The sequence below is a fragment of the Anguilla anguilla genome, chromosome 8 (assembly GCF_013347855.1).
Source record: "Anguilla anguilla isolate fAngAng1 chromosome 8, fAngAng1.pri, whole genome shotgun sequence".
NCBI classification, from domain to species: Eukaryota; Metazoa; Chordata; class Actinopteri; order Anguilliformes; family Anguillidae; genus Anguilla; species Anguilla anguilla.
In genome coordinates, this window is record NC_049208.1 from 1,614,962 (window position 1) to 1,685,786 (window position 70,825).

The window sequence follows — 70,825 nt, forward strand, 5'->3', positions numbered from 1 at the left end:
GGAGGACTGTATCTGTTCATCTTTTGCCACCAATTACCCAATTACTCAATTAGCTAATTAGCTGCAAATCACGGTCTCCTGGGGTTTATTTCCACATTAAAATCAGTGGCCGTTTCTGACCCAAAAATCCAGGTGTAAAGCAAATTAATAGTGTGGTATAAATGCTCAGTTCAGTGCTGCGTGACTCTGAAGAATGAACCCTACATTAAAATTTGTTTCAATTATACCATTGCAAATGAAAGCATCCTATTGGCTCTCGTGGTGATGCCACTCGTCCTATTGGCTGTTGCAGCGATGGCACTCGTTCTATTGGCTGTCACAATGATGGCACTCTTCCTATTGGCTGTCGCTGTGAAGCTACTTGTCCTATTGGCTATCGCACTGATGTCATTCATTCTATTGGCTGTCACGGTGATGTCACTCTTCCTATTGGCTGTCGCTGTGATGCCACTCGTCCTCGTCCTCACAGTGCTACCGCAGGGCTGGCTTGTGTCTGAGGCAGAGCGGGGCGGGTGCAGGTCGAGGTTGCGTAAGGGACAACGAGCCGGGAAGAGGTCTCACGCTCCGGGTTTGTTTGCGTAACGCGGGGTCAAAGTAACACGGGGAGGCCAGGAGGGGATTGTGCGCCTGGCGCTGGAGAGACGCGACGGGAGTGAAGCTGTCGGGAGTGAAGCTGTCCCTCAGTGCCGAGCGGAGCGCTCCTGCCACACGACCCAGATGGAGAAAGCGGCGGGATTCAAACCGGCAGCCTCCGGCCCTGCGATGCGGCGGTTGGCTGATCTGAGGTCGGTGCGCTCCGTGCCGGAGATGCAGCGGTCGGCGGGGCTCAGGAAGGTCTCCTCCGTGCCCGAGGTGGGCGCCAGGGCAACCGGACTCAGATCAGCGCCCGCTGGTCGCCCTGGCAACCTCAACGAGGAGGACAGCAGCGGCCCCGACGACTCCTCCTCCGTCAAGTCCTCCTGGAGCCTGGTGAGTCCGGGAGAATTTGGGGAGAGGTCTGTGCGAGGTCCGGAAGAGGTCTGGGAGAATTCGGGGAGAGGTCTGGGAGAATTCGGGGAGAGGTCCAGGAGAGGTCTGTGTGAGGTCTGGGAGAATTTGGGGAGAGGTCCAGGAGAGGTCTGTGTGAGGTCTGGGAGAATTTGGGGAGAGGTGCGGGAGAGGTCTGGGTCTGTGTGAGAGACGGTTCAGAGAAGGTGGGGAAGGTGTGTGTGTGTGTATAAGTGTGGAGCTGCAGTGTGTGTGGAGCAGGTTTTGCTGGTACAGGTGTGTGTGTGTGGTTGTGTAACAGGCGTTTAGCAGGCCTGAAATAGATGTGTGGTGGTCTGTAACGACTGTGTAGCAGGTCTGTAACAGGAGAGTGTAGGTGTAGACCAGGTCTGGAATAGATTTGTGTAGGTGTGTAATGACTGTGTGTAGGTGTATAACAGGTGTGCAGCAGGTTTGGAACAGGTGTGTGTACTGTGTAGGTGTGTTACACGTATGTGTAGTTGTATTATGGGTGTGTAGCAGGTTTGGAACAGGTGTGTGTACTGTAGGTGTGTAGCAGGTGTGTGTAGGTGTATAACAGGTGAGTAACAGATGAGTAGCATGTGTATGTCCTCCTTAGACAGTGATGTTTGCTGTTTGTGTGGACTCTGGAAGAGAGACAGCAGGTAGGCTCTAGCTGATTAATGTGAAACTCAAACAGAAATTCAGCCTTTTAAAATCATACTGTGCAAAATCACGAGCAGAAAAATAATTGAGTTCATTGTGTATTACAGTATATTAATAATGGGAAAACAGTTTTAATGATTGTTTTATTACAAAGAGCGTTTAAGTGTGAGTAATTCCAGTCTGTACAGGTCCAGTACTGCTTTTAAAAATATTTATACAAAAGTGCGTTGGATCGGTCATTTTATTGAGAAATCGCAGGCAATGGGCCATTCAAAATAGCCATAACACAACAGCTCAAAATGACCTAATCTTACTGGTGAGAAAAACCTCAACGTCTGACTGGGGACAAAATGATCTGAAATAGTACCAGGTGTCGCCACCTGGTGTGGAGATGTTTGAACTGCAGGGAGATTATCGGCCAGGGTGGGACCCTTGGCCTGTAGGGCAGTTGTGTTGTAAAAAGCATTCAGGCTGGTAATGCCTTCAGTTTTAGAAAGTGCATGAAAAATGGTCAGACATGAAAAGTGCTTTCCCTTTCAAAGCGGGACAGGTTTGTAATGTGATTGTAAAATGGGTTTGTAATGTGGTTGTAAAATGGATTTGTAATGTGATTGTTAAATGGATTTGTAATATGGTTGTTAAATGTGTTTGTAATGTGATTGTTAAATGGGTTTGTAATGTGGTTGTTAAATATGTTTGTGAAACATTTTAGAGTGCTCTCTGTGGCTCCCCCTGCAGGTGGACACCATGACCTACGTGGGCCAGCTGGCAGGCCAGGTCCTGGGGACGGTGCGGGACCTGTATAAGGGCATTAACCAGGCCACGCTCTCGGGGTGCATCGACGTGGTGGTGGTCCGGCAGCCCGACGGAACCTTCCACTGCTCCCCGTTCCACGTGCGCTTCGGCAAGCTGGGCGTGCTGCGCTCCCGAGAGAAAGTGGTGGGTGGGGACAGTGCTGTGATGTCATAATGGGGCGAGGAGGGGACAGTGCTGTGATGTCATAATGGGGCGAGGAGGGGACAGTGCTGTGATGTCATAATGGGGCGAGGAGGGGACAGTGCTGTGATGTCATAATGGGGCGAGGAGGGGACCGTGCTGTGATGTCATAATGGGGCAAAGTGCGACAGTGCTGTCATGTCACAATGAGACAGAGGGGAGGACTGTGCTGTGGTGTCATAATGGGGCAAAGGGTACAGTGCTGTGACATCATAATGGGGCAGAGCAGGGTGGGGAGAGGTTACAGACAGGTCTCAAAGAGAAAGCAGTGGGTGGGGGACATCAGTAGTGGGAACTCTGACATCATGAGGGGGCGGGACCAAGTGGACCCAGGGGCAGAGACATCCACTGAGTTGTGTGAGGGTCCCTTGAGGTTCTTACCATCTGTTGTTTCGTTAAAAACACACAAAAACAACCCTGCAAAAATGTGCAGGCACTCTGTGTCTTCTGAAACTGAACTTTGGTACAACGCTATGTTTGATGTTCTTTTGGTGCTGTATATGGTAAAGACTGCTGTCAACAGTCCAGAACAGCATAAGAGAATGTTCTGGTCACAAGCCCTGTTTTCATCCAAAGCACATTCCAATGTCTTGTTAAAGGTCAAAGGTCATGAGGTCAGCAGGGATCGCATCTCAGTCAACATTGACAACTGTCACGTTAAACATGGCACTGTTGACAGTGCACGTGCAGTTGTTCACAGAAAATGCATTCGCTCACGATGGGGGTCACGGGCTCATTTTGGGGACCCCTGGCCTCGTTAACAGCCCCTCTCTGTGCCCTGCAGGTCGATATCGAGGTGAACGGGGCTCCAGTGCACCTGCACATGAAGTTGGGGGACAACGGAGAGGCCTTCTTTGTTCAGGAGACCGAGCAGGAGAATGTGAGTGCTCGCCCGTGTGCTAGCACAGTAAACACCCTGAGCAATGGCAACAAACAGCCGGGGGGAAAATAGCCCAGGAGGTAAGAGGAGTCTGGCAGTCGGAGGGTTGCCGGTTCGATCCCCCGCCCGGTTCGATCGAAGTGTCCTTGAGCAAGACACCTAACCCCCTAATTGCTCCCAACGAGTTGACTGGTACCTTGCATGGCAGCCTTTCACCATTGGCGTGTGAGTGTGTGTGTGTGAGAATGGGTGAATGAGAGGTATCAATTCTAAAGTGCTTTGGATAAATGCGCTATATAAATGCAGTCCATTCACCATTTACCATAGTGGCAAACCAGCAATTTAAACTAACAGCCAATGGTAGGACAGAACTTCAAACTAACAGCTAATGGTAGACCAGAACTTCAAACTAACAGCTAATGGTAGACCAGAACTTCAAACAAACAACCAATGGTAAATCAGCATTTTAAACAAACAGCCAATGGCAGACCAGCACTTCAAACAAACAGCCAGTGGTGGGCCACTGATTAAAACACTAAGGAACATACTTTCAATTTGAACACTAATAATGGGCCATCGGTTTTCCAATCTTCAGCCAGGAGGCAGAACTAATTAGTGAAATCAGCTTGGCTGAGATCATGGGTGGAAGAAACACCTGGCAGGACTTTTCCTTTCTGAACCCTGGAGGTTCCACCTCTGGGCAGCACTAACAGGAGTTTTTTGTTACTGTGGCTGAATGTCCGTTTTGTTTTCTGTTTTGGTTTATAAAGATTGTTCCAGCATACCTGGCCACCTCGCCCATCCCATCAGAGGATCAGCTGTCCTGGATCCAGGACTGGAAAGACACAGTGCCTGGACCAGAGTGCATCCAGAACCAGAACCAGGTCGGCGAGGGCACGGAGGAGGACAGCCCCTCCAGCGTTGAGGAGGTGATGGCGGTGAGGAAGAGGAGACTGAGGAGGAGGAGGAAGACCAGAGTGGGTGGAGATGGCGATCAGACGCCCCCTACTGATGCGGAGGAAGAGGAAGAGGATGATGAAGATGTGTCCAACGTCGAGGGAGAGGAGATGTTTGAAATGGATCTGAGCTCGGACGAGGAGTGCGTGGAACACAGCTCCAGGTGACGATGAAGAGATCTTACCTGTGTCTAATCTTTCAGACTGTAAGCAATTAAGATGTAGACATACTTTACTAACACCCAAGGGGTCAGGATCACAAACAATCACAGACAAATATAATGACAATAAATATGTGGCTTAGAATTCAACTGATATTAAAGAAAACCATTTAGCCTGTCAGTGATTTAAATTAAACACTTCAGTACTTACACTGAAAACCAGCGGACACTGTGACCCGCCAGGATTGGAGTTTGAAATCCCTGGGTGAGGAAAAACGTCAGTGGTCTCAGATGCATCTTTTCATTATCAATGGCAGGTGATTAACTACATATCCCATGATCCCTAGGAAAGCTACAGTTCCTGCAGTGCCGGACACAGAACGCAGACGCTCCCTCCTTTTCCCCGATTGGGAAAGGTGAAGCTCTTTCTATTTCTTTGAATAACTGTTACAGAATCATTCTGTCAGTGGACTCGTGAATCAGTTTCTCTGTCTGTGAGAGTTGTGTTACATACAGTATACTGTCATTAGCATTGAGTAGATACACTCTGTGATTATGATCTAAGACATTCCTGACCTCAGAAAGAAATTGGGGACCTTTATTTTATACAGTTTACTATCATCTCACATAAGAAACAACAAGTGTGTATACGTATTTGTGTGACTGTACATTTGTGTGGGCATGCCGATGTTTTTGTTTTAATGCATATGTGTTTTTGCGTGTGTGTGTGTGTCTGTGTGTGTGTGTGTACATGTGCGTGTGCTTGTGTTTGTGTGTGCATGTGCTTGTGTGTGTGTTTGTGTGCGCGTCTGTGTGTGCGTGTGTGTGTTTTCCCCTCAGTCCAACACACTCGCCGGTCTCTGTAAAAGATGATGTGGAGCTGGGGGAAGAGCCTGCTGACAGTGCGTTGTGGGCGGAGTCTTACCTGCAGTGGACATGGGACGAGCTCCCAGAATGCACCGCGGTAAGGGCTGTGGCATGGCTGAACATTCACACACACTCACACACACACACACACACACACATGCTCACACACACACACTCACACACACACTGCTCTCCCCGCAGGCTGCAATAAAAGACCAGTCTCTCTCTCACATGCACACACACACACACACACACTCACACACACACTGCTCTCCCCACAGGCTGCAGTAAAGGACCAGTCTCACACACACACACACACACACACACACACGCTCACACACACACTGTTCTCCCCGCAGGCTGCAGTAAAAGACCACACTCACACACACACACACACACACATGCTCACACACACACACACACACACACACACACACGCTCACACACACACTGCTCTCCCCGCAGGCTGCAGTAAAAGACCAGTCCGAGCCCTCGGAGGAAACACACTTCCACGTCATCCTCAGTTCGGACGCCATGGTGACGTGTTCAGAAGGGGAGGAGGAGGAGTCTGCCCCCCCATGCGCCATCGTGAAGCCCAAAGCGCACGTCCCCCTGGCTCCTCAGGCCCCCCCTGACCCCACAGTGGCCCCCCCTGCTCCCCCCATGCCAGCCATGGGCCCTGCCCTGGATGAGACAGAGCCCCTCCCTCGAACCCTTTCCTCATGCAGAGAATCCTCAGGTAGGCCTCTGTCGGGTCTGATTGCCTTTAATGCGTTTATTTATTTTATATGGACTCTCAATGCTGTCGATAGGACTTCACAAGTAACCCTCAGCTCTGCCTTAAATGTAGCTGATTTCTTGATCATTCAAAGGCATTTTATTCAGCTTACTTAATATTTATTTTATATGCTCTATGTGAGCTAGCTCCTGACGCAGTGACTTTGTGGCTCTCCCTGACGCAGTGACCCTGTGCAGAGCTGTGTGGGTGTGAGCCAGCTCCTGACGCAGTGACCCTGTGCAGAGCTGTGTGGGTGTGAGCTAGCTCCTGATGCAGTGACCCTGTGCAGAGCTGTGTGGGTGTGAGCCAGCTCCTGACTCAGTGACTCTGTGGTTCTCTCAGACAGGGATCAGCACCAGAGCCTGCTGACCTGGCTGGACGCGACTCACTGGAACATCTCCCCCCAGTCTGTGAGCAGCGCTGACAGTGGAGCGGAGTGTGACCTTCCCAACGTCACTCTGTCCCTCTGCGGCGGGCTGGACCAGGACACACACATCTCTAAAGGTGATTACTGCTCTTACAGATAACACACACATCTTACAGATAACACACATCTCTAAAGGTGATTACTGCTCTTACAGATAACATACACATCTTACAGATAACACACATATCTAAAGGTGAGTACTGCTCTTACAGATAACATACACATCTTACAGATAACACACATCTCTAAAGGAGAGTACTGCTCTTACAGATAACACACACACCTTTAAAGGTGAGTACTGCTCTTACAGATAACACATACATCTTACAGATAAAATACACATCTCTAAAGGTGAGTACTGCTCTTACAGATAACACACACATCTTACGGATAACACACACACATCTCTAAAGGTGAGTACTGCTCTTACAGATAACACATACATCTTACAGATAACACACACACCTTTAAAGGTGAGTACTGCTCTTACAGATAACACAGACATCTTACAGATAAAACACACATCTCTAAAGGAGAGTACTGCTCTTGCAGATAACACACACATCTCTAAAGGTGAGTACTGCTCTTACAGATAACACACACACACACCGCTAAAGGTGAGTGTAGAGCTGAGTCAGTACACACATTTTTACAGGTCTCATTGGGAACACACACTCACATCTCAATGATGATGATTGTGATTGTGATGATGATGATGATAATGATGGTGATGGTGATGATGATTGTGAGGATGGTAATGACAGTGACATTTTGATTCATTTCTACAGAAAGCTTTATGAAGCACATGATCACATATCAAGAATTTTCTGAAAACCCGGCTCTCATCGACGACCCGAATTTAGTGGTGAGAATTGCTGACAGGTGAGCTGAGATGGTTTTAAAGCTCCTCACAAATTCATTTTTATTTATGCTTTAAGACATAAAACTCTTATCAGTTCCTAAAACACATCTACGTTTTACAGATACTACAGCTGGGCGTTAGCTGCACCCCAGATACTGAGTTTAGGGGTGTTCCAGCAGACCTTACCCGAGGTACAGTAGAGCTTCCCTCTGAAACTGACCTTTAACAGTGACCTTTGCCCTCTGACCTCATCGTTCATGGACGGCTGACCCTGTTGCTCCACCTTCCTCAGAAAACAGAGGAGGCCTGGGTCAAAGAGAAGATGTCAAAGAAGTCCAACGGCTGGTGGTTCTGGCGCAAGACTGCGGACGACACCACAGAGAAGGTTCGTTCTGTGTGAAACACTCCCTCTGTTATAACTCAGTGTGGAATAGTGTTGTTATTAGAGCTCAGTGTGGGATAGTGTTGTTATTAGAGCTCAGTGTGGGATAGTGTTGTTATTAGAGCTAGTTGCGAGATATTCTCTGTGGTGAAAGGTAGCACAGGATTGTTTCTGTTCCAGCTGAGTGGTTGATGATCTTGCTAGTACAGGTCATGTTGAAACGGTCTCTGTTGTACACGGGGTAGTTTCTTCATTCCCCAGTCATCCTGTTTCATCTCTTTTTTTCTTTCCTACTCTGTGCGCACAGCCAGCGGCCAAACCAAAGATGCCTGAGCCACAAACTGGAGATAGCCCCGCCCCCTCCCTCAAAAGCCCCGCCCTACAGTGAGTACATAGCCCCGCCCCTCCCTCAAAAACCCCGCCCTACAGTGAGTACATAGCCCCGCCCCCTCCCAAAAAAGCCCTGCCCTACAGTGAGTACATAGCCCCGCCCCCTCCCTCAAAAGCCCCGCCCTACAGTGAGTACATAGTCCCGCCCCCTCCCTCAAAAGCCCCACCCTACAGTGAGTACATAGCCCCGCCCCCTCCCTCAAAAGCCCCACCCTACAGTGAGTACATAGCCCCGCCCCCTCCCTCAAAAGCCCCACCCTACAGTGAGTACATAGCCACGCCCACATCTCCCAGCATTGTCTTGGGCTTTGCTTTAGTGTGAAGAGTCACTGAATATTATATAGTTTTTATCATTATGCTGTCCAGTGAACCTGGAGAGATGTAGTGGATCTTGGGATCCCGTGTCATAACAAGGGGACCGGCGTATCTAAGAGCGTGACGTGTCATCAGAAGGGGACCCGATTATTAGCTATCCTCTGTCCTTCCAGGATAACGATTGGAGGAGAGTCGTCCAGCGATGGGGAATCTGAGATGGGCGGAGCAGCCGTTCGATCTGAGCACGTGCAGACGGAGCCCGCTGGCCACGCCCACTCATATAAGAAGACCCTGCGCCTCTCCTCAGACCAGATAGTGAGCCCCAAACATCGGCCTCTCTTAGCGGCACTGTCCCCTTCCCGCAGAGCAGGGGTTGCCAGCTCCAATCCTGGAGGGCTGTTGTGCGTCTGATGCGTTCCTGCTCTTAAGCGCTTAATTTAAGTCACTGATTGGTTAAGGAGTCTGCGGACCTTGTTTCCGAGCCCCAAACTGGCTGCTGCTCGAAAGGAAATCACAAAAAACTGGCACGGAATACAGCCCTCCTGGACTGGAGTCTGAGACTCTTCTCAAAACTCTTCTCTACGCTACTCCCGTGGTGGAAAGAGCTCCCCAGGACAGCTAGAGCACGACACTGTTTGTCTTCAGCCATAAGCCGAATGAATCCTGTTTGCGCAGTGCCTAGGCGCTTGGCTAACCCTGAGCTCTGGCCATTTATAATGGGGTAAACAGCCCCTGCTTATGCTACACCTAACACTCAGTGTTAATATAACAACCGCAAACATATCTGCACTGCCTCCTAACTCTCCTAACTATTCCCTGATACATATTCGGTCTATGTAAGCACTCCTCCCATTGGTTTGACCATATGAGCAGGTTCGTAGCGAGACAGGGAGACGTGCCACGCCCCAGTGTTTTCATGTGAATTAATCGCTAGACTCGCTAGTATGCTTGTGAGATTTGAGGTGTCTCTATGCAAGGCTAGGGTGGGCCAGCAGTGCGTCTCCCGCCGAAGCAGAAATGGAACCTACGGCCTGTGGTTGTGACAGCGCTGACTCATCAACTCTGCTTTTTACCTGAGCTTTTTCCTCAGCACTTTTTTTAGTCGCACATCGTATGTCACTCGGAAGAATGTGCTTCTGTGTGTGGGACGCACGCGTTGGTGGAACCTGTCCTCAACGCTTCCCTCCAGACTGCGACCTCACCCCGCTCTCTGTCCTCATAGGCCAGTCTGAACCTGAGGGAGGGGCCTAACAGCGTCATCTACAGCATCACCTCGCAGTACCAGGGCACCTGTCGCTGTGAGGGCACCATCTACCTGTGGAACTGGGACGACAAGGTCATCATCTCCGACATCGACGGCACCATCACCAGGTGGGCTTCAGTTCTGAGAGCAATATGATACTATGCTACGACTAATGCTAATACTAATGCTAATGCTAAAACTAAGACTAATGCTAATGCTAAAACTCATAGTACTAATGTTAATGCTAATGCTAAGAATAATACTCAAAGTAATAATGCTACAGCTAATACTAATACTCATAGTACTAATGCTAATACCAATGCTAATACTAATACTTATAGTAATGCTAATGGTAATTAAAATGCTAATACTAATGCTGCTGCTACCACTACTACTACTGCTACAAATAATAATAATAATAATAATAATAATAATAATAATATAACAGTACATACACGTGTCTGTGATGTGTTACACAGTGTAGGCTTATTCTTATCTGAGCTTATTTTAATAAATGAGGTCGTTTCAGTTTGAAAACAGTTTGATTTTTCTGTAATGATAAAAATAAAACCACAGCAAACAAGGGAACAATTCTTTGATGTGACCAGGGAGCTAATCAGAGTAATTAAGCAGCAAATGCCCAACCGTTATTTACAGACACGATCTGCACATCAGTAGTAATGGCTGTTGTAACTTTTACTCTCATGGTGTTCCATACAGGAACCACAAACAAACAGCAGGGGGCAGCATTGGACACATTATCTTACTGCATGAAGTAACAGACTATTTGGATGCACGCTAAAAATACAGATTTAACATTAGGAATAGATATATTCCAAGTACAGTATACTCAGTACTCTCTCTCTTGTTGTGTGTGTGTGTGTGTGTGTGTGTGCGCGCACCTGTGTGTGTGTGTGTGTGTGTGTGTGTGTGTGTGTGTGTGTGTGTGTTTCAGGTCAGACGTCTTTGGGCAGATCCTTCCCCAGCTTGGCAAGGACTGGACCCACAAGGGCATTGCACAGCTCTACCATTCCATAGACCAGTGAGTCATACACACACACACACACATACCACACACACTTACTCACACGCACACACATACACACACAGCACACCACACACACTTAAAAACACACTCACATTACATTGATTTAGCAGAAGCTTTTATCCAAAGCGACGTACAAACACACACACAATGCACACACACACACACTCAACACACAGACACACAGACATACACACACAATTTTGTGTCCCTGTGCGATTCTCTGCTCCCGTCAGATTGAATAACACCAGAGGAACATGCAGGTCTGTGGTGAAGGTTTCTGCAGGACAGGAAGTAGTCACAGAGACGCCGACAGGGGAGACAGGAAGGAGTCGGGTCTCTGGAGAGCTCTGGCGTGTGCCAGTAGTGATTACTCACATGGGGTGACACACACACACAGACACACACGCACACACGCACGCACGCACACGCACGCACACACACCTGCACGCACGCACGCACGCACACACACACCATGTCTGATCTCAGCTGCATCTCTGTGTGCATCTGTTTCTGCAGGAATGACACTTCCTGTGTCTACAGGAACAGGTATAGGTTCTACTTCCTGTGTCTGCAGGAACAGGTATAGGTTCTACTTCCTGTGTCTGCAGGAACAGGTATAGGTTCTACTTCCTGTGTCTGCAGGAACAGGTATAGGTTCCACTTCCTGTGTCTGTAGGAACAGGTATAGGTTCCACTTCCTGTGTCTGTAGGAACAGGTATAGGTTCCACTTCCTGTGTCTGTAGGAACAGGTACAGGTTCTACTTCCTGTGTCTGTAGGAACAGGTACAGGTTATACTTCCTGTGTCTGTAGGAACAGGTACAGGTTCCTGTACTGCTCAGCTCGAGCCATCGGCATGGCGAACATGACGCGCAGGTACCTGCAGTGGGTGAGGGACGGCGAGGCCATCCTGCCTCAAGGGCCCCTCATCCTGTCTCCCAGCAGCCTCTTCTCCGCCTTCCACAGGTACGCGTGCTGCCTACACTCCCAGAATGCTCTGCTGTAACCCGCTGCTGCCTACACTCCCAGAATGCTCTGCTCTAACCTGCTGCTCTCTGCACTCCCAGAATTCTTTGCTCTAACATGCTGCTGCCTGCACTCCCAGAATGCTCTGCTTTAACCTGCTGCTTGCTGCACTCCCAAAATGCTCTGCTCAACCTGCTGCTTCCTGTACTCCCAAAATCCTCTGCTTCAACATGCAAACACATCCAGCTATATCGCCTCTCAATTCATCATCATTATAAGTACCAGCGCATGAGTCCATAATGGTGACTTGTGGAGGGAGGGGGGCACAGGGGGGGCTAGATAGAATTCAGGAGGGTAACAGCTCTGGGAGAGAGACTGTACAGGTATTTAGTCTGTAGGTAATCAGAGCAGGAGGTCCAGTTTAGTTGGTAAAATGGGGAGCGTTGTTGGGCTGAATGGCCTGTTCTCATCATCAGGTTACGTCATGTTATGATGCTATTTCTAAGCCTTAGATCACTGTCTGGCCGAAGAGGCCACGCGTCGTGTGTCCAAGGCCAGACCCGGCTCCTGACTGACAGGAAACCGCCCAAAAAAAGACAGACGCTACGTCCCTCTGGGATTTCCTCCGCATGGAGGGCGAGCGAGTCTGAGTGTCTGTGCCTGTCCGCTCTCTCTCTCTCAGGGAGGTGATCGAGAAGAAGCCGGAGATTTTCAAGATCGAGTGCCTGACGGACATCAGGAACCTGTTCCACCCGAACGCCCGGCCGTTCTACGCTGCTTTCGGAAACCGGCCCAATGTAAGCGCCTGCTACCCTTACACACTTACACCCTTACACCCTTACACCCTTACACCTTTCCACACTTACACCCTTACAGCCTGCTACCCTTACAGCCTCACACCCTTACACCCTTCCAGCCTTACAGCCCTACACACTTACAGCCTTACAGCCTTACACCCTTACACACTTACCCCCTTACACCCTTACACACTTACCCCCTTACACCCTTACACCCTTCCAGCCTTACAGCCCTACACCCTTACAGCCTTACAGCCTTCCAGCCTTACAGCCTTACACCCTTACACACTTACCCCCTTACACCCTTACAGCCTTACCCCCTTACACCCTTACACCCTTACAGCCTTACAGCCTTACAGCCTTACACCCTTACACACTTACCCCCTTACACCCTTACACCCTTACACACTTACCCCCTTACACCCTTACACACTTACCCCCTTACAGCCTTACACCCTTACACCCTTACACACTTACCCCCTTACACTCTTACACCCTTACACACTTACCCCCTTACACTCTTACACCCTTACACACTTACCCCCTTACACCCTTACACCCTTACACACTTACCCCCTTACACCCTTACACCCTTACACACTTACCCCCTTACACCCTTACACCCTTACACCCTTACACCCTTACAGCCTTACAGCCTTACAGCCTTACACCCTTACAGCCTTACAGCCGTACACCCTTACACCCTTACAGCCTTACAGCCTTACAGCCTTACAGCCCTACACCCTTACACCCTTACAGCCTTACAGCCTTACAGCCTTCAGCCTTCCAGCATTCCAGCTTTACAGCTCATCTTTCCTCCCAAACAACATAATCCAGCTTCAGTGACTGTACAGCACGTCATTGATTTTTCTGTACAGTCATTTTCCTGTTTACGCAGAGCCAGCTCGCATCAAATGAGCTCCCCCCTCTGAGTCAGGTTTTGCTCAGGGTAGAAAGTTGCAATAACAATAAATAAAAATAATAACATAAGAACAGTAACACAGTAACAGATGTATTTCTGTATTTTCATACACATGTATGTGTGTGTGCGTGTGTAAATGTTTGTGTATAGGTAAATAGGTGTGGTGTTGTGGTTGTATTCCATCACTCACTGTCCCTCAGACTGTGGCAGGCAGCAAGAAACTGCGCTGCAAGTGTAGAGTACTCCGCTCTCTCTCTCCCTCCCCCACTCTCTTTCTCTCTCTCTTGCTCTCTCTCTCAGTGCAGTGTTAATGTCTCTCTCTCTCTCTCTCTCCCTCTCTCTCTCAGTGCAGTGTTAATGTCTCTCTCTCTCTCTCCCCCCTCTCTCTCTCAGTGCAGTGTTAATGTCTCTCTCCCCCTCTCTCTCTCAGTGCAGTGTTAATGTCTCTCTCTCTCTCCCCCTCTCTCTCTCTCAGTGCAGTGTTAATGTCTCTTTCTCTCTCAGTGCAGTGTTAATGTCTCTCTCCCCCTCTCTCTCAGTGCAGTGTTAATGTCTCTTTCTCTCTCTCTCTTGCTCTCTCTCTCAGTGCAGTGTTAATGTCTCTCTCTCTCTCTCTCTCTCCCCCTCTCTCTCTCAGTGCAGTGTTAATGTCTCTCTCTCTCTGTCAGTGCAGTGTTAATGTCTCTCTCCCCCTCTCTCTCAGTGCAGTGTTAATGTCTCTCTCCCCCTCTCTCTCAGTGCAGTGTTAATGTCTCTCTCCCCCTCTCTCTCAGTGCAGTGTTAATGTCTCTCTCCCCCTCTCTCTCTCAGTGCAGTGTTAATGTCTCTCTCTCTCGCTCTCTCTCTGTGCAGGATGCCTTTGCGTACAGGCAGGTGGGAGTGCCGGTGTGTCGCATTTTCACCGTGAACCCAAAGGGGGAGCTCACACAGGAGCAGAGCAGGGGCAACAAGTCATCGTGAGTAGAGCCAGCTTCTTACTAACCTGACCTACGTGTGTGTGTGTGTGTGTGTGTGTGTGTGTGTGTGTGTGTGTGTGCGTGTGTGTACAGTGTGTGTGTGTGTGTACTGTGTACTGTGTGTGTGTGTGTATGTGTGTGTGTGCGTGTGTGTACAGTGTGTGTGTGTGTACTGTGTACTGTGTGTGTGTGTGTGTGTATTAATAATTATTTGACCCAGTCCTGTGCACCTCTCTCTCAGGTACAGCAGGCTGAGTGAGCTGGTGGAACACGTGTTCCCCTTGGCCAATAAGGAGCAGACCTCAGCCCTCACTTTCCCAGAATTCAGTTCGTTCTGTTTCTGGAGGCAACCAATCCCTGAGCCCTGCCACGAGGACCTGCTATGAGAGGCCACGCCCCTTTTCTTTAGGAGCGAACCAGTCACTTGAGTTCTGGCCCAATCACCCACTCTAAGAGACCAAGCTCTAATTTTCCTATTTGCCCATTAAATACAGTCTATTCAGTAAGTGTTATCAGGCCAAACAAATACATTGAAATGCCAGTATTGTTACCAATGGCTGATGATGTTGGGGTTAAGGTTACAGTCTGTGTAGTGCTTAAGAACTCATTGAAAGGCCAGTTAATGACATGATTGTGATTATATAAACCAGCTTCATCCCTTGTTCAATATTCAATATCATACTGTAATATTGTGTATTTTATAATGTAATATATGTAATTATGTTAATAATAGTGGTCCTGTTTGGAAGGGCCAATGGGTGTCACTCTGGGTACAGTATGCATGAGATTATGTTTTTACACAGTGATTTAGCTTTTTCAACTTCACGTGTGAGTTTTGCCTTGTATTTAATGTGCATTTCCTGTGACATTAAAATGTGTAGAGATCAATGTCTAGTGCTGTCATCCTACATAGCTTTGAAGCTATTGGTTATATTCTGTATTAAATATGCAGAACTGAACACATGTTTTCTGCATAATTATATGAAAATGACTTAAGGAAGCCCACACTACTCTGTAGGTGACTGAGAGGTACAAACATCAGCACTTCTCAACAAGGTTTTGAATTAGTTTTTTTGAAAAATAAAATCTTATCAGGAGTAAAGACTTGCAATATAATTTAGGCTAATGAACACTGTCACGTTGCTAATGAGCTGTTTTTATGAAATTCTAAAGGGGAAAGGGTCCTTCCTTTCCAAATTTAAGCCCTGACATAAACCCTGACTAAAACACAGAAAGTTCCCAGAAGGTTTGGGAACACCATGGTTTGATTCCAGCGTGGATGTGATGTAATGTTATGATATGAATATCCCCCAAACAATCTTAAAAAACTTTATTGAAAACTTCTTGGAAAAAAAGTTCTTGGAAAAACATTTCATGTAAATAATGGTGCAGGGATACCCAGAAATATGGAAATATTTACATGTTGGGAATGTTGACTGAAACTTTACAGGAATTTCGTTTGGGAACCGAAATATGACAGTTGGGACAGTGTCCTTGGGTCTCCGAGTTTTACACGTGTGAGAGTCAAAGCAAACTACAAAGTCCACGTCCTCCAACCCCAGCGTAGTCTGTTTTTGTGTTTGCCATGGCGATCCACGGGAGTTTCTGCTGCCAACAGAAGCAGAGTCCACTTCCCTAAATTTTGGTCTTTTTTGACCTGAAACGCCCTGGTGGGGGAAGGGGCGGGGGGGGGGGGGGGGGGGGGGGGGGGGGGGGGGGGGGGGGGGGCGGGGGGGGCTGGGTTTCCTTCCAGCAAATCTCCTGATTTAAGTTCCATAATTTTGAGCTGAAACAGATCTTAACGCTCGTCATTACCATTTGCGTTGTCTTTAGTTTTAATGGCCGGGTGTCGACACCTTCATACACGTTCATCCCCGCTAACACAAACAGTTCTCACAATGTTGCTGCCATGTAGTGGCAATGTCATAACAACACTGAAAAAACCTTCCAGCAACACTGTGAAAACATTCAGCATGGGAGACTAACTGTACTCCAAACTGTACATAATTCAGCTGCAGTTCCATCATTTAATCAACACAAAATTGAACCTCTTTCAAAAGTTGATTTTGGCTTCACAGACAAAGACCTCGGAGACGATTTTTGAAGTCTAAATTTCATTGACACAAGAATGGCTGTAAAAGCATCTAAAAATATCAGTATTTATATAGGTTCATAAACACAAAAATATGTCAACATGTCTTTACATTCAAAAAATATAAAATTCCTTTTTTACATTTGGAAAATAAGTTGTTTTGTTTCTTCAAAAAGTAGACATATGCTGAGAGGAAATATAATGATCATATCTATATCCCAAAAATAGCTTCATTGCCACCTCACGCAGTCGATGCTTTTAAAAAAGAGCAAAACAGATCATCGAAGGCAAGTTCTGCTTGGTGCCATAGCTTACACATCCTTTTTTTGAGCTTAAATAAATTAAATGCTGTCCCAAAAAAAGGAAGAAGCAAAAACAACCCTTCAGAATCATTTTCAAGAACCGTTAAACCCTAAACCCCTATGGGCTTTGACTGCAGTGTCCCCTTGAGCGCGGTTACCAGGCGAGTGGGCGGGGCAGGTGAGTGGGCAGGGGCTATCTGTTGCTAGGCGAGTGGGTGGGGCAAGGTGAGTGGGCGGGGCTATCTGTTGCTGGGCGAGTGGGCGGGGCAAGGTGAGTGGGCGGGGCTATCTGTTGCTGGGCGAGTGGGTGGGGCCAGGCGAGTGGGCGGGGCTATCTGCCGCCAGGCGAGTGGGTGGGGCCAGGCAAGTGGGCGGGGCTATCTGCTGCCGGGCGAGTGGGCGGGGCTATCTGTTGCTGGGCAAGTGGGCGGGGCCAGATAAGTGGGCGGGGCTATCTGCCGCCAGGCGAGTGGGTGGGACCAGGCGAGTGGGCGGGGCTATCTGCTGCCGGGGGCGGAGTACAGGAAGAGGGCGCTGAAGGTGGAGAGGACCTCCTTGGGCTCGGAGACGGCCAGGCTTCCCGCCGTCCTGACGACCGCGACCCGGTCGCCGCGGTGCAGCTGGAGGATGAGACTGACGGAGGCGGAGCCTCCACACGGGCAGGGGCGGGGCTCGCGGGGGCGGGGCTCGCGGGCGTACCCGCCGCTCGTCAGTCGCTGCACGCTGCGGTCGGACACGGAGAGCGCCCCCTCCACACGCTCACCCTGCAGGACCGCGCTGACCAGGTAACGACCGTCCTGCGGCACGGTGAAGATCCCTGTGGAGACACACACACACACACACACACACACACACACACAAACACACACACACACACACACACACACACACGCACAAACACATTAACTCTGCACCGAGAGGCATTTACATTACACTGAGAGAGAGAGAGAGAAGTAGAGAGGGAGGGAGAGATTATGGCTTCTCAAAGTTATTTGGGTTGTAATGTACCTGTTCGGGGGCTGTAATGCACCTGTTCGGGGGTTATAACTCACCTGTTCGGGGGCTGTAATGTCCTCCGTCGTTCACCAGCACTTTGTCGAAGCGGATGACCCCCATGTGCCAGGGCAGAGGCACAGTGGTCAGGCCGGCTGAGAAGGAGAAGGGCTCTGAGACAACGCTGCCCCCTGCTGACACTGGGGGGAAATACAGCCCTTTAATTTCCTACAGGGATAATAACGTTATAGCTGTGTAAAGACCGGTCAGCTGTGTAGCAGAATTTGCTTTTGGCTTCAGTACCAATTGGTTGTGCACATTAAACTTAGCACATTGATTATAAGTGGGCTTTCTATGCGTTCTGGGTGACATCACACCGCTGTGTTTCTGAGTGTTCTCCACTTCGGTAAGACACCCTGGAGCGTTGGAGAGCATCGGCTCAATAACTGTAATGTAACGTAGTGTGACCTTGTCACTTCATCCAGAGCCAGTCACTTTAATGCAGGAGTGGGGAGGGCCATGTCCGTTTCTGGATTTCATTACAACTCCTAATCTCGCTTATTTGATTAGCCCAATCATAGTTACATGCTAAGTTCAGACACAGCACGGTGTTATTTTCACTTCTCATCTGGAACAGCTTGGCAAAAAATGACGTGTCGATTACATAACGGGAAGACAGTAACAGTATTCGCAGTAATTACTCTGTGAGAATGTGAGGGACGTATCTGGCTCATTCTTACCTGGCATCACAAGAGGCCTGTCGCCTTGCTTCCGAGGAACAAAGGCAACTGTCCAAGAACAAAGACCACCGTTAACCCTTTGAAGAGCAGGTTTTCACAAAAAAAATTTTCCTTTCAAAAATTCTAAGCCAGTGTTCTAGAACTCCACTGCCATCATCGGTTGCCAGTGGTGATTGTGACATCAGCATTAGAATGTTTCATTAAGAACATTCTAATCCCGTTTGTGACATCATAACTTAAAGGGCTGACGCACTCGGCGCACCCACACATTTCCAGGTCTTACCGTCCCGCTCAGAAAACAACGCGATGGTAATTTACCTGGAATGATGTCGGGCCGAAGCGATGCTGAACTAAGAGGTGGATAACCTGCGAGCAGGAGAAATACACAAAGTACACGCTCAGAGCTCTATACCTGGTGCGAATCGACAATTCCAATATATAAAAATTATGAACAGCGATGTGTATTGGCTTAGCTTAGCTTTAGCTTAGCCCCCCGCGCCCCTCCACCTCACCTGGGGCTCCAGCGTACCCCTGCATGGGCTCGCTCCGCTCTTCCGGTGTGTAGGACACCCTCCTGACCGCCAGCCTGGGGGCGGTGCCGGGGGGCCCCGCCTCGCCCGTCTCCACAACGGGGCGTTGGGGGGTGGAGGGCTGCATGGGTCTGGAGGGATGGTGGGGGGCAGGGAGGGGCACATGGGACGCCGGGGGGGTCCTGTGGGGGATGATCAGCGGGATTCGAATGTGAGGGATGACGGGGCTCCCTGGTCTGGGGGCTGCTGGGGGGGCCGGCCTGGTTTCCACTGCTGGGACTGAGGGTTCCTTTACTCCATGGACAACTGGGAAAGGAGGAAAGAGAGGGGAGAGGGGGAGAGAGAGGGTGTGAGGGAAAGAGGAAGAGAGGGAAAAGAGGAGGGGAGGAAGAGTGAAGGAAAGAGGGAGCAAGGAGGAGAGGTGAGGGTGGGAAAGGGAGAGAGTGAATGAAAGATAGATAGAATAGAGTAAAAGAGTAAGAAAGAAAAAAGGAGAGCATGAGAGAAGGAGAGAGAGAGGAAGAAAGAAAGAGGGAGAGAGAGAGAGAGAGAGAGAGGGAGAGAGAGACCGTTAGAACACACTGTACACTGCTGCTCCTGTGTTGGCCCTTTTCTCCTCCAGTGTTGCTCACAGTTAGCAGGCGTGACTCAGTGCTGTGTATTGTGGGATTGTTTGTGCAGTATATTCGGCCATGTCATGTGATCTCTGTTTACCCCTCTGGCTTCCCCTCACTTTAAGAGACATGTGTGGGGCACCACTGCACTGTTCCCCAAATTCAGCACAGAGCACAACTCCATCTGTCAGTACCCTGCTCCCGCCCAGCCCCATTGCGTTTACAGTGCTGTGACTCCGCCCACTATCCAGAATCAGCCCCATTGCATTCACAGTGCTGTGACTCCGCCCACTATCCAGAATCAGCCCCATCGCGTTTACAGTGCTGTGACTCCGCCCACTATCCAGAATCAGCCCCATCGTGTTCACAGTGCTGTGGCTCCGCCCACTATCCAGAATCAGCCCCATCGCATTTACAGTGCTGTGGCTCCGCCCACTATCCAGAATCAGCCCCATCACATTTACAGTGCTGTGGCTCCGCCCACTATCCAGAATCAGCCCCATCGCATTTACAGTGCTGTGGCTCCGCCCACTATCCAGAATCAGACCCATCCCGTGTCCAAGAGCCTTATTTTAGCAGACGCTCTTATCCAGAGTCATTTCATGAATTCATTTAATTTATAATTAGTTCATTAAATTTGTTTATTACGAAATGTTTTGGGCTCACATGTTCCTGAGTAGGCTAATGAGCAGCATGTGAGCTCATGACCGTCACGGTTTAGTGCCAGGCAGCATTTTGCAGTGTGCAGATTATTTTTCTCTTTTTTCTATTTCTGAATTCATGTCTTTTTAACTTTGTGATGTGCATGGGTTTAAAAAAAAAAATCAATGCACATTAATAACATCCCTGTAAAGGTGCCAGAGTTAGCCAGGGGTGTTCATTTTAATCTGCAGTCCCTGGGCTACACATCTGTGGACTGGGTGACTTAGATAGAGGGACTGACGCAGGAGAGACTTACGTAAAGGGCTTAACCAGCGACTCATCAGCTGACAGGAGCTCTCAGCGCACAAACTCTCAGCGTAACCTTAGTCACAAAGGGGTTTCCGTGTCCATAGCGCCATTACGTTTTTATTTTGGCAGGCCGTATAAAATGATGCGTTCTGTTCCGATTCAACATCGCCTGTTATTTTCCACCCAGAGAGAACTGGCTGAGTTCAGCCGCCAGTACATCACAGGCTGGGGAACGATCCTGCACTCCTACGGGCGTTCAGTGAAACACAAAAAAGGGCGTATGCCGCGGGACAGCGGGAATATAAGTTTTTACTTTTCTACCTGATGAGGCCGTCCACACATGACTCAGCCTCTCTTAGACGGGACAACGGCTCACTGTAGATAGCGCTTTATATAGCACGGTGTCGACTATATCGGCAGGAATAATCTTTCGCCAATTATAAATATCTTTATATTTGGATCGAGAGTGAAGTGTTTTCCTGCCTCTTCACTGCAAGACAATGGTGGATTTATTTATTTAATTTTTTTTTTTAAACATCCTCCTCAACCCAACAGTAACAGGTCTAGCAGCTCTGGATCTATCCTGCTCCAATAATAAGCGAGTGCACAGATGTGCAGATCTACTTGTGCTGGATCTGAGCTGCCAGAGCCTGAGGAAGAAGATGAAGCCTTTCTTCCCGTTTTGCTGTTGTCTTTTTTTTAAGGTGGGGGTGGGGTGGCCTCTTCTTCATCTTCAGGAAACTGCTGGGAGGTGTGGGGGGGTTGGTTGGGTGTTGGGGGTTGGGGGGGAACTCTTCTTCATCTCCAGGAAGCTGCCAGGAGATGGTGGCGGGGGGGGGCTTTCTTCATCTTCCGGAAGCTGCTGGGGGGTGCGGAGGCTGATAGGAGATGCACGGTGAGGCTATCGCATCGGCAGACGCTCAGAAGGAAAAGCCAGCTGTCAATCACTTGGTGCACAGAGCCCTTCATGTATGGTGAAGGCGGAGCCAGCTATGGGAGTTTGGCGGTGAATGGTGTTGGTGGGGGGGCAGGGGGGGGCTGTCGTCGCCAATTGCGGACCGAGCAACTGGCGCAAGAACAATAGCATCTGAAAAATTTTGCATCCCGTGAATTCAAATGTGTTTTTTTTTTTTTTACTTTTAGAACCTGATTTGTGTGGCCCATGGATGGTTGTGGTCCTAAAATAGAGCATAGAGCGTTTGTGCCAGCTCCGTAATAAAGAACACAAGGTCAGTGAGTTGAAAAAAATTGTGGGGAGGGGGGAGGGTTAGAGTATTCTTGTTAAATATTCAGTTGATAGAAATCATAATTCTGTACACTGTGCGCATCTACGGAGCAAGGCCAACATTCAACTCTTCCAAACCGTGTTTGTTTTGTAGCACTTTATTGCACAAGTTTGTACAGCCATCCCCCCGGGCTCCTCCAGAATGGTCTGTGTCTGTTCTTCTTTTTATTTTCTGTCTAATTGATCAACAGTTGCCAAAATAAAAACATTTTCTTTGGCCTTTCAGTCAGGACATGCGTCTAATCCGCTGCCCGATCTCAGACAGGGCCTGATTTCAAACCGAGGTCCTGTCTCGCTGTGGCCTTTTGGACGTCCCATGGAAACTGCTGCAATAGTGTAGAGGGTTCCCGCTGTCCCGAAAAAACCTCCCATCTGAAGCTGTCCCACACTGGAACCGCCATGGTGTCCCAGTACGGCTGACTAATAAATAAGCTCCTTCTGCACTGTAACTTTGTTGGAAATGAAGATTAAATAAAATATATTGAGAATGTTTATGGGAATGCCCCCTCCCCCTACCCCCCCAATCCCCCCTCTTCTGTGGAACCTCAGCTGGATAAATTGTTTCCAGAACTCGCCCTTCCCACAGAAAGGAGCCAAGCCGATGAATAACATGAGAACAGCTCTGATCAGATCTTTTGTACAGTTACACACCCCCATCTGTTCCCACAGATTTACCCCAGGTTAACCAGAAAGAGTTGCTCTGACTGCAGCTGTGGTCTCTCTCAGTTTAGACTCAACCCTAAATGGCTTGCAGAAGGAAGACAAGGGGTGTGACCTTCGGTAAAATTACCGCAATTGGTTTATCAGGTTAACCTTCGTAGGTTTTTTTAAATTCTTTTTTAATTACTTGGATCTGCAGGAAAATGCTGCCGCTGTTGGCCCTCGCGGAAAACTGAAACGATGACATCACTTCAGAGTAACGATGAGGTCGTTTTTTTTGGGGTCCGTGGGGGGGGGGGGGGGCTTGAGCGCCCCGATGACATCAGAATGCACATCTGCGACGGGACGATTGTGCTCTGTTTGGCCGAGAGGCGCAGGGCCGTTTTTTTCGGGCGTGAAAATTAAAAGCCGAAATGAGGTGGCTCATTATTGGTCTTACTTGCTCGGGACAAGCACAGAAAGCACTGAGAGTCGCAGTTGCCCCGTTCGATGTGCTGTGCACGTGTTTCCAGCCAAAGCTAATTCACAGCACCGGTCCCCTTTGGTGCGGCAGCCCTGACACCCGAAGGGAGGGGCCGTTCCCTGCTTTTGAACTCGAGGCAGAAACAGGCTGCCTGCCACGCCCGGACAGAGCCTGGCTGCGGTGAGCGCTGAGATTCGAGGCACAGAGGCCCCAGTGAAGCGGTGCCTTCCAGACTGCCGTTGCACAATCGCTACGGGCCCAGCGGACTGGAGCAGACAGGCTGCAGTACACTAGCGGCAGGCAGAGCCGGACTGGGAGCTAAGTTTAGTGCCCCCCTCCAACCCCCCAGCCCCCCAGCCCCCCAGCCCTACACACAAAGAGGAGAGTGCGACTGTGAACCAGGGGGACGGGGGGTTGGGGGGGGGGGGCTGCAATTACAGACTCTGGGGGGATGGGGGGGTTGTGATCGCGGACTGTGGTTGGGGGGGGGGGGGTTGGGGGTTGTAAACGAGGTCCAAAAGAGCAGCTCATCTGGCATCTGCTCGTATTTTCATACGGCCAGGCTGACCACGGTGAGGTAGGACAGGTCACCAGATAACTTCTCTTCTCTTAACTGCTGATCCTCATCTCAACTGGATCGACCCTGACAGCTGCTCCCGCGGCAGGCCGCTAGCAGGTCGCTAACTCTGCTGGTACGCTGGGGAGGCTGTTCTCAAAATTTTAACTCACAACAGATGAAAGCCCATTAAAAGCAGGGTCTGGGCAGAGAGCGATATGTCCTCTTAATGGTGCCAAACAAGACGTAAACCAGCACTGCACACATACAGAGATCTACTTTGGTTCCAGTTTTGCATATCCATATAAGTAACAGTTTGCCTTCACTTGATTTGAAAGTGAACGTCCCGGCACAGAGTCCAGCTGTTCTGAGCAGTGATTTTTAGGCCTGAGGCAGAGAGAGAGAGAGAGAGAGAGAGAGAGAGAGAGAGAGAGACTGATCCAATGACTCAGCTCATTAATGAAAAACAGACCCTAGTATCAACCTGTTTACTTTCCTTTCAGCGCAAACGTGCGCGTGGAAGCGGGACCAGACGAGGACTCCGAGAGGAGGAAGCACAAGAGGAAGCTAATGTTTACCTTAGGAAAACCGAACATACCGATATATATAAAATAGTAGTCACTTAGCAGACGCTGTTATACAGATGAGCTGACATAGATGAAATTCTTTTACATATATTTATATGGCAGGATATTTCACCGAAAACATTTTGGTAAAGTCAAACCTGCACCGAGTTAGAGTAAAAAGACCAGTTCTCCAGACCCCAGCAGAACAGCTACACTTCCATCTGTGCAATGTCATCGCGTTTAAAAACGACATTGCCACATTTCACAATATATGGGCAATGGCTAATTCCGCTTTTCAGTATTTATTTTTAAATGTCTTACTGTGAATCATATGTATTGTGATATTTCCCATAAATGATTAGGCCTACGGATTTCGAAAGATGAGGCGTTGACATGGGCGCTGTGTTTACCCTGACCGAGGCCGTTGCTAAGGTCGGAAAGCTCCGTTAGTTACGATTTCTTAAATCCGATAAACAGAAACGTTTTTGTCAGAGAGAAAAGAAGAACACACGACTTTTTTTCCTCATCGAAATTATTTTCCGTTTGTCTGCACCTCGTCAAACCGGGAGGATTTATCCTCTCGTGCTGCCCAAGAAAAATACATTTTTGTCAGATTTAAAAAAAAAAACGCCATATAATATAGTACGACATACCTACACATTTAAATAATTAACCGGATTCAACAGTCTCTAGAGTATAACGTCACATCAGTGCCTGTTTTCATACGGGGATTACGGAGCCCCTCAGATCTGATGTAAAATCGCGACGTACTGCTGGCAGTTAGGAATGTGAAACACTGACCCTTTCCCTCCCGGTAACACCCCAAATTTAAGAGCAGTGCAATTATCCCATATCCTGTTACCACGTGACTCAGATCTAGAGTTGGGCAATTCTCATACATTCTCATAGCCAGCATTTCACTGCGAAAGAATTCTGTCTTGCCAAGTGTGTTTTTTTTCGCGTAATGAGACTTAAAATCTTACTTTCGCCTCTCAAGTAGAATATATTAGCTTGTTTTATTAAGTTACTGTTTGTTTGACAAGTGACATTTTTTTAACCCCACTGGCAAATCCACATTTTTTGTCCTATTTAGCAAAAACACAGAAATAATATTTTTAAAGTCTGAATATAATACCAATATAGGCTACTTGTTGAGATTTCCTTTTTTGCTGTGTTCTATAAATCCCTTTGGCAGTTTTTGCTCTAGCACATCCCAAACTTTCTGACTGCTCCCAATTAAAGAATAGCTTTTCTCTGGGTCACTCCGTGTGTCTTCCCATCTGTCACAGATTTTTTCCTTGCCACTGTTGCCTTAGGCTTGCTCCTGTGGGGGGTTTAGGCCAGGGTTGTCTGTAAAGCGTATTTGTGACAACCGCTGTAAAATACGCTATACAAATAAACTTTGATTGATTGATTGATTAAAATGTGAACGTGCCTAAATGCCACCAAATGTCACGTCACCAAGCTATTTGTGCCTCATGCCTTATGAAAAAAAAAAATTAAAGACTGTGTGGGGCAAGTTTGTACTCAAGTTTATCGCTAGCCTACTCGTACCATACCAGTTAAAAACAAACTCTATCAGGGGGCAAGTATATAGGCTACTCAAATGTGCATTACAGCAAAGTTTCTCTGAAAAGGCGAAGAAAGGCCACAGAAATTAAACACAGATGCTGGGTTTCAGTTGGGGTAATCCTCTCCTTATACTACCCCCCCCCCCCCCCCCCCCCCCAACAGAGAGACCTCGGAGCTCACCAAACGACCCCAGGCCTTTTGGCTCGGACGCTTTTTGCATGAATTGCGTATGCTCCCTAAATACTTTTATTGATTAAGATTGACTGTGTTGTTCAGGTATTCAGATACAGGCTACATAGTTTTAAAAGTACACCCTGTTAGAACAGGACAAGACTCGGTAATTAGGTTGCATTCATCTAGCAGGCCACAGTCCACCTTCCATGATGCACGTCGTTTGATGGCCGCACTGAATTCCGGACTTGGGAGGGGGAAAAAAACTAGCTTCAATTTGGAAAAACTGATTTGAGTGGTCATCCATCCAACTCGTTGGCTAAATTCAAAGTCGGAAACTCTGGCGTCAGCTCAGACTTCTTGGACCTGAAGGCCACTGGCGTTCGGTCAACTTATAAACAAAACAACCTGCGTAGTTCCGTTGGAAAACAAATTAGAGAAGATCTTTTGAGAGGTTTTAACACATCGCCGTGTGTGTCTGTAACTTCAAATTCGTTAATACTGTTTTGTATTCATAATTATATGCTTAGTTTGGCAAAGCTGTTATTAAATCAATTAGCTCGAAGCAGTGAGGAAAGCTAGATTTGAGACGAAATTCCCAGCGGGTTTGTTTCTGACTGCGTTGCCAGATAAACCGATCCATTATAAACACGGATATCAGATCGGAACTCGGGAGATTTTTCAACGGTAATCTTCCGAGTTCCGCCTTGCCATGAATGGAGCGTAAGTGCTGAAAAGGAAGTGATGTGCAAACAAGAGGAGATTTGAAAGAGGGTCTCAACAATATGGCTTCCGGGTAAGTCTGGAATGGACACTTCGGCTGCTACTTTTCCCAATTCTGGTTTTCGCTTATCAGTTTCACTCTGCAACTACGTGTTTTCTTTTTGTTTATCTCTTATTTTAACAGCACTTTGAACGTATATCAGCGGACCAGCTTGGCATCGCCGGTAAGCGCTCTACAGCAAGTCTCTTCCCACCAAAAACACAGCACAGCTTTGAACATTGCTATTTTCACGCTTTGCATTAACTTAGGTTACAGGGAGGCCACCGAGGTTAATGTGTCCCTAGGCAGCGATATGAAATAATTTGGTTCTTGTATTCTGAACTGTCAATTGGAAGTCACCTGCATATGAACATCTGCCCAGGAAAAATCATGAATAATGTTTTTGGTTAAAAATATTTGGTGTGTGTGTCTGGCTGATTGAGTAGTTCAGCACTGCAGTACCAGGGGTAAGGATTGGGACTTGTCTTGATTTGATTCCCAAAAAAGGAATGTGTTGCTGTCTTGTGTGAGAAACCCACTTTGCCTGCCAGTGAGCAAAAGCCAGAATCTAGAGAGGGGTGGAAATCTAGGGATGTTTTGACATAAGTTAACCCCAATATATAGCCCAGGTTTTACCTGGATATAGCACAGCCTGGCTACATCCTAGCTGGCTAGAAAACGTTCACTTTTCCACTAAATGCAGCCGGGTTTTCACCTGAATGTTCACAGACGGCATTTCACGACTTTTCAGCGCAAAAACATTCACTGGGCTCAGTATATATACACAGCTATATAATAGTGAATTGACTGAAAGTTGGGCTAAAATAGACCTGAGTCTCCTCTAAATGCTCGGGTCTAATGGTGATGTAATAAATCAGCAGGACTCACCCGGTTGGTCGGGAGAGGCTGCGGCCGAGCCGGGATTGGTCCGGGCGGCCCCGCTGACCCGCGCCTGCAGGTGGTGGAGGGAGGTGGCCAGGGTCCTGAGGTCCTGGGCCTGGGTGCGCTGGGCGGCCTGCAGCTGCTGGACCCGGGCCCAGACGCTGGCGGCGTGGCGGTTCAGCGTCTCAGCCACGCGGTGGAGGCTGTCGGACACGTCGCCGTCGCCCCCGACGACGCCCGCGTTACCGCCGCCGGGCGCCGTGGCGTCGGCCCGCCGCCGGGCCAGCTCCGCGCGCACCTCCTGGCTCAGCCGGTCCAGCCGCACCCTCAGCTCCTCCACCTGGCTGCCGTTGGTGGGCGGAGCCTCCCGCTCGCCCGGCGGGCAGGCCCCGCCTGCCTGGCCGCAGGTGCAGTTGAGGTGCTGGAGCTCCTCCGCCTGCTTGGTCAGGGACTCCCCCAAACTGTCCAGGGAGCCCCTCAGCGCCCCGACGTCGCCCCGCAGGGCCAGCAGCCCCGCCTGCTGGTCGGCCAGGTTCCTGCTGTTGTGCTGGCCAATCAGGAGCTGCCGCTGCACCAGGCTCTCCAGCTCGCGCAGCTTCTCGCCGTCCCCGTTGATGTCGGCGCGCACCGTGTCCAGCTCGCCCCCCAGGAGCCGCACCTCCCTCAGGACGTCGTCGGACCCGCCCGGGCCGCCCGCACCGCACCCCGCCGAGCACTGCCGCCCCAGGGCGTTGAGCTTCTCCTCCAGGCCCTGGATCTGCCGGCCGTGGGACCGCGCCTCCCGCAGCGCCTCCTCGCCGCCCTCGGCGGGGAAGGAGCCGTTGCCGCTGGCGATCTCCACCAGCATGGTGGTGAACTGGTCCTCGCTGGCGCCCAGCCGCTCCTCCAGCAGCGTGCGCAGCACGTCCGTCTCGTTGGCGATGCGGCGGCTCAGCTTCTCGTCCACGTAGAAGCAGAGCGTCTCGGCGTTGTGCTCGGTCACGTTCATGCGCCCCTCCAGCTCCTCCAGGCGGGGGCCGAACACCTCCTCGATGCTCAGCGCCGACACGTGCGCCAGCTCGTTGTCCACGCGGGCGTTGAGGGCGCGGTGGGCGTCGGCCAGGCGCCCCACCTCCCGCCGCAGGTCGGCCACGTCGTCGGCCCCCCGCAGCGTCCGCACCGCCCCGTCCGCCGGCTCCAGGTGGAGGCGGAGCTCGCGGATCTCGTCCCTAAGCCCCGCCTCCTTGCGGTCCAGCTGCTGGGCCAGGCTCTGGAAGCCCACGCCCTGCTGCTCGCACTCCTCCCGCAGCGACCGCAGCCCCACGTCGCACGACTCCGCCAGCGCCGCCATCTTGGCCTCCATCTTGGCCTCCATGCTCCCCACAAGCTCTGCCCTCAGGTCCTGGAACCGGCTCTCAATGTAGGAATGCAAGGGGTCCACAGAGGAAGGGGCGGGGCCCTGAGAGGAAGAGGCGTGTCCACCTGACGATGAGGCGCGGTCATTTGACAATGGGGTGTGGCCTTGAGAAGGGGCGTGTCCCTGCGACGGGTGGGCGTGGCTGTCAGATGAAGGGGCGTGGCCCTGTGGCGGGTGGGCGTGTCCCTGTGGCGGGTGGGCGTGGCTGACCAGCTGCACGCTCTCTGTGGGCCCGGCGGTGAGGTCGCTGACGGGCAGGTGCAGGGTGTTGAGCAGCGTCAGCAGCGTCCTGCTGGTGTCCTCCTGGAGGTCCAGCCGCAGGTTCTCGTTCATGCCTGTAATGGCCGCCTGCAGGTCCCGCACCGTCTGGGACAGCCGGTCCATCTCCCCCTCTAGCCTCTGCATCCTGTCCCCTCCCTGCCCCCACTCCAGGGGCGCAGTCTCTCTCACGCTGGGCCCTGTGGTGGGGGTAAACCAGAGGTCATCACACGCCCGGTCACATGACCACTGAGCTCAGTTTCAATACAATTCCCAGTATTAGTCCAGGGCTGTACGTAAGCGCCCAGCGTCTCATAGGGAATGACTGCTGGAGAACGGCATCTATGTTCCTCATAGCACCTGCTTTTTATTTAATACTGTGGTGTTGTTGTGTGTCTGTAAGCTAGCTGGCTAGCTACTGTTAGCCCAAATTAGCGTTTTACTAGTATGGGAAAGTGACAGACTGCATGCCTGTTACCATGGCAATGCATTCGAGGGCTATTATCAGAGAACCAGCTTACATTTTCACGTTTTTTTTTTTTTTGGTTTTTGTTCCTCGGCTATTAATAGGGACCAGCTTGTGTTAAAAGTCTTTCCATTTAATAGGGTGACTTACTCAGTCTGTGGTGGACCTGTCCCGGGATTGGCTGAGGCTGGGGGTGGGGGCGTGGCCTGTGCCATGTCTGCCCGGTCGTGGTGGCTTTTGGCTCGGCACAGTCTGGTCCCTGGAACCCGGGGCAGCACCTCCACTCCAGCTGAGTGACCGTCTTATACGCGATCCTGTACGTGGGGCGGAACTGGGTCCGGTACCTGAGCAGGAGACCTGAACCGTTAGCCACGACCTCTGAACTATGAACCGTTAGCCATAACCTCTGAACTATGAACCGTTAGCCACGACCTCTGAACGATGAACTGTTAGCCATGACCTCTGAACTATGAACCATTAGCCACGACCGCTGAACTATGAACCATTAGCCACGACCGCTGAACTATGAACCGTTAGCCATGACTCATGAACTGTTAGCCATGACCCCTGAACTATGAACCGTTAGCCATGACCTCTGAACTATTAACAGTTAGCCATGACCTCTGAACTATGAACCGTTAGTCATGACCTCTGATCTATGAACCGAGAATTTTACTGTGTACCTTATACCATTTCTTGGTTACATTTTCAACTCTGATTAGTTGGGTGTGCTGTCGATTATCTTCCTGCAACCTTCACAGAGAAACGGTGGACTGCACAGCTATAAAAGTTGTTCCAGGATTATAAAAATTACTTTTTAAAAGGTGTCACAAAAAAGGAAGAAGATAAATACCCTTAATTTAGTATCTATGGAATACTAAAAATTCACCTGCATCTTGGTTCAAAAAACCTTAAACTCTGAGCACGAATTCTGGGTTTGAATAACTCTATAACATATCCCTTTGTTTCTTAAAGTTCTGCTTCCTCAGTCTTGGTATCAATGTACCGCATTGTTTTCACCCTTGAATTCATTGTGTATAAGAGCAGCTACTATGAAACTAAAAGCCTAAATGTGAACGTAATTCATTATATGAAATAGTTCAGCCAGGAACTCCCTGAGGGGGAGGGGCACTGTCTCTAACTTGTTAACCTCTTCTTCGCTCCTCTCCTGGCCTTAAAAGTCCAGTATTGTTCTCACAGCCACTTCTGCTGGCACACAGGGAGCCTCCTCATTGGTGGGGGCCCTGTGTGTGACGTCACTGCTGAGCCTCGCGAGTTTCAGTCTGGTGCCTTCCCGTCTTTGTTCTGTTTTGCCACACTCATTTTACCCTGCAGCTCTTATTTTAACGTGTGAAAGGTGTTATAGAAATAAAATATTACTTTTTCACTGACAAAGCGTGCAACGTTTCCATGGATCACACCAAATCGGATATGGATTCTAGCTTCATTCTAATCTTCATTCTCTGCTCCCGCAAATGGCTTCCTCTCTGCCCCAAACACATTTTGCATGAGCCACATAAGACAACTGGGGGCATTCTTCTTAAATCGAAATGGGTTTTGATTCATTGTGGAATGCGACACATGTTTTGAACTCGACAGCAGCATTTTGAACTCAAGTCAGACAAGCAAGCCCCATAGCTTTGGTTATTATTTTTTCCCCTTTCATGTGCAAACATGTGTTTATTGTTTCCTGCGACTCGCGGCTGCATGGGATGGGCCCCACAGCTGCGCGCTGTTATTCGGGACAGTGTGCACACAGGTCGTCTACCCACCCAATCTCTCGGGACACTTACGTCATGCGTTGCGCGCAGTCCGGCTCATGCGGTGGACAGGGCGCGAGGTCCGGCTCCAGATAGCTCTCCGCGCTTCCCAGGACCGAGCAGGTCACGTTCTTGTACACAACACGCGCGCACCAATTCCTGCAATGGACGCGTATTTTGAAATGTGCATATGTAAATTTGAAGAAAACAAAAAGCACTCGCCGTTCATATGGAAAATGCTACAAGAATTTTAGCGCCGCACCGCAGTGTCTCTTTTGTTAATCAAATTGACCAAACTGTCCTCTTTCAGCGCTACAATAAGTTAATTGGACGCTGCTCCGCGTGACCTCTCCCACTGCAACATTCCATGGAGATAAATAGCTAGGGTAGTCCTAAAAGAGACAATCCCATTGTTCTGGGTGTGTTGGAATTGCAGCAATAAAATTAACCAAATATAAAACAATGATCACACCCCGTGCGCTGGCATCCCACCCACGAAGTCAAAAGACACATGCAAGCGCACGGTCATAAGAAGTCTCCGTCAGGTCAGGAGGAGAGTCTAGCCTCATTAACCTTATTCTAAAACGAGAAATAACGGCATTTCGAGCGCTCCGCCACTGATAAACTACTAACAGAACAAGGTTTGGGACCAGAAATATCAGCACTTGAACAAGAGAAAAACGGGCAGGTTACTCACTTATTCCGGTGCCTCTGACCTCCGGCGTACGCGGATCCCTGGAACAAATCATAGCTTTGCGGAGTCGCCTGGATGAGCAAGCCGGTGAGCAGGAGCGAGAGGACCGAACATCTCACGATTGAATCAATTTGATAGCGCTTCATTTTTTAAAAACATAAAAACTCTTCCCGCGCTAACTGCACGCGGCGCAAATAAAACCGTTTAAACAGGCAGGGCGCCTTCCTAGCCACCACCTAACAACTGACTAACTTCGAGGAAGTCCGGAGATGTTTAGGCAATCCAGACATTACGTTTGTGATCCTCTGGGAGGGGTATTGGACACCCCTCCTCCCACTTCTGCAACCCAAAAGTACCTCACTTTTCACTGGATGCTAGATTACGAATCGCCTACTCATACTGACTGATTTAATGCTCTTATCAAGGGTACCTTTTCACTGTAAGAAATAGTTCACTGATCTGAATGACTTCTAAATAATGTTGCCGATAATTATATTTCTTTATTGGTTCCAATAAATCTTTATTAATTGAAATTACTGCACAGTAAAATAAATCAAAGCGCTTTATAGTATTATACGAAGAAGCCTCGTTTTGAGATTAAATATTATTTATCTATTTCATATAGACGATAAGCAATAAAGTTGTTTCACATATTCCGAAGAAAAAACTTTCAAAATTGTCTCGTTTCAGAACTGAATGCTAAACCTTCCTGAAGGTAGTTCATATTTCTTGCATGGAAAACCGTAAGTCAGACGGTATGTGAGTGTATACGCAGACTCATTCTGTAGAGTCCAAGCAAAGTGATATGCGAGTATAACTGTTTTTACACATTGGACGTTCTAAAGCCTTAAGCCTTAACTTCCTCAGCTGAAAGACGTTCCAGTTCCGTGCGTCACACCCCGCTATGACGTCATTGACTCTGTGCCAGGTAGAAGCGCATTAGCGATGCTGGCCTTTTCCGCCTGACGGGCTGTCGGCGAACCTTCTCCTGGGTGGGAGACCTCGTGCCTTCGGGTAATGTACGTACGTAATGCCTCGTTTTGCCAACCGAAGTTTGCGCTTCGTCTCGAAGGGGGGCGAAGCGCAGCAGACAGCGGGAAATTATTACTGCACACCGGGAGCGGCGAACGCGCGTGACTTCTCTATTTCTAAAAATACGGTTGTGTTCACGGAACAACTCGTCCGTGGGAGTGTGCGGACACATGTCAAAAATTATGAAGTAATAAATGGTTCCACATTTGCGGCTGGCTGCGGTTTGCACCCCACCCTTGTCCTAATGAAGGGGTGATTGTCACCTGTGTCACCACCCAGGCCATGAGACACTGACCCTGTCTGAACTGGCGCACTCGCCTGCTATTGAGTATACAATTCATATACAACCTGTATACGACTTGTATACTTAATAGTAGGAAAGTATTCAATTAAATTCAATTTTATTTGTATAGCACTTTTTACAGAGAACTGTCACAAAGACACTTGGCAAGGCAAGAGACCGAGCGAAAAGAACAAACGTATGCTGGCCACTATGAAAATCTGCGTACTTGCCAACTATTGTGTATGCAACTTGTATACTCAGTAGTAGGCAAGTATGCTGGTTTTGACATGGCCACCGTAAAAAATCAGCATACTTGCCTACTATTGTGTCTGCGACTTTTATACTCAGTAGTAGGCGAGTATGCTGATTGTGACAGGGCTTGTGCTGAAGGGTGGGGTTTGTGCCTCAGGCCTACTCCCTTCACGGCAGCAGATAGCATCAGGGCGTCTGGCTCTCTAATGGGGCTCCGCTCATTCAGTGCAGTGTTGTAAATTAATCTGAGTGCATTTGCTCTCTAAAGTTGGTTCATTTGACAGGTAGAAGTTTTTTTCCGAACCACGAGAGCGCGCCAAGCCTGGAGTTTGGTCAAGGCGGTCTCAAGTTGGTGGTGAATTGACTTTTCGTCTGCTGCACAGCTGATTAGAAAGCCAACTGCTCTCTGCTTGGCTCTAACTCCAGGAGGCAAGATGGCGGACACAGGCGCAAAGTTTGCATATGCAAAGATATCATTTGTGATGCATCTAAGCTGGTTTAGTGGACATACTGTGCACAACACGGTGGTTGTGGTGAAGTGATAATATACTGGACAAATGTATTGTGGTTTCAGGAGAACTTTACAGTATGGAACCAGTATTGATCATGAAAAAAATGCACTACGGTTTGTACTCCAGCAATTAAAGTAGATGTGAAGACCACCTTACTGCTAAGATAATTCGAGTGAAGTTTGACGTTGCACCAATGCTCTCTCCAAGAATTCTGCTTTGGTGAGTTGGGCATGCCAATTCCTCCTGTCTGTCAGCCAGTGACTCCGCCCCTTCCTCACTGCCTAGCCAAACTCTCTCTTAGCTCAGGACCCACTTCATGAGTGAATATATATAATTATACTGGACCAAGCTCCTCTCCTGGTCACTAGTGCTCGCCTGCCTGGCCTGTTTAAACCCAACACCAGGCCTGATCTCTGTCCTTCTGCCTGGCCTGTTTAAACCCAGCTCCTGGCCTGATCTCTGTCCTTCTGCCTGGCCTGTTTAAACCCAACTCCTGGCCTGATCTCTGTCCTTCTGCCTGGCCTGTTTAAACCCAACTCCTGGCCTGATCTCTGTCCTTCTGCCTGGCCTGTTTAAACCCAGCTCCTGGCCTGATCTCTGTCCTTCTGCCTGGCCTGTTTAAACCCAACTCCTGGCCTGATCTCTGTCCTTCTGCCTGGCCTGTTTAAACCCAACTCCTGGCCTGATCTCTGTCCTTTTCCTGCCTGTTCTTCTGTCGCTCTTCTTCTTCTTCTGTGCGGCTCCATCTCTTTGCCCAAAGGCATCTGCAGCTCACCCAGAAGCCTTTTGTCTCTTCAACAATCTCTCCAGATTCTCCCACATCACCCCGGGTCTCACTTTCCTGCCTGTGACAGCTTGCATCCAGTTTACCGCCCTGGAGCTAGCCTACGGGGCTCTAGTGGGGATGGCTCTTCCAGATCTTCACAGAAAAAAAAAAAAATCTACAGACAATACCAGAGTTGGAATGTCCAGGAGGTCAGAAAGTAAAAGTCCTGCCAGGTGTTTCTTCCACCCATGAACTCAGCCAGCTGATTTCACTAATTAGTTCTGCCTCCTCGCTGAAGAATTGTGCTAATTAGCAAATCCAGGTGCCTGGAACAAAATACTGGGGAGGACTTTTACTTTCTGATCCTGGATGTTCCACCTCTGGGCAATCCTAGAGCACAGTGTGTGTAATTCCCTTATTTCCACGATGGCGCTCGTGAAAGTCTGGTAAATCCCCCCTGATGTCTTGCCGGGGATTAATTCTGTTTCTGTTTAATAAATTTAAAAAAAGTCTATGCACTTCAGCTTTCATGCTTTGTCTGTGCTATAGGAATGTATGTGCGGATATTAGTGAAGCTGGGTGTGACGGTACGATGTTCCTGTGTTTAATATTTTATGGTAAAAAAGAGTGCACGTAACCAGTTCCACATGTCCTTTCATCAGACTCCCATAGTTCACAGCAAAGTCTTTATCTATGATGTCTGTGAGATGCCGGTGAAATACTAAATGGCGATTGTATTACAGTACCAAATCTGAATGCGAGTTTTGCTGAGCTTGACAGAATTATAAAAATACTTGACCATACTTGACCATGCCTCATCAGAGCACACAAAAACCACCCACACTTTCAAGTCGGGAACGTAGTTGGACCAGAGAAATCAGGATTACTGCGTGAGCTGGATAAGCAAAACCCAGAACCCTCCCAAATCTGGGACGTGGACTGAAGTGGAAAGGGCTGCTTCGGGTTTTACTCAGCGCGGTTGTCCAGCTAGCGCCGGAGTCCTGCTATGTGCTACACCCCCCAGGTGGTCTGAGTTAAATGTGTGCCACTTCAGTACAGTCTCTCTCTAAGCAAGCGCCAGTTTAGGGGGCCCCCCTGCGTCAGACCAATCCATTCTGAAACCTCCAGGGGGGTGAGAGGAGGTGTGGCCTAGTAATCCCTCCCCTGTGTTACTGCACCTACTGCGGTCGTTCTGTTCTGGCACCCTCTGGTGGTGGAATAAGCTTCCTACTCAGAGGACCACACCTGTGCTGTCCAATGAGCTGCTTCAACAGACCCCTCCCAGTCTTCCCCAGTCCCGTGCTCTGTCCTGTGCAGACCCGCCCCTCCCGTCCCCCCCTCCCCTCCTGTCCCTGGTGCTGGGGAGCCACAAGCTCTGCTGCGTTTTTGTTTTCACCTTAAAATCAGCACCCAGTTCAGACCTGAGTTGCTGGATGAAGTGAGTTGACTGTAATTGTGCTGTAATTGAGAGAATTAATGAAGTGCAGAGTAACAAACAAAAGCCAGCTGAGTCTGTGGCTCTCCAGGACCGGGGTCACAGAACCTCACGCTGGGCAGATCAGTCACTGCGCCTTAGGCCCCGCCTTCTCGCCCAGGGCCCCGCCTTCTCGCATTGGTTTCCAAGCAGAAGAATCAGAAGGTTCCAAATTTTTTTGCCTTGGGTCCTGAAAAATTTAGGGACGGCTCTGGCCCTCTGACCCCAAATGACACCATTTCACCAGGCAGGATGTTTACTACACAGTGCATATTGTGAGGTCACAGTAGTTATGAGGCTGTTCCAGACACGGCCCTGGATATACTGGATGGGAGACGTGACTCTGATTGGCTGGATCCGTGATTATGCTAATGATGTAATTGATCTTCACACTTCCAGTCACACTGCTGTCTGTTAGTTCCCTCAAGGGGGTTTTTCCTTGCCACTGTTGCCCTGGGCTTGCTCTTGTGTGCGTGCGTGCATGCGTGCATGCGTGCGTGTGTGCGTGCGCGTGTGTGTGTGTGTGTGTGAGGGGGGGTTAGTATGCATTCAGCTGAACCATGGTGAATGCTTTGTGGAATGCTCAGTAGAATTGCATTTGTTTAGATTTGATATCGCCTCTGAGGGTGCATTCTGTGTTGTGCTGCTGTTACTGCTGCTCTTGCGTACTTAAATGATACGTAGTGCTGTAAATGCAAAAGATAAAGTCAGGAAATATATTTTGAGTATCAATGAGGATCCTGCAGAATGATGTCACTAGGGAGGCAAAACCATTGGCTACAGATGCATATGGACGAAAACCATTCCACTGATGATGATATTATTATTGTTATTGTTGTTATTATTGTTGTTGTTATTGTTATTATTATTATCAATTAGCATAACATATATAAATACTGTAGATCCGTTGATGAATTGTCTAACTGAATTTACAGAATAAATGCACACAGCATGTAGATCTTTTGGTCCACCAGCAGAGGGCAGCACAGTAACACGAAAGTGAGCCTGTGCAGCTTGTGCGCAGCGGTGTTCTGCTGAGAGGTCAGAGAGCATTTCAGCACAGGCCCACGGGATGCAGAGAACAGATGTGCCCCCCCCTCCCCCGCCCCTCCATGTTTGGACACCTCTCTGTAAATAATAGCCACATCCTGCTGTGGTCTCAGTCTGCGTTTCCCAAACCTGCATGGCACACTCGTTTCTCTCAGTCAGAGGATCCGCTACACAGTTATAACACAAACGCAGGCGTTTAAAACCAGCCCTAGAGGGCCTCTGTGTCTCTCCTTTCAGCAAGCACCCACTGCAGGCTTTGGCTACAGAGTGACTGGGGACTCTAGCCAGTGACTTAAATTAACCCTTTACAGTGTGAGGTCACAAGGACGTGATCGGAATGTTCTTAATGGAACATTCCAATGCTGATGTCACAGTCGCTGCTGGTAACTGAAAGCAGCGGAGTTCTAGAACACCAAAGGCCAGCAGACAGGTTTCCCATGAATCCCTGCTGCAGCAGATGGTGCACACGGACACATTCAATCCCTGCCCCCCCCCTCCCCCCCCACAGTAGTTGGTAGTTTAGGAGGGGAAGTGCGTAAGCAAGAGGCATTATATAGCACTTACATAGCACCTTTCAGAACAGTTACAAAGTGCTTAATTAAATACTGATTAATCACATAAAAACATATAAAAAAACACATAAAAGCAATTAAAAAAACAAATACACTGATAAAAACACATTAAAACACACAGACACATAAACTCAGACAGTCAGAGCTTAAAAAATGTGATGGTCCTGAGAAGTGATGACTGAGTCACACAGTCTAATATCATAAAAAGCAGGGTCCCTCTTAGGCTGCAGTTTTGTCCTGCGGACGACCAGCAGCCCCGGGTTAGAGGACCCGAGAGACATCACACTGCTGCTGTAGGGGGACAGCACTTCAGATACGTACTCAGGGGCGTCGCCGTGTGGTGCTTGGAACGGGAACACAAGAATTTAGGATTTAATTCTGAGGGTGACAGGCAGCCAGTGAAGAGGGGCGAGCCCTGGAGTAATGTGCTCCCTGTGTTTTGTCTCGGTGAGAACATGGGCTGCTGCGTTCAGGACTCGCTGGAGACGAGCCACAGCTCCCTGACCGAGCCACAGCTCCCTGACCGAGCGACAGCTCCCTGACCGAGGCACAGCTCCCTGACCGAGCCACAGCTCCCTGACCGAGCCACAGCTCCCTGACTGCGCCACAGCTCCCTGACTGACTGAGCCACAGCTCCCTGACCGAGGCACAGCTCCCTGACCGAGCCACAGCTCCCTGACCGGGCCACAGCTCCCTGACCGAGCCACAGCTCCCTGACCGAGCCACAGCTCCCTGACCGAGCCACAGCTCCCTGACCGAGCCACAGCTCCCTGACTGGGGCCAGTAAACACAGAACTACTGCAGCTCAGGCCTGATGACACAGAAGCCTGAATCATTTCTTTATGTGTCCTGAAAGGACGGCACACACAACATTTCTGTTGATGTTTCTTAGATGGAAAAAGCAAGTGTTTTTTTCGTATGTAAGGCAAAATTTAAACAAGGATCAAAAAGAATATGTTGATTTCTAAATGAAGATTTGATACAAGAAGTCAGAGGACACAAAGGCTGCCACAACTCCACAGAAACACCATCAGGACCAATAATAAGGACTTCAATTTTGTCTTCATTAAGCCTAAAGAAGTTGTGAGACATCCAATCCTGAATCGCAGTCAGTTCGATTGAATAAACTACCTGCATTTAAAAGACAAATTCAAATGAAAAGAGAAGTAAAAATGTCCTATTAAAAGACCCAGGGGAAGTGTATGTACTGAGAATGCAATAGGGCCCAGGACAGACCCCTGAGGCACCCCACATGCAAGTGCAGAAACCGAGGACATCCTATCACTACTATACACAGAAAACTTTCCATCAGTCGAGCAGGAAACTAACCAGTTAAGAGCAGTCCCTGATATGCCGACCCACTGACTTCACCTTTCAATCAGGATATCGTGATCAATAGTATCAAACGCTGCGCTGAAATCTAGCAAAACTAAAATGGAGCCCTCACCAGAGACAGCCTGTATTAGTCTGCCATTACTTACTTTAAGAAGGGCAGCCTCTGTGCTATGCCGTCAATGGAACCCTAACTGAAACTTTTCAAAAGTGTTTTTGGCCCCCAGTATGCCCAGCTGACGATGTGAGACCACTTCCTCCAAAATCTTTGAAATAAAGGGCGAAATTATTACAAACCGTTCCGATCCTGGCCGGGATTCTTGAGCAGCGCTTGAACACCCGCCAGCTTAAATGAGTCATTATCACATCCTGATGTGAGGGATTCATTAATAATAGCAAGCAGACAGGGGCCAACGCTTCCCATGACCTCTTTAAGGAAACTGGCAGGCAGAAACATCACAGGGACCAGAAGATGGTCGCAGGTGACAAAGTGTTTCGGTTAAGTTCTTTAAGAAAAATAGGTGTAAAATGAGTCACGGTATCAGGATCACAGCGAGGAGGAAGTAAATCCTTACAAGTAAGAGGAGGTGTAATCTTGGCTCTGATATCTCTGATCTTTTTGGAAAAAAGAAAATGTTAAGAAAAATGTTCTGTCAATGCTGGAATCAGAAGTAACAGAGGGAGCTCTGTTAACCAGGCAATCAGTGGTACAGAATACGAATCTGGGGTTATGCTTATTGGCAGTAATTAGCTTATTAAAATAAGCAGCTCTGGCTTCCTTAACTCTTTAATTATAAGAAACTAGCAGCTCCTTCGTGTGTGCGTAATGAACCTGAAGTTGGGACTGCATCCACCTACGCTCCGCTCTCCCACGCTCTCTGTTCAGAGCTGAGATTCCCTCATTCAGCCAGGCAGAAAGATTCACTAACACTTTAGACCTAGTCCTGTCCTTCAGCCAGGCAGAAAGATTCACAAACACTTCAGACCTAGTCCTGCGAGGAGCAAGGTTGCTGAGCATGACCGATTAAGGCAATTAACAAAATTCTTTACTTGAGTAGGCAGAGTCGTCGTTAACATTCAGTCTGGTGAAAGCAGAGGAGATAATTTTAATAGCTGAAATCTTGTATTTTTAACAATATAATTACTATAAATACAGGCTCTAATGGACTTGGGTTTTGACAATAATGCCTTTGTGATTGGAAATAAAAGTGTCGTTCAGACACAAAGAGTTAAGACTCAGACTCGAGGCGAAGACCAAATCCGACGCATGACCGCGGTCACACGTGGGGAGCGGAGACATGCTGCATGAAATGAAAAGACTCTGCGGTATTTAAAAGCTCAGAAGCGCGAGCATTAGAAGCGTCATCTACATGGAAGCCGCTCAGGAGCCGGTTGTCAAACGTACGCTGATGACACAGCTATACCTGCGGCTGCAGAGACACCTCCGCTCAGCTCTGCTATACCTGCGGCCGCAGAGACACCTCCGCTCAGCTCTGCTATACCTGCAGCCGCAGAGACATCTCCGCTCAGCTCTGCTATACCTGCGGCCGCAGAGACACCTCCGCTCACAGCAGCAGCTATACCTGCAGAGACACCTCCGCTCAGCTCTGCTATACCTGCGGCCGCAGAGACACCAACGCTCAGCTCTGCTATACCTGCGGCCGCAGAGACACCTCCGCTCAGCTCTGCTATACCTGCGGCCACAGAGACACCTCCGCTCAGCTCTGCTATACCTGCGGCCACAGAGACACCTCCGCTCCAGCAGCAGCTATACCTGCGGCCGCAGAGACACCTCCGCTCAGCTCTGCTATACCTGCGGCCGCAGAGACACCTCCGCTCCAGCAGCAGCTATACCTGCGGCCGCAGAGACACCTCCGCTCAGCTCTGCTATACCTGCGGCCGCAGAGACACCTCCGCTCAGCTCTGCTATACCTGCGGCCGCAGAGACACCTCCGCTCAGCTCTGCTATACCTGTGGCCGCAGAGACGCCTCCGCTCAGCTCTGCTATACCTGTGGCCGCAGAGACGCCTCCGCTCAGCTCTGCTATACCTGCGGCCGCAGAGACGCCTCCGCTCAGCTCTGCTATACCTGCGGCCGCAGAGACACCTCCGCTCAGCTCTGCTATACCTGCAGCCGCAGAGACACCTCCGCTCAGCTCTGCTATACCTGCGGCCGCAGAGACACCTCCGCTCAGCTCTGCTATACCTGCAGAGACACCTCCACTCAGCTCTGCTATACCTGCAGCCGCAGAGACACCTCCGCTCAGCTCTGCTATACCTGCAGAGACACCTCCACTCAGCTCTGCTATACCTGCAGCCGCAGAGACACCTCCGCTCAGCTCTGCTATACCTGCGGCTGCAGAGACACCTCCGCTCAGCTCTGCTATACCTGCAGCCGCAGAGACACCTCCGCTCAGCTCTGCTATACCTGCAGAGACACCTCCGCTCAGCTCTGCTATACCTGCGGCCGCAGAGACACCTCCGCTCAGCTCTGCTATACCTGCGGCCGCAGAGACACCTCCGCTCAGCTCTGCTATACCTGCGGCCACAGAGACACCTCCGCTCAGCTCTGCTATACCTGCAGCCGCAGAGACACCTCTGCTCACAGCAGAGACAGTAACTGGGCAAACGGATGCTGCATCTCCGTGGCTTAACAGCAACTCTCTGACCCTAAATCTAAAAAAAAAAACACACAGAGTCAATGTGCCTCTCAATAAGAAGAGCAAAACAAAACCTTACAATTAAAATTAACAAAGAGGAAATGGAGGGGGCGTTTTATTTTAATTTTCTCTGTTTATCTTTCTGGATCCCCAATTAAAATTCGACAAACATGTAAAAAAAAAAGAAGCTGAGTAAGTCAATTAAGACAAAATCCAAATTGCTGTAGGATGGTAAGACATTACATACAGTACCACTCAGGGCAGGACAGCAGTATATACATGCAGTGGTCTTTTCACATTTATCATGCTGTGTGAAAGTACGGAGGCAGGCCTCCTACTGAACTATTGTACCCATCCTATCACTATACAAGCAAGCTTCGGAAATAACGGACAAGAAATCAATTACATGGCATCATTGCACAATTTAAAAAAAGTATAACTTTCTCTATTATTATATCTGTCAGATATAATCACCGCAATGGTAGAGAATTCACGTAAGGATACAGAACAGCCGTCAAATTTACTCTTTAAAACCACCACAAGGCCTCATTCTCGCCCACTCCTTACCTGTGACTCGGGTCGGGAGTTTTTGGGTGAGACCCTTAGCTGTGACCCAGTCCGGGTGTTTTGGGCCGGACTCTTAGTTCTGACCGGGCTGAGTGTTTTTGATTGGGACCCTTAGCTCTGACCCGGGCTGAGTGTTTTTGATTGGGACCCTTAGTTCTGACCCGGGCTGAGTGTTTTTGAGCGGAACCCTTAGTTCTGATCCGGACCGGATGCTTTTGAGCGGGGCCCTTAGCTGTGACCCAGTCCGGGTGTTTTGGGCCGGGCTCTTAGCTCTGACCGGGCTGGGTGTTTTTGGGTGGGACCCTTAGCTGTGACCCAGTCCGGGTGTTTTGGGCTGGACTCTTAGCTCTGACCAGGCTGGGTGTTTTTGATTGGGACCCTTAGTTCTGACCCGGGCTGAGTGTTTTTGAGCGGGACCGTTAGTTCTGATCCGGACCGGATGCTTTTGGGCTGGACTCTTAGCTCTGACCGGGCTGGGAGTTTTTGGGTGGGACCCTTAGTCAGCCTGGGTCACCACCGGGGGGCGCTCTTCCTGAAAGGCGGCCCTCTTTTCCCAGCCGGGCCAGATACCCTGCCCAGCACCCCCGCACACGGACCCCTGTCCTTAAAACCCTCCTCCTCATTTCGGGGAAGACCCTTCCGCACGGCGGACATGCTTCTGGAAGGAGCTTCTCTGGGACACGCTGGACGCCCTCACAGCGGTGGGTTTGCGGGCGTAGAGAGCCAGTTTCGCGGTTGTTTTCCTGGATACCGGACACCGCCGGCTCTGTTTTGGAGAGCACCGCGGGGTCGTCAGTGACCGCAGTGAGTCATGAAACACATTCAATACCAGTATTTCATTTCAAGCCTGGGTCTCCGGGGACGAGATCACACCTGGATACTGGAAGAGCTTGTCGATGCCCCCCGTTTGGATGTCAGTTACATCAGCACAGCAGGCAAATTAAAGTAAATGCAGTATGTAATGCAGGTGACGATGGACGCTATAAACGGAAGAAGAGGAAGAGGATGGTGTGCGGCTGTTCACACGTACAGGGAAAATTAGCCTAGCGGGTTCGTGTGATCGGGCAGTACGATTAAAGGGAAGGTGAATGATAAAAACAACAAGTGATTTATAAACATGTAATACAGCGGTTATAACACATGATAATAAATGATTAATAAGTAGTGCAGTGTGTGTGATGGTCTTTGGGTGGTCCTGCTCTGTGTGCCCACCCCCCCCACAGCCCCCATGTACACACACACACACACTGGAACAGAGCCTTCAGGCCAGCCGTCCCAGTAAAGCTGTTTTAGCGCCCGGCCAGCTAACGCGCTTCCTGCTTCCTGTGGAAGGCCTGTGGAGTAATGCCTCTGATATTACAGCAGAGTCACGGCCGGTCCCCAGTATGATCTGCGCAAACACTGCCTCAGAGCTGGGGCTGTGTGCCACCAGCACTGCTGACGTCACAGCCATCACTACAGCTCTCCCAAACCCACATCCAACACTGCAGCTCTCCCAAACTCACATCCAACACTGCAGCTCTCCCAAACCCACATCCAACACTGCAGCTCTCCCAAACCCACAACCAACACTGCAGCTCTCCCAAACTCACATCGAACACTGCAGCTCTCCAAAACCCACATCCAACACTGCAGCTCTCCCAAACCCACATCCAACACTGCAGCTCTCCCAAACTCACATCCAACACTGCAGCTCTCCCAAACCCACATCCAACACTGCAGCTCTCCCAAACCCACATCCAACACTGCAGCTCTCCCAAACCCACATCCAACACTGTTTTTTAGGGGTTTTCTCACCAACGGAAGACGCATTGGCCCGTTGCGTGTGGCCCTGTGGAGCTAACTGGCACGATCCAGATTCGACTCCAGCCCGTCATGCTCACTCACGTATCACAACGCTTCGCCTTAACCACTCAGCAGCATATCACGTTCAGGCAACGCTGCCTGGTGAAGTGTGTGTGTGTGTATGTCTGTGTGTGTGTGTGTGCGTGTGGGTATATGTGCGCACGTGCGTGTGCGTGTGTGTCTATGCCTGATCAAACGTAAAGACTCGGAGTCTGAAGTCCTGAGATACGAGCCCACTCAACACCGACGTGGAGCGACTTATCGAACGTTAGCGCTCTGCTAACGAGCTTCGCTCATTAAGCCCGCGCAGAGCGGCACAGATCTCCCCACCTGGAGCGCTAACGAGGGGAGGGGGGGCTGGAGGTGGGGAGGGGGTGCTGAAGGTGGGGAAAGCGGTGGGTAACGGAGAGAGAGAGAGCCGTGTCCTCTCTGCACAAAGCCTTTCAGACTGCCTCTGCAGAGCGGGGGAGACACGTACGAGCATCAGGAGGCTGCAGGGGGATGTGAGACGCGTCCGAGCATCAGGAGGCTGCAGGGGGATGTGAGACGCGTACGAGCATCAGGAGGCTGCAGGGGGATGTGAGACGCGTACGAGCATCAGGAGGCTGCAGGGGGATGTGAGACGCGTACGAGCATCAGGAGGCTGCAGGGGGATGTGAAGAGGCTTAACTGCTAAGAGTGTGACTCTTTATTACAGACCCTGGGCCTGGTTCAGCTTCAGCTCAGTCAGACTATCTGTCTGTGAGTGAGTGCGTGAGTGCGTGAGTGAGTGAGTGAGTGAGTGAGTGAGTGAGTGAGTGAGTGAGTGAGTGAGTGAGTGAGTGAGTGAGTGAGTGAGTGAGTGAGTGAGTGAGTGAGTGAGTGAGTGAGTGAGTGAGTGAGTGAGTGAGTGAGTGAGTGAGTGAGTGAGTGAGTGAGTGAGTGCGTGAGTGAGTGAGTGAGTGCGTGAGTGAGCTAGCTAGCTGCATGTGTTTGTGTAGGTGTGTGTGTGTTGTTTTTTAGGTGCACGTGTTTGTGTAGGTGTGTGTGTGTTGTTTATTAGGTGCACGTGTTTGTGTAGGTGTGTGTGTGTGTGTGTGTGTGTGTGTGTAGGCTTGCGTGTAGGTGCGTGTAGGCGTGTGTGTAGGTGTATCAGTAAAGAGAAAGTTGTGTGGGAGGATTAGTTTCTGGGTGTATAAATGAGACTGATCTCTCAGGGACAGCAGTATTATGTAGCGATGCAAGGCCACTCACACCTCCCTTCTGTCTCAGTTAAACAGGACACACACACACTCACACACTCACATGCACACACATGCACACACACACTCACACACTCACACTCACACTCACACACACACACACATGCACACACACGTACACACACACACACACACATTCTTTCTTTCACTACTTCTGTGCTGCGCTAAGATTTTTTTAAAAACAAAATACTCGCTTTTATGTTTTGATATGATAAAAATACTAACCTTGGCCGTGTATTGATTAGAATTTCTCCCTTCTGAGCGGGAGAGAAAGAGAGATGAGCTTGAGCACCCAAGCTATGGGGCTACGCTGCTGAGAAAATGAGGACAGACTGCTTCGCCCAAACAGCTACCGGGAAAAAAAGAGTATTTTATTCCTTAGTGCATGACTGCGAGACACGGGGACAGCAGCCTGAATAATCACACTGATCGGCTCTCATATCAACACCAGGGAGGAACTAACCTTAACCAGAGCTCACACGCATGCATGCACACACACACACACACACACACACATGCAGGTTGAGAGAGCAAGGCTGAGACGCATGCATGCACACACACACACACACACACATACACACTCACACACACACACACATGCAGGTTGAGAGAGCAAGGTTGAGAATTAAGCCAGGATACCTGGGAACCCTCTACTCTGCGATGAGTGTCATGGGGTCTTGAATGACCACAGTGAGTCAGGACATCAGTTTAACTTTTCATCTGAAAGATGGCGTCTCCTACAGTATAGTGTCCCCATCGCTGCGCTGGGGAAATGGGGATTATTCAACCTGAGCGAAGATCGCCCCCTACTGGCCCAATAACATCACGTCCTGCAGCCACTTAGCATTCCCAGGAGGTCTCCCATCCAAGTACTAACCACACCCACACCTGCATAGCTTCAGCCAATCGGCTTTTTTCTCTCCATTTTTCTAACGGTCTGAGACTTTTTTTAGCGGTAGGGGATGGGAAGGTAAAATGAATCTCTCTTTTAGAGCCCCCATCCATCATGAGCGTTTGTCTTGCAGGGGTGGAGGAGGCTCTTTAAATAGCCATGTGCTGCAGCGTCCGGGTGCTGCTCCATCTTTAAAAGGCCAAACTCCCCCCCCCCACCCCCGCACCTCTCCTCTCCGCTCCTCTCCTCTCCTCATTCATATTAAAGGGTCATTTGTAAAAGCAGCAGGCCGGGATTAGAAAGACCGCATTAATAATACATGCTGTGAGGAGGCTAATCTAACATGGAGACAGAAATCTCTCTCTCTGTTACACCCCCGTCTGGGTTTGTTCTTTCATTAATTAAATAAATATACATCTGTAGATAGAGACAGAAACTGACAGATAGACAGAGAGACAGAAACAGACAAACGGACAAACGGACGGTCAGACTGACAGACGCTACACCACAGAACTAAATCCCATGAGGGGAAAGCATCAGGGGCTCAAACTGAAAAATAAGCTGTAAATTCAAAGCGCGTCTGATTTTTAGGGTGAGGGAGAAGGTGAGTGGCTGAGGCATTGGCTCAGGTTCTGTTACTTGATCGGGATCCTTCTGTTCCCTCCTAATCAAACAGCCAGACTGACACTGACCCAGGGGCCCATGGGATAGCTTTCACCTCCACAGAAAGCAGAGGAGGAAAAAAGAGCCTTCTCACAGCCTCTCTCTCGCTCTCTCTCTCTGTATCCCTCTGTCTCTCTCTCTGTCACTCTCCACCCCATCATTCTCTCTCTCTCTCTTGCTCTCTATTTCTCTCTCTCTCTCTCTGTCACTGTATCGCTCTGTCTCTCTCTCTGTCACTCTCTCCCCTGTTCTCTCTCTCTCTCCCGCTCCTTCTCTCTGTCACTCTCTTGCTCTCTATCTCTCTTGCTCCCTCTCTCACTGTATCGCTCTGTCTCTTTCTCTGTCGCACTCTCCCCTGTTCTTTCTCCCTCCCTCCCTCTCTCTCTCTCTCTCTCTCTCTCTCTCTCTCTCTTTCTCTGTCTCTCACTGTATCGCTCTGTCTCTCTCTCGCTCCCCCTCTCTCTCTCTCTATGAGGAGTGTTGCCAAAACATACAAACCACATAGAAATATGACATATACCTTAAAGCACACAATGCTCTGTGACAAACATCATTATTATATTATGATTAATATGAGTGTAATGTTTCTCGCTCTCGCTTTCAGAAGGTGTGCCGCTCTCCTGCTGCTGTAATGGTTTCAGAATCGATGCGAGCCGAAGGGGCCTGGGACGCGATGACAGCGAGCCCTTCCTGAAACTGCCCCCGTGTCCCGCGGGGCCGATGCGCCTCCCCGCTGGGACAGGGCCAGATAATGCGCCGCCCGCATTAGCGCGGCTCTGAGCGCCGGGGTAATGCAGGAAGGAGGGCTGCTGATCTCATTACGCGGTGACTGGACTAACCGTCTGTTTCCTCCGCTTACCCCCATACGTCTCACTTCCAGGACAGCACCGACCATTACCAGCAATCCACAACGCAGAAAAACACGCAACGTTCATCACAACCCTCCCGTCACTGTGATCAGATCACATCCCTCCCGTCACTACGATCAGATCACATCCCTCCCATCACTACGATCAGATCACATCCCTCCCGTCACTACGATCAGATCACATCCCTCCCGTCACTACGATCAGATCACATCTCTCCCATCACTACGATCAGATCACAACCCTCCCGTCACTACGATCAGATCACATCCCTCCCGTCACTACGATCAGATCACATCTCTCCCATCACTACGATCAGATCACATCCCTCCCGTCACTAGGATCAGATCACATCCCTATCTCACTACAATCAGATCACATCCCTCCCGTCACTAGGATCAGATCACATCCCTATCTCACTACGATCAGATCACATCCCTCCCGTCACTACGATCAGATCACATCCCTCCCGTCACTATGATCAGATCACATCCCTCCCGTCACTAGGATCAGATCACACCCCTCCCGTCACTAGGATCAGATCACATCCCTATCTCACTACGATCAGATCACACCCCTCCCGTCACTACGATCAGATCATATCCCTCCCGTCACTACAGTAAGATCATAACCCTGCACCACTACAGTCAGATCAAATCCCTGCACCACTACAGTCAGATCATATCCCTACACCACTACAGTCAGATCAAATCCCTGCACCACTACAGTCAGATCAAATCCCTGCATCTCTACAGTCAGATCATATCCCTGCATCACTATAGTCAGATCATATCCCTGCACCACTACAGTCAGATCATATCCCTGCATCACTACAGTCAGATCATAACCCTGCATCACTACAGTCAGATCAAGTCCCTGCACCACTACAGTCAGATAAAATCCCTGCATCTCTACAGTCAGATCATAATACTGCTGTCTTTTTAGTCAGAGGTCAACCCGTCCATGCAGGTTTAAGAAACAGCTTTGTTAAATGGCTGATGGTGAAGCATGAAACATTTCAAAGGTTTTGCGTCATAGCCTGACTTTTGTGGTCAAGGTTTTCCTCAATGCTGGGTTTGATATATTCATCTGTCGGGTTTGTGAAAATCGTCAGTGTTCAGACAGTGACCTTTGACCTTCCCTACAATGACGCTGATGTAAATGCTATGAACCAATCCTGTGCCAGTGCACAAAGAATGCATTCTCCACAGACGAGTCTTCCGCTGTCACTCAAACCTGTGGTCTGCAGCATTGAAGCGCCACAGTTATGTCCTCCTCACATGCCCACCTCGCATTCCTAATTCAGCCCTAATTCAGCCCACCTCGCGCCCCTAATTCAGCCCACCTCGCGTCCCTAATTCAGCCCTAATTCAGCCCACCTCGCGCCCCTAATTCAGCCCTAATTCAGCCCACCTCGCGCCCCTAATTCAGCCCTAATTCAGCCCACCTCGCGCCCCTAATTCAGCCCTAATTCAGTGCACCTCGCGTCCCTAATTCAGACCTAATTCAGCCCACCTCGCGTCCCTAATTCAGCCCACCTCGCGCCCCTAATTCAGCCGTAATTCAGCCCACCTCACATCCCTAATTCAGCCCTAATTCAGCCCACCTCGCGTCCCTAATTCAGCCCTAATTCAGCCCACCTCGCGTCCCTAATTCAGCCCTAATTCAGCCCACCTCGATTCCCTAATTCAGCCCTAATTCAGCCCACCTTGAGTCCCTAATTCAGCCCTAATTCAGCCCACCTCGAGTCCCTAATTCAGCCCTAATTCAGCCCACCTCGAGTCCCTAATTCAGCCCTAATTCAGCCCACCTCGATTCCCTAATTCAGCCCTAATTCAGCCCACCTCGAGTCCCTAATTCAGCCCTAATTCAGCCCACCTCGCGTCCCTAATTCAGCCCTAATTCAGCCCACCTCGCGCCCCTAATTCAGCCCTAATTCAGCCCACCTCGCGCCCCTAATTCAGCCCTAATTCAGCCCACCTCGCGTCCCTAATTCAGCCCTAATTCAGCCCTAATTCAGCCCACCTCGCGCCCCTAATTCAGCCCTAATTCAGCCCACCTCGCGCCCCTAATTCAGCCCTAATTCAGCCCACCTCGCGTCCCTAATTCAGCCCTAATTCAGCCCACCTCGTGCCCCTAATTCAGCCCACCTCGCGCCCCTAATTCAGCCCACCTCGCGTCCCTAATTCAGCCCTAATTCAGCCCATCTCACGTTCCTAATTCAGCCCTAATTCAGCCCACCTCGTGCCCCTAATTCAGCCCACCTCGCGCCCCTAATTCAGCCCACCTCGAGTCCCTAATTCAGCCCTAATTCAGCCCACCTCGATTCCCTAATTCAGCCCTAATTCAGCCCACCTCGCGCCCCTAATTCAGCCCTAATTCAGCCCACCTCGCGTCCCTAATTCAGCCCTAATTCAGCCCACCTCGAGTCCCTAATTCAGCCCTAATTCAGCCCACCTCGAGTCCCTAATTCAGCCCTAATTCAGCCCACCTCGAGTCCCTAATTCAGCCCTAATTCAGCCCACCTCGCGCCCCTAATTCAGCCCTAATTCAGCCCTAATTCAGCCCACCTCGCGCCCCTAATTCAGCCCTAATTCAGCCCTAATTCAGCCCACCTCGCGCCCCTAATTCAGCCCTAATTCAGCCCTAATTCAGCCCACCTCGAGTCCCTAATTCAGCCCTAATTCAGCCCACCTCGCGTCCCTAATTCAGCCCTAATTCACCCCACCTCGCGTCCCTAATTCAGCCCTAATTCAGCCCACCTCGTGTCCCTAATTCAGCCAGTAATAGGCGGGGCTTTAGTGCGCACAGTGTGGAGCTCGTTCATGGCGGCCGCACGCCAGCGCATGCTTTTACGACCTTCTCCGATGAAAAGACAACATTTCAGATTCTGAAGAGCTTGGAAAACGTACTGTACCGTCGCACGACGACAAAAGCAATCAAGGACTTTTCACCGCAAGGCACGACGATTAATTGTACAGGCTGATGTAGGGAGGTGGGGGGGGGGGGAAGAAAAATGAAGAAAAAAAAAGATGTTCCCACGGATATGCAGGTAAGGTGAGAACAAAGGGAGAAAAGGCTCCTGGCTGCTTAGCCTTGAGGTTTTCAGAAGTCAGAGCGGAGAGAAACACTCGAATGAGTCACACCTCTTTTTCGCCAAAATACAAAACCCTGTGAGTCAGGCCCGCAGACGGCAAACTCCGCGGCTTCGCCACTTTCGCAACGAACAGGCTCCACGGCGCGCGGAGAAGCAAAGTTTTTATTCGCCGCCTTGTTTTTCACACATTTTCCTTTTTTTCCGGAGAGAGCCGGAGCGTGCAGCGTGTAGGCAATCATATGAAAATCTTTTTTATAAAAATTAAAGCCAGTGCAAGACTGACATGGTGTAGAGGTACCTGCCCTCTAATGATGGACACAAGAGGCTTCATATAATCAGATAATCAATTAGTGGACCTGCCGTGTGGTATACCTGACTGACGTCTAATTAGCAATCAACAGCCTTTGCTCCCCGTGACAGAAGGTCTGAGCAACGTGCACCATTTACTGTGGATTGTTGAAATGCTTTCACTACATTGTAAAATGCCCAGTGCGAATTCAGCTCTGACAGAGTTTATGACAGCACGTACTCTGTTAGAGTAAAATGCACTCTGTGAGAGTTGATTTAACACTGTACATTTTGCTGTGCGTTGTCTTTGGGACACTTGGAAGTGTTTGATCTCAGGCATGGAGTTTTGAGGGGGGTGGAGCGGGTGAGGAGGTTAGGGTAGTTGTCTCCCTCTCTAGCTTCTTGTGTTTTACAAATTATACACTGCCATTCACAGTTTAAGGGCCAAGTTAACTAAGAGAGACATTAGAAAAATTAAACCTTATTATGCATGTAATGACTGATTGTGTGTTCCCTTAAAATTATATATTATTAATAATGATCACACTTTGCTTGGACTATATGCTATAATGCCTAGGTAACACATTAGCATGACATAACGTATCATAAACAGACATGACTACCTATTACAGCTTTATAACCAACGGCATAACACTGTTACAATTCATGGAAATTTTCCAAAACAATTCCAGTCAGTTTTTTCAAAACAACTGCTGCATGCTATAGGACAGTGTTATGACACTAGTCATAAGCTGCAATATGCTGTCATAACTGGTAATGGCAGGTGTTATGTCATGCTTACGACAGCCTTATGTAGGCCTTGTTCCAGTGAGCATTGAGTACTGTACCTTATCGGACCTGTGGTCTGTAGTTGGTCCAATGACCTTTGGCATGCACTTATTGTACGTTGCTTTGGATAAAAGGAAAGTAATGTAATGTAAATGACCAATAACTCCATAATAAGGGTAGGTCGTGATCCTCTGGGGATCATACAGAGCTTCAGGACTGCAGTTTGAAGCCCTCCTTCTCATCCTCTCTGGGTGTGGATGTGAATTTCAGACATTCTCACCTGAGAGGTTACTGCCTTCTGGAACTTTCTCTTGCAGCCGTTTTCAATGCAACACGTATAAACAATCAGGAGGTGGACAAAACCAGATGCAGCTGAGCAGCTTCCATAACAAGACGTCTAAATAACTATACTGGCGGAAACATAGTTCGCCCGTTGCCAGGGATACGGTATTGGTCGTTAGTGATTTTTCTAATTAAAAAATAATAATTATAACGGGGTCACAAAAACTGCATGAGGATGCAAGAAAGGGATTGATGGACACAGTGCCTGTGGACGGAGGAGGAACCTGGGGAAGGGCCGTGGTGGGAGAGAGGGAGAGAGGGGGAGAGGGAGAAAGAGCGAGGGAGAGAGGGGGAGAGAGAGAGAGCGAGGGAGAGGGGAAGAGAGAGAGAGAGCGAGGGAGAGAGGGGGAGAGAGAGAGAGAGCGAGGGAGAGAGGGGGAGAGCGAGGGAGAGCGAGGGAGAGGGGGAGAGAGAGACCGAGGGTGTGAACGGATCGAAGCGCAGTTGGGTAAACAGATCTGTTGCCCTGGAAACGGCGAGCGAGGGGGGAGGGAGCTGCCGGGAGTTTATTTCCCAGAGGAGGCGGGGATTAGATAAAGGTGAAGTGATTAGATCCCTCCATCTCTCCTCCGTCTCTCCTCCATCACTCCTCCGTCTTCTCTCCATCTTCCGCTCAACATCGCTCCACAGCCCTGTCTGTGTCTCAGTCACTGTACCAGCAGAGTGGCACAGACACCAGGCATGGAGCTGTGTGTGTGTGTGTCTGTGTGTGTGTGTGAGTGTGTGTGTGTGTGTGTGTGTGTACGTATGCACGCATGTGTGAGTGTGTGTGTACGTGTGCGAGTGCGTCTGTGTGTGTGTGCGCGTGTGTGTACGTATGCACGTATGTGTGAGTGTGTGTGTACGTGTGCGAGTGCGTCTGTGTGTGTGTGTGAGTGTGTGTGTACGTATGCACGTATGTGTGAGTGTGTGTGTACGTGTGCGAGTGTGTCTGTGTGTGTGTGTGTGTGTGAGTGTAAGTGTGTGTGTGTATGCGTGTGTGAGTGTGTGTACGTGTGCACGTATGTGTGAGTGTGTGTGTACGTGTGCACGTATGTGTGAGTGTGTGTGTACGTGTGCGAGTGTGTGTGTGTGTGCATGTCTGTGTGTATCTGTGTGTGTGTATATCCGTGTGTGAGTGTAGGTGTGTGTGTGAGTGTAAGTGTGTGTGTGTGTGTGTGTGTGTGTGTGTGCGTGCGTGAGTGTGTGTACATGTACGTGTGTGTGTGTGTGTGTACGTGTGCATGTGTGTGTGTGTGAGTGTAGGTGTGTGTGTATGTATCTGTGTGTGCGTGTCTGTGTGTATCTCTGTGTGTGTGTGTGTGTGTATATCTGTGTGTGAGTGTAGGTGTGTGTGTATGTGTGTATGTATACGTGTGTGTGTGTGTGTGTGTGTACGTGTATGTGTACGTGTGTGTGTGTGTGTGTGTGTGTGTGTGTGTGTGTGAGTGTAAGTGTGCATTTGTGTGTGTGTGAGTGTGTGTACGTGTGTGCGTGCATGCGTGTGTATGTGTGTGTGCATGTGTGTGTCTGTGTGTGTGTGAGTGTATGTGCATAATCCTGTGTGTGTGTTTGTGTGTGTGTGCATGTGTGGGTGTGTGGGTTTGTGAGTGTATGGGTGTGTGTGAGTGTGTGTGCATGTGCCTGTGTGTGTGTGTGTGTGTGTATGTGTGTGCGCATGTGTGTGTATGCATGTGCATGGGTGTTTGTGTGTGTGCATGCATTTGTGTGTGCACGTGCCTGTGTGTGTGTGTACTTGCGGGTGTGTGTGGGTGGGCGTGTGACAGTTTGTGTGGGTATGTAAGTGGGTGTGTATGTGTTTGTATCTGCATGTGTGTGGGTGGGCACATGTACAGTAATCTATGTGTGGGTGTATTTGGCTGGGTTTGCCTGCATATATGGGTGTGCGTGTGTACGTGTATGTATACATATGTACATATATATATATATTTGTCTATGGAGATTGCATGGCTGTATGCTTGATTTTATGCACCTGTTAGCAATGGGTGTGGCTGAAGTAGCTGCATCCACTAATCAGAAGGGGTGTCCACATATTTTTGGCCATATAGTGTGTGTGTGTGTGTGTGTACATGTATATCAGTGCACATATGTTCTTCTATATCTGTCACGGTTTGTTGACGTGAATGTGTGCGCCTGTGTGGGTGGTATGTGTGTGTGTGTATGTGTGGGTGGTAGGTGTAATGCGTGTGTATGTGTGTGTGTGTATGTTTGCGTGTGTGTGTGTGTGTAGGTTTGTGTGTGTGTGTGTGTGTGTGTGTTGGGGGGGGGGGGGTTGTATGCAATTGTGCTGGTGCGTAAAAAACAAAGCCAGATGGAGAGAGAGTAATGTTAATTTGAAATCAGCTTTCTGAGTCTGGCCGATATTGCTGTACATTTGCATCATTTTGGGCACCCATGAGTCGAGCTCTGTTGGGCTGTTAATAGTAAGCTGTGCACATGAGGCTATAGCACTCACGCGGCATATAGCACTAAACTCGAACAGTTCTGCTGCCGTTGTGGAAGTAGGGCAGTATAATGGTTAGAGGAACCCAGAGTGCAATTCAGAGGTTGCGAGTTCAATTCCAAGGTTGGGCACAGCCAACTTACTCTTGGGCAAAGTTTAATCTTAGCAAGTGCTTTCATATGATACACTTTTCATACAGTACACCTTTCATGCAATAAACGTTTCATTCAATACACTTTTCATACAATACGCCTTTCATGCAATACCTGTCTTCAGGCTGGCACGGAAACAGACCATTGTTACCAGCTTCGGCTTTTTCAACCAATATGGCTGAATGGTAATTTTATTCATTTTATTTTGCACTTCTGCGATTGAAATTTCAATGTCCTTTCAGGCTAAATAGTCTGCTTTTTCCCTCGTCACCTTCATGAAAACTTGTGGTTGGTGTTAACACAGCCAGATGGACTCATTCCTGAGAATAATGGGTGTTCTTTTTTAATTTCTTTAGTGACTATCTGGCAATGCTATTCACCGCAATATATTGTAAATCATGTTTGGACTTTTTGGAAAATATGACAAATATATGTCACAGCAATTTTAAAAGCCATGTTGCAATATCCATAAATGACAAAATGTGGTTTATTTTTTAATCTATTGTGAAGTTTTGCAATACAATGTCTTACATTGATTTTATATATATATAAAGCGGGTATGGATAATGGATGGACCCTGCCCAGGATAAGCAAGTATAGATAATGGATGGATGGATGGATGGATGGATGAATATATACGATTGTTTCAGTGTATTGCGGTATATTCCATTTGCCATTTTATGGGCTGATGGTTTCTTTTTTTTGCCTTTTTACTTTTCTTTTGTTGTAGTTTCTGTCTCTCAGGCAGAGCGATTAGTCACGTTGACTGGGGGGATTTTGAAATGACCTTTACAACCCTGGTGAGTGACACTGCAGTAAGACACTCCCCTGGCACAGGAGAGGGACAGCCAATCAGGTTGAAGATCAGCAGCCGGGCTAAGTCGTGCAGTCAGAAGCCCTGTTTCCCTGGGAGAGTGCGTACTGTGGACTGGGTGAACTTGTTCAGCAGCAACATTTTACAGTTTGTCAAAACTGAAACGCTTCGCCCTTCACCAACCAATCAGATCAGCGCAATGCTCAATCTTTCCCTTCACCAACCAATCAGATCAGCGCAATGCTCAATCTTTCCCTTCACCAACCAATCAGATCAGCGCAATGCTCAATCTTTCCCTTCACCAACCAATCAGGTCAGCACGATGCTCAATCTTTCCCTTCACCAACCAATCAGGTCAGCACAATGCTCAATCTTTCCGGACACGTGATACGTAAGCACTGGATGTGGGTTGAGTGAAATCCTCCCCCAAAAAAAAAAATCGTTTTGGACATGAGAAATGATGGTGACACTCAGAAGTGAAAGAAGCACGAACATTGGAGCCGCCTCCCTCTCCCACCCCTCCTCCCTCCCTCCCTCCCTCTCCCACCCCTCCTCCCCCCCCCCCCCCCCCCCCCCTCACTCCACCGCACGGCTGAGCGCTGGGCTTAGCCTCGGAGATCACTGTGCAATAAAAGAAGATGAACACCGCCGCGGCGCAGGAAACGCCGTCCGGCCGCCGGGGCTCGCAGGAAATCGATACGCCGGTCCGACGCACGCCGTCGCGGCTAGGGAGGATGAGGAGGATGAGGATGAGGAGGTGGGGGAGGGGGAGGAGAGCAAACGGCACTTTAACGGAACACCGTTCGGCCAAGAGGCCGCCGAGAGGCTCGGCAGCTCGCCTCCGTTCTGAAAACTCCTGAGGAAGCGGGGATCAGAGCAGAGCATTGGGTTTGCTCCAAAGGGGGGGCTGCTCCTGTTCCACTCCCCGGGACGGCCCCTGTACCTGTCCACCTCTGACCCACAGGCCCAGAACTCACCTGTTCAGCCTCCATCTTGGGTCACCTGATCCTGAACTCCCAGCATGCACTCAGGGTTGCACACCTTTACTCCAGCTTCATTTAACACTGTCCTGTGAAACCCACCCTGTTACTCAGAGCACTACACCCTTCACCTCTATCCTTACTCTAGCTTCATCTAACACTGTCCTGTCAAACCCACTCTGTTACTAAGAGCACTACACCCTTCACCTCTGTCCTTACTCCAGCTACATCTAACACTGTCCTGTCAAACCCACTCTGTTACTCAGAGCACTACACCCTTCACCTCTGTCCTTACTCCAGCTACATCTAACACTGTCCTGTCAAACCCACTCTGTTACTAAGAGCACTACACCCTTCACCTCTGTCCTTACTCCAGCTACATCTAACACTGTCCTGTCAAACCCACTCTGTTACTCAGAGCACTACACCCTTCACCTCTGTCCTTACTCCAGCTACAGTGGCAGTTAACTGTATGTCGTAGGTTTATGTACAACTGCTACAGTCCGTACTGTTGCTGATGATTGGTCTCATCTTTGCTCCCAGCCGAACTTTAGGCATCTGCTTTTGTGACCTGCTTTGGATAAGAGCATCTTGGGTAATTAGGAGATGTTCCACTTCTGCTGTTCCTTAAGCTCTGTATCCATTACTGAGCAGCACTGCAAGTAGCAGATGCATTTCTTTCCTGAAATAAGACGTTCATTAACTTTGTAAGAAACTATATCATGATCTGTATGTTCATGTACGCATCTAAATATATCTACATCCGGCAGAAAGTCTATTAATGTTTATGACAGATACCACAGAAGTGTTTCGAGTCAAAGACTGGATTTATATGTCAATCAATCAATCAATCAATCTATCTATTTATCTATCTGTCTTCCTGTCTGTCTGTCTGTCTGTCTACACTAGAAAATGTATCATTATAATAGTGCTCACAGAGTAAATTTATTATTGGAGTTAATCAACTCAGTTAACAGTTGAATTAATGCAAGCATCTTGCTGTTTACCTTTTGGTTGCTTTTCTTCCAGTCTACATATCAGACTGTATATCTTTATTAGTACGTTTTTCTGTCAGTCACTCTCTTCATCTTTTATCATAAGCGGTATTTTCGGTGATGGCTGCTTGATGAAATGTTTGCCGTTTTATTTTAAAATTCCGAAGGCGATAAGTCAGCCAGTATGAGCCTGGCGCGGGGCGGGCGCATGCCGTTTCTGTCCCCGCTAATAAAATGAGAGAAAGAGTGAGCGAGCGAGCTACGGAGAAAGAGAGACGATCCGTCTAATTTCATCTAATACAGCGCCCTTAACAGTGGGGCTGTCGGAGACACAGGGAGATATGGAAGCGTAAGTCAGAGGCGGGGAAAGGGCAATAGTGTTTTCCCCACTAAAGAATAAATCACACAGGAGAGAGACGCATTTTGCATTTTGGGGGGGGGGGGGGGGGGGTGTAGAGGGGGGGTTGGGGCATAAATGAAACTGTCGTTGTGCACAATATTACCCCAGCTAATATCGGGGGTGGCTGGTGAGCTGGAAATAAACATTTGAACCAACCGTTATCTCAATTTTTTTTTTAATCAGTTAATTTACTGAATGATCGATGACGATGTGTAACCTGTGGCCATGTTCGTTTTGCAGTCGCGTTGTCGCTTTGTGTCACGAGCTTGTGTGGCCCTAATGGTAGCTACAGAAACACTTTAAGACCAAATCCATTTGGTTAGATTTGGTAGATTGTAAAATTGAGCTAATTATGTTTTTTTTGTTTTTTAAAAAAAATCTTAAAGCAACAATAAACAAGCGCTATGAAGGGTTTTTTTTTTTTTTTAATGCTGAGAACAGGCCATTCAGCCCACCTAGAGCCATCGTGCTACACATACATGCTGGAGTTGAGATCACAGCAGGAGGTCCGCAAAACTGTGGCAAGAGTATCTGGGGCTGTAGCTTCACGCGAAAGAGTGGTGTACTTCAACAGTACAGCAAGAGAGACGTGTTACAGAGGAGGAAGCAAGCTCTGGCTCAGTGAGTCAAGTTTCGCACAGAGTTTCAGACAAAAGGACAGCAAGAAGAGGTGGTGTGGCTTTAATAGACAGGGAGCTGGACTGAAACTCAGAGGTTGCAGGTTCGGTTCCGAGGTGCAGACACGGCCGTTCATGCCCGTGGGCACAGGCACTTGAGCTGAATTGCTTGGGCAAATATATCCAGCTGCGTAAATTGATTGTATGTTCTAGAATGCAAGCTGTGTGAATTGATTGTATGTTCCAGAATGCAAGCTGTGTGAATACCTGCTCAGAGATCTCTGAAGTCTGCTTCCAGGGTGTTTCTGTAGAATTCAGCAATTTCAACATCCCCCACAATGCACTTGCATTACTCCGTAGCATCATGATCCACCATAGAGCTTGCGCTGCCAAAAATGGAGCCTTTAATTGTGTGTATGCGTACCCATTCCAATTGTGTATTCAGTGATCTTGTCTATAATTTTGCTCATTTTGCTCAGCAGTCAAAGCTGAATATGAGGGTGTGTAAGTCCCTCCCTGCAGCTTCTAGCTGGACTCTGGGGAACACGCTTTCTTGAGCTGAAGCCTCCTCAGCCCCTTCTTTCATTACATCTGTTTGCCTCGAGGATTAAGGGTTCCCGCCTTTTTTTCCCTCAGCTCGTCTCACCCTCAGGGAAGTGGCGTGGGTGTGGAGTATCTTTGATTATTCTGTCTGTTTTGAGCGCCTGTCTTCGCCCCTCGTTTGAGCAGCTGGTCTGAGACACGCAGGTATATGTTTTAATCATCATCTGGATGTATTTGTTCATTTACTGGCACAAAAAAGCTCCAGTGTATGGAACTTTGTCAGTTGGGTCTACCGTAGACTATACTCCATATTATGCTATGGAGTACAAGGGTCACAGTCACATGAAATAGTTTTTTCCACATGGGAAGTCTGGTCTGAAAATGGGCCGGTCAGTGTATTTTTGTCCCAGTCCAGCCCGGATCACAGGGGTACAATTCCACCAGTTCGTTTTGGCTTCAGTGATTCGTTTAAATGGTTTATTGGTTGAAGAATCCATGCACCTTGTTGTCAGGGCTTTAAGCTGCTGCTGCTCCAGAAGAGACTGCAGCTTCCCGCAGACATTCGGGTCCCGTAAGATGTGCGTCTACAGCTTCCTTTCCTCTTTTGAATGTACATTAAAGCGAATGGGGGAAAAAACGGTTTAAAATGCGAACAGTAATCCAGCCGCACCGTGGCCGGTTCACGTCACCGTTGATCTCAGGACACGAGGCCGGCTCGAATCATATTACACAGCGATCGCCCCTCCCCCGAGACCAGCAGCACCGAGACGAGCTGTGCGCAAATGTCCGCAGTCGCTTTTCAGCACGAGCATAATCGATCGCGTAAAGAGTTCCTCCCAGAGCGATCGGGTCGCGCGTTCTGAAGAAAAACGTGACTCAGCTGCACTCGCGTGCGTTTTTCAAGAGCCTAGCCTTGAAAGACTTCCCAGAAGTCTGTGCAGCCTTTCAAAGAGCACGTCTCTAAACACGTCTCATAAGGCAAAAAAGAAAATGCTTCTGACGGAGATGCTGGAGACACTGAAAATGTTTAGAAAAAGGAATTTAAATTATTATGGACTCTTGTGCGACAATGTTTTTGCTGAGATCTCTTTGGCAAACAAGCCACCATCCTCTCCTGTAAGATTCAAGCCGTTACATCCGCACCTCCGGTCGCCTAGCAGAAAATAATTTATCTCACCAGTAGGCGTTAAATGACTTTTCTTTCGCCGGGCATAGAAACGCTCAGACAATGACATCGTTCGGATGCTGGAAAATGACCTTCAGGCAAAGCAAGCGTCCATTGAGCACGTTATTCAGAGGCTGAAGCTCATTCGGCACAAAGCTTGGGGGGGGGGGGGGGGGGGGGAGGGGGGAGAGAAAGTTGAATTACGCTGTCATGTGTTGCGGCGAAACTTGCCGAATCCTTGAGGAAAACAGTACAAATTGCAAGTGAGGCAGGAGCCGGGCCAAAGCTCTTGAGTCTGATCGCCGGTCGTTGAACATCAAGGAAAAATATATGACTACAGTTTTCTGGAACTTTTTTTTGGTTACGGTAGAGGCCATTATTTTTTATTTATTTAATAGTCTTTAAATCTCCTGAATGTTCTGAAATGGAGTGTGCGGGATGGCAGTTTAGTATAGTGTTTTAGAGAATTGTGCATGTACAGTAACAGAGAGGTTGAAGGTTCACAAACAGAGTGAGGCATTACCGTTGTACAATTAAGTACCTTGCCATTGAGCAAGATACATAACCATAACTCTCTCTCACACACACTCCCTCCCTATCTCTCTCTCACACACACACACACACTCCCACTCTCTCTCTCTCTCTCTCACACACACACACACACTCCCACTCTCTCTCTCTCTCGCTGTATCTCTCTCTCACACACATACACACACACACATATTAAATTAGCATATGGACCTCACACCTTTTGTTCTGCTCATTTCTCTCGGGCAGAAATACCATGCAGATGTTGATCTGGCAGATCTAATTCCCGTCTGCTGTCTGATTGGCTGTTAATCCTGTCCCAGAGGCATGATGGCTTTCATCTCATTAGTCTGAATGAGAAAATTTGTTTAATTAGCATAAGAAGGCACTCAGGTGTCTGCAGGTAACTCCTGGCTGGTTCTGAGTTTGGACAGGTATTCCACTTTTAGTGCCCGGTAAAGGTGTGACCATTCAGGTGACCGTTAGCCTGGGGTTTGCCAAATTGTTTTTATTCAGGTGTATTTTTATTTATTTAATCAGAAACACACAGCAATAACACGTCTCTGTGTCAAATCTATTGCAACGATGAGATCTTTGTCATTATTAAATGTTTATATTGTTCAAAATATGGATACTCTGGTTTCCTCCCGCAGTCCAAAGACATGCAAGACTATAAATTTCCCATAGGTATGAGTGTATGAGTGTGTTAGTGAATGGTGAGCCCTGCGATAGATTTGTGACCTGTCCAGGGTGTAGTCCTGTCTCTCACCCAATGCATGCTGGGATAGGCTCCGGCACCCCCCACGACCCTCCCCAGGATAAGTGGGTATAGATAATGGATGGATGGATAGATAATGGAAAAGTTGTGACTGTTAGTGTTATTTGCAACATCACAAGACTGTGTATGTATCTATACTACTGCTATAATACTGCGATGATCAAACGCGCCCCCCCCCCCAAAATGTGCCAAAGAACATGTTGTTGCTCTGAACAAGAGTGGAGTGTTTGTTAAGTGGCAGTAATGTAATGCTGGCATTTTAATTAGCCTCTGTGCAGCCGCCTGCGGTGGCTGTTGGATAAAAGTATCAGAAGGTGGCTGTTTTGTTGAAGTTTGGGGATTGTCAGTGAGTGTTTGGTTTGGGACTGTGGGTCCCATTAAAGGACGGGTAGCACAGGGGAAATGACCGTACTGCGGTATTCCTCTGTTCTTTTGAAGGATTCTCCAGTCTGCAGGACGCTGGGACGCTCGTCTATGATAGCTCCTCAAACCGGGGAGTTCATTTCTTTTATTTTCTTTTAAATTATTCAGCCCTTACCTGCCCGTCATTTTCCCAATATTTCTTTATTCAATTCGCCTTTTTTTAAAAAAATTCCAGGTACATTCCAGGTTTGTTAGACCTCTCTGAAAATCTGAATATAAAAAAATCTCATTTTTTAAGAAGAGTTTTTCTTTTCAACTCATTTCCTTGATAACTATTTTCCTGTTATCATTTTACTGTATAAAAGGTCTTGTTGAATGGTTCACTGCTGCACTTGTTTTAACTCTGAGGGACTCTTGAATTCTTCTCATGTGTGTCATGAGTGGCTGAAATATATGAATGTAAATACCCTAATGCCAGATGGGATCAGTGTGGAGCTCACACTGTTTGCTGTACAGTATATTGCCTCATGGATTGGACAGGAAACGTCGAAGCAGGGCTTTGGTGGGTTTTGCTGCAGCTAACTAAATCCAGGTTCTGAAATATTTAAACCACCCGTTTGCACGCAAATAAGACATTTGCTTTCCAGACACACACTGGTTCCAGCACTGTTTGTGTTCCCTCCCTCCACAGACAAAACTACAATCTGTGAATAACAATGATAAACTACATCTCAGCCGCTGCCAACATGTAACACTCACCAGCAGCCATGTTGTACCGTGAAGCTGATAGAAGAAGAAATGGAAAGAGAGAGAACTACTGATCTGTTAAGGCTCTGCTCCAGTGTGTGGATGGGCCCCATGGTCTGGTATCTGTGAAGGCTCTGTTCCGGTGTGTGAATGGGCCCCATGGTCTGGTATCTGTTAGGGCTCTGCTCCAGTGTGTGGATGGGCCCCATGGTCTGGTATCTGTGAAGGCTCTGTTCCGGTGTGTGGATGGGCCCCATGGTCTGGTATCTGTTAAGGCACTGCTCCAGTGTGTGGATGGGCCCCATGGTCTGGTATCTGTTAAGGCTCTGCTCCAGTATGTGGATGGGCCCCATGGTCTGGTATCTGTGAAGGCTCTGTTCCGGTGTGTGAATGGGCCCCATGGTCTGGTATCTGTTAAGGCTCTGTTCCAGTGTGTGGATGGGCCCCATGGTCTGGTATCTGTGAAGGCTCTGTTCCAGTGTGTGGATGGGCCCCATGGTCTGGTATCTGTTAAGGCTCTGTTCCAGTGTGTGGATGGCCCCATGGTCTGGTATCTGTTAAGGCTCTGTTCCAGTGTGTGGATGGGCCCCATGGTCTGGTATCTGTTAAGGCTCTGTTCCAGTGTGTGGATGGGCCCCATGGTCTGATATCAGCAGTATGTGATGTCATCAACCTGCTCCAGCAAATGCCTGAGCTATGCCGTACCTGAAGGTCGATGTTTGCCAGTGAGTAGTTCGATTCACACTCTTTTTTCTTTCTTTTTTTTTTTTTTGCTGCTGTACAACTTTTTAATAAGCCCAAGCAGAGCTCTGTTTGACAGATTTGTTTTTAATAATAGAACATTGGACATGTCAGGGAGTTCAGAGAAGGGTAGCCAGGGATCCTACTTTAACAACTCAATTAATGACTGAGGGCACAGGAAAGGGCACGTTTACTCTTTTCCAACAACGGAACATCACCTTTAATTCCAGTAGCCGAAAGGAAGACAGTTCTGATCTCACATTGATGACGCCATCTCCAAAGGGAGTTTTAGGTCTGATGGCCAGTGTAGCCGCAGATAAAATGTCTCCTCTGTTTCGAGAGTAGAGATGGGGAATGGGTGTGTGATTCAGGCAGCCTATGCAGGTATAGAGACTGCAGTTATACAGAAAGGATGGTGAACTGACGAACACCCCGTTCAGCCCGTCCTGGGAGATCCACTCCTGAAAGATCTGTTTGGAGGTTTCACCCGTCCATGCTCTGTAAATCAGGGGTAGGAAGGATGAGACTTTCCCATATTTTTTGGAAACAGCCCAGAGTAGATCTTGTGTTCTAGACCCTGGGTTTTCAACAGGAAGTCTGAGGACCCCTGGAGGTCTGTGCATGTACTGCAGACGGTCCCGGGCCAGACTTGGTATGCAATGAATGTGCAGTATATAGATTTTCAAGATATGAAATTGATTTTTAAATATAATCATTTTTAACTTAGGGGATGGTGGTTCCTTGGATGCTTTTGAGCGGGGTTGGGAGTCCCTGGGTTGGAGAAGGTTGAATAACCCGTTCTAGACGATAAGAAACAGCGTTCTGATTCTTCAGCACAACAATTCTTAAGTGTAATCTTTTGATGCATTCTTAAATATGTAGGGGGGGGGGTGTTCAAAAGTGGGAATTAAGTGGTGTGCAAAAGTAGGAATAAATTGAAAATTAGCGCTGTATGAAGTGTAAACATCCTAATTAGGCTTGCATGCATATTAGTCTGGGGGAGGCGGATTTGGATTGGGTTGTAACTGGTGTCCCTGGGGAAGTGCAGGCAACAGGTGGAGTTATGGGCGTGTGAGCACGAGAGCTCTCCAGCAGAGCACAGAGAGAGGGGAGGAGCTACAAACCCTCCATGCTATTAAAATATGTCGCATTTATATATTGTGAGGCAGTCTGTGGAAACATAAATTTACAGAAACTGATTGACCCATATGCGTCATTTTTTAGAAGAATCTGGACCCCGTGTCGGTCTGCCAGTGGTTTAGCTAAGTGGCATGTTCAGCGGCCCAATAGTGGATGGTCGAGGTGAGGCAACCCTCAGCCGTTAACGCTTTAAGGTGCAAGGTCACAAATGTGTGATTAGACTGTTCTTAACTGGACATTCTAATGCTGATGTCACAATCACTGCTGGTAACTGAAAGCAGTGGAGTTCTAGAACACTGACTTCTATAAACATTTAAAAAGACTACTCTTCGAAGGGATAACAGAATAATAATAATAATAATAATATAATAATAATAATAATACATTTATTTTATATAGTGCTTTTCATAGTCTCAAAGACGCTTAGAATGCAAAACAGTCGGTGAATATCCCCGCTGCCGGTGAACTCCTGCAGTGCCAGTTTGCAGAAACGTTGGCATGCCAACAGCTGGTGCTTGCTTGCTAGGACGCATTCTTTTTTTCATAATTTCTAAGCGTAACAGATGCGCGTTTGCACGCACAAACACACACCCTTCTGTGTCATCAACACTTAGGATGTTTTTTTTGCTCTTTTTCTTCATTTTATGATAGGCCTCATTCTGTAGCCTGTCCTTTCATTCACTGATTTCATTTCTCTCCTTCATGTGGACACACACACACACGCACCTATACACACACAAACATGCAATCACATTTGCAGACACAATACCCCCTTTGATCGGCTGGCCGTGCACGCGCACACACGCACACTGGAAGCGCCTTTGATCGCCTGTTTGAAGTGAACCGCCTTTGATCAGAACTGCCTGTGAGACTCACCTGTCACCTGTCTCGAAAAGACAAGAGATCACGCGGAGGACCCAAGATCCACAAAGTAAACCCATCGCAACTCCAGGCGGACAAAATGCGCACAAACGCAATTTCCTGTCTCGAGCGAGGAATGGCGCGGGCAATCCATGTTTGTCACCCGAGACCAGTCGTATTCATATTCCCCCCTCATTTGAAGTACAGCTTATTGACCTACTTTTTTTTTTCTTCTTATTATCAGCCTCTCTCAAAACTTAAAATACCAAGACGGTAACAGCTCAAATTGAAAAGGAATATCAGTGCCTGCCCAGCCATCTAATATTGCCTTCTTAAATGAGATAAAGCCTACCAGCAGCCTAAAATGTGTTCGTCGTGCTGTAGATTTACTTGGATTTTGGCGTCATCCCTAAATGACGGTAGATTTGTGACACTCGGGTACAACCAGACATGATAATCAAACGGAATCACGCAACCACACGGAACATATCAACGCACAACCAAAAAAACAGGACATAAAAACACACAATAGCCACACACCAACGCACAGGATAACCACGTGCAATTAACTATGTTAATTAGTTTAATTACAAATGTTCGTTTAAAATCGTTTTGGTATCTTACTTGTCCCACTGCATACCAAAACATGATGGAAATAAATATATTTTTTCTGAAAATAATTCTGAAATGAAATTAAAACATTATCGCGACAAACCTTTTCTATGTTCGTCCATATTTGATTGATGACGTGTATCCGGTTCGGACTGCTAGTAGTTATTTGCATGCTCTAACTAGTTAGATAGTTGTTTATGTAAAATGTTTTTAAAAATAAAACGTCATCTAAAATGTAACCAGAGTACAAATCGGTGCGGTAAAACAAAGAGCAAAATAACGGGAGAAGTTTAATTGTACCCTGAGTACCAACTGCAGCTCATTTCTCCCGGTCGTTCTCCTTGCACGTGACAGCATGGAAAATATAACCGTTTCTAGCGGTAGCTCCGCTAGCCTGTAGCGCTAGCACAGAACAAACAGTTCGTTCGTCTGTTTGGGTTGGTGTTTTGTTCGATGGATTATGATGGAATTAACTCATGGACTAGCCTACACCGGACTACATGGGCTGGGTTACGTCACCTGAGCAACGACAACAACTTGGTGAGTGAAACATCCATAACTGGCCTTTATGTGTAGATCCGGTTTGAATGCAAACCTAAGTGTTGTGCACCATCTGCGAATGGGCCCTTTGTATTGTAGCCCGCGGTGTCTTCGAATATGCTTACTGTACTGCAGACTGCCGAGTATACGTTATTTTTGAAAAAGCTATGGCGTCGTATAACGCGTGTCTATTGTGTCTTTGAATGACGGCATTATCTTTTGTGTATGGACCTTGAATCGTTCACCTGTGGATTCACATAGAAGCGACCTGTGCTGTCCTTGAAACTGAAATGTATAGCCTCCCAACTAGCAACCTGTTGTCTGTGTTTCTGTACTTCATGTTTCATGTTCTGTATTTCTAAAGGCTCGCTGCTTGTTATATTTGACACATGTAGGCTTGCTTGGCTCAATATGTGGTGAAACCTAGCTTGTGTTTTTATTCAGATATAAGCTATTTCACCGTGAATTTTTTAAAACAATTTTGTCAGGACCCTGAACCAAAACAACCGCACGCTATAACCGTACACAACTGCACAGAATGGCGTCATACAACACGAGCAGTCAGAGGGCCCCACATCTCATATTGGGGCCCCACCACCCCAGGCTACCCCAACCCTACACAATTACAGCTCATATTTTTGAGGGCCCCCATCCCCTTTCGGCATCCCTGCATGCAGTGAGAACACTCTACCACAAACTCCCATAAAAAAAAACATTGTCACCGGTAACCAGTCACTCCCAAAAAAGTACACGAGACATCTGGAGATGATTTACTGTGGAGGTTTGCACAGCATACATTGTAAAATGCGGGCTAAAGCCTGTGTGGGATTTGGCACAGAATACCTGGGATGTGACCCTGGCTGTCTCAGCGCACAGCCGTGCTTTCCTCATACAACATGGCGGCCGCTGGCTCGCGTTCACGCGTGTGTTCTCTGTGAGAACTCAGACGGCCGGAGCGGTGTTTACTGACAGCCGTGTTCTCCCGTATTCAGTGTTAGTGTGTGTGGGAGATATCTGTAGTTGTGACAGACATCACATAAACATGTTTCTCTCATAAAATACAAAAAAATAATAATAATAATGTTCCCAGTTTTACAGATTCAGCACGGGTGGGGAAAATGGAAGGACTTCAGGGAGAAATTGAACCACTTTATGTCCATATTTCAGAAGTGAAACACCTCTGACAAACACCTCTGAGCTCGAGCAAGTACAGGGCAAAATCCCCTCCAGGAAAGCCCCTCCCCTCCCTCCTGCACAGAGACACACGCAGGTCACTCTTAATCAGAGAGGGAACAGGATGGATGCAGTGAGAAGGCTCTCTTTCCTCCCTAGTTCTTTCTGGTACTGAAACGCATCGCGTGGGTCCCTGGAGGCACAGTACCCTCACAGCCCCCCCCCCCCCCCCCCCCACTTTGAGAGAGAGAAATTGAGAAAGAGAACAGGGAAAAGAGAATAGGCTGTGTGCTCACTGCAATCTGGCAGAGGTGGAGACAGAGGCCCACTTTCTACTGTCCTGCCCCAAGTATCTTTTGATCAGAGACTGATATTTTCCCAAATTCCAAATGTATCAAATCCACAATAGAGGTGGCAGCTCAGTATGTCTCTGGCTGCCATAAATTGACAGGGTGTGGACTCAATACTGATACACAATATCATCTGGGTTATTACTGACATATTTCAGAAATTGTTCATATGTGTATGAGGTGGGGGGTTGTTTTTTTTTTTTTTTCCCCCCCCCCTCTTTTCGGGGTTGTACGGGTTTGTCATACAGATAAAGCACGTTTGAATTTGAGAGAGAGAGAGAGAAAGAGAGAATCGTTGCTCCTATACAGAAAAATAAGACTCTCCTGTGCGGCGTGTAAAGAGAGAGAGACAGACAGAGCTGCTCCTGAGCAGAGACGGGTCTGTCTGTTCCGGACGGACGGACGGACGGACGGTCATCCCTCCCACAGAGACAGAATTAGCCTAGCTCTCTCTGCTGCGGAGGTGCTTAAAATCCAGCCAGGACAGGGGGGCGGGATTCCTCCGCAGAGAGAAACGCCCCCCCCCCCCCACCCCCCCCCCCCGTTCTGAAAACGGAGGCGGCTCCTTTCCTCTCAGTTAAAAAAGGCTTTTCTGTCATCTGTCTGCTGATATAAATATCAGGATTATTATTATTATTATTATGAAGTGTTTGTATGTGGTGCTGAAGCTCTCTCGCTGTCCCCTCCCCGTCTCTCAACCTCAAACGTACTGCTCCTGTGTGCACCCCCTTCTGCCCCTCCGCCCCCCCCCCCACCCGCCACCAAACCCCCATCCCCCCCACACGCTCCCCACGCTACACAGATAGACTGCCCCACCCCCACACGCTCCCCACACTCCCCACGCTACACAGATAGACAGCTCTCCCTCTCTCTCTCCCGCACAGGATTCGCGATTAATCACATTGTGTCGTGAGGTGTCTGTTTTGGCAATAGAGCGCAGCGACGTTCGTCAGACCCGAGTCTGAGTTTGACATCTCTCCGTCTCTGTGAGGGACTGCTCTCACTCCTACGTAGAGAGAGAGAGGGAAGGGAGGGGGGAAAAGAGAGAGAGAGAGAGAGATGCAGATTCTGAGAGAACCCAACCCTTATTAAACTGTGTTGCCGTGAGTTATCCAAAAGGCAGGGGAAGAGCTATCCCACAATGCACCTCTGCAGGCACTGTGTGGGAGTAGACGGGGCCGTGTTGTTATTTATGGAAGGCGTTTCATATTACAGCCCCGGATGTCCCTCTGATGAGCAGAGGAATCAGGCTCAGCAGCACCAGGCAGACGCATCGACTGCAACAGCAAAAACAACAAATATACAGAGAGATGAGGAGGGAACTGCCGCTTTGGGAGAGAGCCATGCCTGTTTCCTTCTCATTTCCTCAGTCAGTGTATCAGGACAAGACAGGAAGCAGGAAGTGGCTGTATTCAGACGAGTGTGAGGTGGTGGGGGGGGGGGGGGGGTTTGTAAAAATTCATGGGGGTGGTAAAAAAAAAAAGACAGAGAAGTCAAATGATAGATGGGGGATTATAAAAAAATGTAGCGAGGGAAAGGTCTCAGAAATTGAGCGTGGGAGCTGGATTCAAGACGAAAATTCGAACCTCCTGTAGCTAAAAATAAGGTAGGATGGAAGGAGTTGGGTACCTGGTGGATCTGCATTATCTGAGCTGGAAGTTTGTTCCTGTAGTTAAGAAGCTTGTTCCTGTAGTTATGAAGCTTATTCCTGTAGTTAAGCAGAGAGGACAGAAAGGGCAGGAGCCAAGTATCTGCTGATACAATATCTGCTGATGCCTCCTCAATTAGCCAGTGACACGTACATTACATTGCATGAAGTTACATCTAGTTGGCAGACGCTTTTATCCAAAGCGATGTAGCCTACATTAAGTGCATACCGAAGGTCATTGGAAGAACTACAACAAGACACAGGTCTGATAAGGTACAATACTATGTAACAGCTATTCATAGCCATGAACACATTAAGTCCACTTCACACAGTAAGCATAGGCTGGGTCAGAAAGTAATGCTAAGTCAAACTAGGAGGCATGACGATGAGCTACAACACCA

At 48.6% G+C, this 70,825-nt stretch overlaps 3 protein-coding genes across 4 annotated transcripts; 2 read left to right on the plus strand and 1 right to left on the minus strand.

The window, feature by feature from the left end:
• Nucleotides 1–652: 652 nt before the first annotated feature.
• LOC118233049 (phosphatidate phosphatase LPIN2-like) lies at nucleotides 653–15,486 on the plus strand. 2 transcript variants are annotated; one of them, XM_035428371.1, is made up of 19 exons: nucleotides 653–969; nucleotides 2,392–2,592; nucleotides 3,434–3,529; nucleotides 4,300–4,649; nucleotides 4,994–5,062; nucleotides 5,487–5,610; nucleotides 5,979–6,252; nucleotides 6,634–6,795; nucleotides 7,507–7,600; nucleotides 7,702–7,771; nucleotides 7,873–7,965; nucleotides 8,270–8,346; nucleotides 8,841–8,982; nucleotides 9,890–10,038; nucleotides 10,866–10,952; nucleotides 11,771–11,923; nucleotides 12,606–12,720; nucleotides 14,495–14,598; nucleotides 14,840–15,486. In XM_035428371.1, exons 1-19 carry the CDS (start codon nucleotides 718–720, stop codon nucleotides 14,982–14,984), a joined length of 2,757 nt encoding a protein of 918 aa, XP_035284262.1. In that variant the 5' UTR covers nucleotides 653–717; the 3' UTR covers nucleotides 14,985–15,486. The 2 variants fall into 2 exon arrangements, with proteins under 2 accessions (XP_035284262.1, XP_035284263.1); XM_035428372.1 differs by lacking the exons at nucleotides 11,771–11,923; nucleotides 12,606–12,720; nucleotides 14,495–14,598; nucleotides 14,840–15,486 and adding an exon at nucleotides 11,703–11,743.
• Nucleotides 15,487–16,614: 1,128 nt separating this feature from the next.
• On the minus strand, nucleotides 16,615–33,373 carry LOC118234732 (EMILIN-2-like). Its single transcript, XM_035431516.1, has 10 exons — nucleotides 32,316–33,373; nucleotides 31,652–31,777; nucleotides 30,009–30,202; nucleotides 27,745–29,592; nucleotides 19,238–19,561; nucleotides 19,044–19,091; nucleotides 18,726–18,773; nucleotides 18,045–18,185; nucleotides 17,434–17,809; nucleotides 16,615–17,387 (listed from the first exon to the last, which is right to left on the minus strand). The coding sequence occupies exons 1-9, from the start codon at nucleotides 32,456–32,458 to the stop codon at nucleotides 17,490–17,492; spliced, it is 3,192 nt and encodes a 1,063-aa protein (XP_035287407.1). The 5' UTR covers nucleotides 32,459–33,373; the 3' UTR covers nucleotides 16,615–17,387; nucleotides 17,434–17,489.
• A 7,582-nt stretch (nucleotides 33,374–40,955) lies between these two features.
• Nucleotides 40,956–42,238, plus strand: LOC118233439 (DNA-binding protein HEXBP-like). The gene is made up of 2 exons (XM_035429221.1): nucleotides 40,956–40,986; nucleotides 41,331–42,238. The coding sequence occupies exons 1-2, from the start codon at nucleotides 40,956–40,958 to the stop codon at nucleotides 42,236–42,238; spliced, it is 939 nt and encodes a 312-aa protein (XP_035285112.1).
• The last annotated feature ends 28,587 nt before the right edge of the window (nucleotides 42,239–70,825 follow it).

Coding starts and splice junctions, on each gene's coding strand:
- LOC118233049 (XM_035428371.1), top strand. CDS start 718: ATGGAGAAAGCGGCGGGATTCAAACCGGCAGCCTCCGGCCCTGCGATG. Junction 2,593..3,433: donor TGCGCTCCCGAGAGAAAGTG/GTGGGTGGGGAC, acceptor TGTGCCCTGCAG/GTCGATATCGAGGTGAACGG. Junction 10,953..11,770: donor CTCTACCATTCCATAGACCA/GTGAGTCATACA, acceptor CTGTGTCTGTAG/GAACAGGTACAGGTTCCTGT.
- LOC118234732 (XM_035431516.1), bottom strand. CDS start 32,458: ATGAAGCGCTATCAAATTGATTCAATCGTGAGATGTTCGGTCCTCTCG. Junction 29,593..30,008: donor ACAGGTCCACCACAGACTGA/GTAAGTCACCCT, acceptor CCCCCACCACAG/GGCCCAGCGTGAGAGAGACT. Junction 19,092..19,237: donor GGGGTACGCTGGAGCCCCAG/GTGAGGTGGAGG, acceptor TCCTGCTCGCAG/GTTATCCACCTCTTAGTTCA.
- LOC118233439 (XM_035429221.1), top strand. CDS start 40,956: ATGGAAGCCGCTCAGGAGCCGGTTGTCAAAC. Junction 40,987..41,330: donor TCAGGAGCCGGTTGTCAAAC/GTACGCTGATGA, acceptor CTGCGGCCACAG/AGACACCTCCGCTCCAGCAG.